Genomic DNA, 72,089 nt, shown 5'->3' on the forward strand with positions numbered 1-72,089 from the left:
TCAGTCTCATGACTTCCAGTAAATGTTGCATAACAGTTGCACAAACAACACCTTTATAGTAAATGGAATGTTTTCCAATAGACCAGCACACACACACACAAGTATTATTATTATGTCTAGATAAAATCACCACACCATCCGGAGATATGTGCCTAATATGCTTGCATTTCACCCAAATTTTATTGAAATATTTTTGTAACAGCGTTACCGCGGGCATCCGATTATTTCTGATCAGCCCCACAAGTCAATGTCAGAGCCTACCTAACAAGGACAGCCCAACGCAGCTCACTTGGCTATGATTCGTGACACATTCTAACATCTTATTAACATTAATGTTCCAACTCATCATCAACTCACCTGTTGTTACTGAGGTTAAGTAGTAGTCTACTGTCAAGTGTTTTTTAACAGATGACTTGAATTGTCCCGCTACTGCTGCTGCTGCACTAGGCTCACGATTTGATCACAACCGTGGGCTACACTTCCTGACTGGGCCAATGGTCGTAGATAGAGTGCAGTAATTGGTTCAGTCCCTGCTTTGCAAAGTGTTGGCAAAGTGCCGTCGAAAAGGGCTTTTTTTTTTTTTTTTACTTTTCACTGAACGGAGCTGGGGGGGCCAGCAGGGGGGCCAAGCTTTGACCAGTGGTGGCCGTGGCCCCCCCTGGCCACCACGTAGCTCCGCCCCTGACTATGCATCCTGATAAATGTCCCTTGGCCTTTGTAATTAAAATAGTCCCACATCATCACATACCCTAGAGATTGGCATGGTGTGTGTTTGGATGCTCAGTGAGCTCAATGCAAATAGGTATGGTAAAGGGTATGTGATGATGTGGGGCTATTTTTAGGATGAGGTTCCCTGGGATGACCCTGTCCACAGTGCAGTGCAGATTGACTTTCTTTCACCAATGTTGCACCATAAACGTTTCATTCATCTCAAGGCCATAATTATAATATGCTTTGAAGGTGAGTGAGTGTGTGAGTGAGTGACTGTGTGAGTGAGTGAATGAGTCAATTAGTGAGTGAGTGAGTAAGTAAATAAGTAGCAAGTAGTAATTTGTATAGCACATTACATTCCACAAACGTTTAATTCATCTCAAGGCCATAATTATAATATTTTGAAGGTTTTTTTGAGAAAGAAAGAAGAATGAGAACGAAAGAGAGAGAGGGGGGGTAGCGAGGGTGAGGAGGCACAGTAGAACGGCAGGGCGCCGCAAACCAAGTGACTTGTCACTTTAGACGGATGCATAGGCAGGGGCACAGTGACCCAAAGGCTCAAATGTCTGTGGTCAGTGGCACCTGCAGGTCCTGCATGCTGAGCGTCAGGTGTGTTTGAAACCGGTCATCAGTGAGTGAGTGAGTGAGTGAGTGGGTGAGTTAATGAGTGTGTGAGAGTGAATGAATGAGTGAGTGTGTGTGTGTGTGTGTGTGTGTGAGTAAATGAGTGAGTGAGTGAGTGAGTGGGTGAGTGAGTGTGTGAATGAGTGGGTGAGTGAGTATAAGTATATAAGAAGTAAGTAATTTTAATTTGTATAGCACATTACATTCCAAAGTGCTTCACAGTTAAAAAGATAGAGGTTAAAAGAAGATTCAAGCACCAACTACTTTACTTTACTTTACTTTATTTGGCAGACACATTTATCAGGCGACATACAAACAGGTTTTGACGTCAAGAAATGAAGATGGACATTAATGTCACCATAACACACGTCATAATCATCATTAACATTAATTTAGAAGAAGTAAAATAACCCATAAAAGACATATGATAATTTGCCAGAAACTTTGTAAGTACAGCAAGTACAGAAAAAAATCATAATCAGCCTTACAAATCATTAAGAAAAAAAAGTAAGAAAAGTAAGAAAAAGATAACCTATAAAAGACAAATATGAATTTGCCCAAAAATATGTGCAGGCAAGTACAGACTTATCAAAACATAAAAAAGCTAGGACAATTTTAACAGTGTCTTCAGATGTTTTTTTAAAGGAATCCAAACTAGTGGCCGAACGAATGACATTTGACATCTCTTTGCACCATTGAGGTAGTAAGAACGAGAACAGTCTGGATTGAGACCTGATAATGACATTCGCTCTGCACAAAAGTCGCTCATTGGAAGAACACAGTGATCTAGAGGGAGTATATATCTGGACTAACTCGCTGAGGTAAGTTGGCGCTGACCCAGTGACAACCATATAGGCCAAAGTCAGGGTTCTGAATTTAATTCTGGCCTCAATAGGGAGCCAGTGTAGTGATACTAGACACCTCCAGTGGTACAACTGACACATCCAGACTCAAACCAAAGCAAAAGAGACAGACATATAAACATACAGACAAAATACAAGTGGCTTCAAATCCATTAGTTCAAGACTGAAAGGACAGGTTTTTAGTAGAGATTTATAAACAATCACAGATGATTTGTTTAAGAGGGGTCTAAAGACATTCCTATTCAACATGTCCTTAGTTGTTTAAGCGCTTATGTGTTATGGTTTGTATAATATTGTTTTATTTTCATTAGGCTGTTAATTAATTTGACATCATTGTTTATTATTGACATTCTCCTTAATGTAGTCTTACCATGTCATTGTTTTATATTATTGATTGAATGGACATTATTGTTTTATTATTGCCTTTCCCCTCTTTTTTATTGCTTATTTTTATTAGGCTATTGATTGAATTGATATTGTTGTTTATTATTACTATTCTCCTTATTATATTTGACCAACATTCTAATCTGTTCCCTGTTCAATTTAAAATATTATGTTGTTTTGTATGTCGCTTTGGACAAAGGCGTCTGCCAAATCCATAACCACAACCATGATGCTGATTTGAGGTCCTGGGACAAAGGCGTTTGCCATAACCATCATTTGAATTGCCCCCAAAGAGGCAGAAATATCAGTTTTGGGGGGGTCAGATCATTTTTCTGATATTGTGAAATAATATCATTACATTACAGTTACAATACAAGTCAACTCCTATTTTCACTGTAGGAACATTTTAATGTAAAGCGATTTCAGACATCCCTATTGTGGACTAGCCTCGTGAGACCATCCTGATGTCGCGAGCTTCAGGGTTTCACTCGCAGATCAGTCTGGATACTTTCCGTTAAAGAAAATTTGGAGCAGTTCACCAAACGAACGTCCAATCAGCGTTGGCTTTGAGGCGGGTTGAGGTGTGACGCAACGAACAACATGACGGCATCCACAGAGAAGTTTTATTCAAATTAGAAAGTATAGACCTCTGAAGTTCGCCTACAAAAAAGATCCAAAACGGCCATCTTTGCCCATATAAGGAGATCCGGTTGTTAATTGAAGCTAACTACCTATGGCAAATTGCATTGCAAGTTAGCTCTGGGGTAGCAACAATCTAAGTGTGCCGCCTTCACTTACCGGAGATCACAGTATCTACTCGAAGGCAGAGGACAAAAGCGTGTTCAGGAAAACGTCTGCATTTCAGACTTTTTCATCCCTCACGAGACTTTAACAGGTGCGATTATTCAAAATCCCCATGTTATTTTCCCATAGGAAAAATCGCCAGATACCGGATGTCAAAGATGGCAGCTTTTTTGTAGGCGAACTTCAGAGGTCTATTCCTGGGTAAACTGTGAAGCTATGAGTCTCAGCCATGCAGCTGGGAGGAATGAACGACACAAACATCCTCCACGGCTGATTCCAGTTCATAATGGAGGAATATACTTTCTTCAGAAGTGTAGGGCCTACCGTGAAAACTTGATGGGAATTGTCGTTGATTAGGTTCATAAATGGTAAGTTAAAACATCTTAACGTTTGTCACGTTACCTAACTTAATTGTATGTTAAACGGCATTAGAAGAATACTTTGTTCATCTAATTCATACATGGGCAACATCCGGCCCGTTGGCTTTCCCTGACCAGCCCGCGTAAGGTCCGTGAAAGAGCAATAGTCAAGAGCCTAGCATAGAGATAATGCATGCAAATCAATATCGTTGTTTTTATTTTGAAAGCGACTGCTATTTGTACACCCATACATTTGTGCGTGGATGCATACGACGTAAACACCCTCACTGATGTGCTGGTGAATAGAATTAATGCTTCTGCGTCTACACGATGCAGTTGCCTTTACGTCGGCGTAAACCTTTCAAAGTTTTGTGTCTCTTATGTCTGCGTCGCTCACCACCGCAAAGGTTGTTAGAACGAACTCCTACTGCTGCTCGTTGGCGATACGAAGTGTTCATTTCAAAACGTTACTGGCAGATAGACAGTTTACAATCGGATAACCCAAAGCTTATGTTAGCGAACTAGTATGATGCTACTACCCACAGGTTGCTTGAAGCAGCCGGCTCAACACACAGAGCTTGTTGACCAATTACAGTTATGTGCATAAAGTTAAAGCAAAAACATAGCCTACATTTTAAAATTTGTTTTCTTTGTGCATGTTGATTAACTAATGACCGCCTACTATTGTCTGCTCCACATTTTCGTAGTCTAATTCTGCATAGAGTTAATTTAATGATGGTAATGATTTAATGATGAAATATTGCTGAGTGTTGATGAAATGGTGGCACAGGCCTATCGGTTGTACTGACTCCTTCACATTTTCATGACCTAGCCTAATTATATAGATATTGTAGTACTTTTTTATATCAGTCTTTGAAAACTGAAAAAAATGTCAATGTCAAAAAATCATTTTCGAGAATGAGGATTAAATACTGGACATAGACTAAATATTGCTGTTTTTCCTTTGTCTCCCTCACATTTTCATCTGTTCTTACGACTATAAACAAAACCATATGATTTACTTAATGTTATACAAGAACAGAATAGAATTGAACAGAATTGAGTTCAGACTTGAGTTCGGTATTTTGGGTCCGGCCCTCCTCAACAGTCCCAGTTTGTCATGTGGCCCCTTGGGGAAATTAGTTGCCCACCCCTGATCTAATTGGTTGATTTGGCCCGTCGATAACCAACAAAGGTGGTGATAGACAGATGGTTTATCCAATCAGCTAACCAGTATGTCCGCCCCTTCCCAAAAGTTCTTCAATGAAAAGTTCCCAGATGGATATGCGGAGCAAATCCATCTGGCGGAGTCAGGTTAATTGTGGACCACCGTGGTGCTAGAAGCAACGGACATAAAGAACGACTTCAACTCCTCAAGCAAGTGTCAACGTTGAATGACAAAACGCTAGGTAAATTCCTATAGGCAAAATTCGGTTTACTGCTGACGTGCATGGGTAAATGTAAGTTGCTAGCATACGTCTAGCTTGTTGAAAATGTGTTATTTTACAACCTTCATTTATTAACGTGTTTTGTTCTTTCATAGCTCATGTCACGACCTGTCCAAATCTAACATACTTATGTTAGATTTGGACAGGTCTAGAAATACAGTGCTAACGTAAATACAATGTCTGAAAGTAGTGTATCTGTTTGTGCATGTGTATATATATGACACATTTGTAGGATACTGTAGTGTTGATGATACCCAGCTTGTTCTGACATTAACAGGTTATCGTATTCTTGTAGGTTACCGCTCTGTAGGCTAGTTCTTCTGTGATAGTAGCCTATGGTTTTTCATAGTATGCTCCTTAATCACATTAAAGATTGCTCAGGTTTCACATATCTCCAAGTAATTGTGTTGATTTGACACTGAGTACCATAATGGAAAAATGATTTTTTTTTACAGTATATTGTATGAGAGGGTTGGGGTCTTACCTCTAGGTCTTATGAAATCTAAAAATAAACCAAATCAATATTTCATGAAATATGCAGCTTTTTGTGAAGGTATTACTTTTACTAATTAGAATGGTATTTCAGTGCACTTAACTTCGAACTTTTGGGAGTTGAACAAAACAGTTCTCTTTTGGATATATAATAACAATGAGATATTCTGTAGCCTACTGATTATCAGTTTGTCGCATGTTTAGACCTTGTATGTGTGTTGCACAACACATGTTGCGCTTGACGATCACGGTGGGGATTGATATGGTAGTGACAATTATGGTGGGGTAATTCGCATTGGGGCCCTGGTAATCAGTCCCACTTTTACCCCCAGTTCAACGCCCCTGTGTGTTCCTCTTTAGGTTTGATGTCAACAAATAATAATAGCTGATCTGCGGACTTGCATCTCTCAAGTTTGTGTCTGTAACCTGTTGGTTTTAAATGACAAATGAGTAACAGGCTATGCAACTGTTGGCAAACTTTTACATACAGTAGCCTCCTTCTAGCCATCAGTTAGCTCACGTCATGTTTGCTTGTCAACTGCTCACCAGAAATGAACATTCCATGACGCTCCTCTGCGATCCAAGACAGGTTCTCTTCCAGTTGTTTGGTCTTGGTTTTTCAATATTTATTTTAACTAATCAAATAGCAAACATCCTGACTTACATCCTCATATGCACATCTCATTTCCAAATAATAGCCTACATACATGAAACTAGTTGCTCTCCTTAAAGTGAAAGGCACCTAATTAGACTTGCACACCACTAATACAATGTAATCATGACATTAAAGGTAGGTGTTAAAAAAGTTGAAAAATATTTAAATGACAAAATATATTTTAGGCTACTTGTAATTATGAACTCCAGTGTATATATATATATATATATATATATATATATATATATATATATATATATATATATATATATAAACACACACACACACAGCACTGGAAAAAAATTAAGAGACCACTGCACATTTTTCTGATGTCATCCTACGGTTGCTGAGTGGCACTTACATTTATAATGAGTATACTATATAGTATATACTGTAAGATTGTAGTGTTACAAGGTAATAGAGGCAATCACAAAGAAAATAGGTAGGCATCCTGCATCACTCATTCTAAATACAAAACATTGGGCTTGGTAAGAAATTTGGCAATACTACTTTCACACAAGTGATGGCACCCTGCTTATGTCAGATTTGGACAGGTCTTGAAATACAGTGCTATATAATATGTCTGGAAGTAGTGCATCTGTGTTTGTGCATGTGTGTATATGTGACTCATTTGTAGGATACTGTAATGTTGATGATACCCAGCTTGTTCTTAACAGGTTATCGGATTCTTGTAGGTTACCACTGTAGTTCTTCTGTGTAGCCTATGGTTTTTCATAGTATGCTCCTTAATCACATTAAAGATGGCAGGTTTCACATATCTCCAAGTAATTGTGTTGGTTTGACACTGACTACCATAGACTATAATGGAAAATTGGTTTCTGTTTATACAGTATATGAGAGGGTTGGGTCTTACCTCCAGGTCTTATGAAATCTAAAAATAAACCAAATCAATATTTCATGAAATAGGCAATAGGCTTCTTGTAAATGTATTACTTTTACTAGTAATTAGAATGGTATTTCAGTGCACTTAACTTCTAACTTTTGGGAGTTGATCAAAACTCTCTTTTGGATATAATAACAATGAGATATTCTGTAGCCTACTGATTATCATTTTGTTGCATGTTTAGACCTTGTATGTGTGTTGCACAACACATGTTGCACTTGGCGATAATGGTGGGGTTTGATATGGTAGTGGACCATGATGGTCATAGAAGAAGTGAAGGAGCAGTACCCCCCAATTATGGTGGAGTAATTCGCACTCTGATAACCATAACCATGATGCTGATTTGAGGTCCTGGGACAAAGGGTCTGCCATAACCATGATGCTGATTTGAGGTCCTGGGGTAAGCTGTGCCAGAGGTGCGGTGCATGAATACTGAAAGCACGGTCACCTTTCTGTGTGCGGGAACTGCGGGAACAGGGTGTGTCCAGGCGTCAGTGTTGTAGTACTCAAGTCCAGGACTCGGACTCGAGTACTAGTCATTGGCTAAATTTAGAGATTCGTGACTTGACTTGGACTTGAGCACTGAATGACTCGAACTTGGACTCGGACATTCAGACCATTCAGACTTGGAAATTGAGACGAGGACTCAACTTTTTTTGTAATGTCATTAGGCTATAATATGTCATTAAAATATTATTTGGTATATGATTTTATTATCTAAATTATTCTCAGTATTAATATTAGTGCAATGGAGTGTTACTGCTTCATGTCATACAGCACACATCATGCCATGTTCCTACAATAACGGACGTTACTTTAACGGTGCCAAATGCCTGGAGACATGAATGCCCCGAAGGTTGTTTGTTTTGCATTTAATAGTGACTCGACTCGAACTTGACTCGGATGAGTAGTGGACTCGACTCGGATTTGACTTGGAATTGGACTTGACTCAGACTTGAACACTGGAGACTCGAACCTGGACTCTAACTAGAGGCATGGTGACTTGACTACAACACTGCCAGGCGTGCGTGGGATGCAGATCTTAGTGGTCGTAATCGTGTAAAAGTTAAGCATGGTTGTTACATTAACCTGGAGCCTTCCCATTCAATCTCAATATAACAGGAAGCCAGTGCAAGGCCGCCAGTCCTGGATTGATGTGTTCTTGTTTCCTTGTCCCGGTAAGCAGACTAGCGGCTGTGTTTTGTACCAACTGTATCTTGCAAGAGATGATTAATTAATTCCAGTATAAAGGGCATTGCAATAGTCCAGTCTGGAAGTAATAAAAGCATGTATGACCTTCTCAAGATCTACTGCAGTTAAACATTTTTTAAATGTAGCTATTGGTTTTAGCTGAAAGAAGCTGCCCTTGACAAAAGAATTGACTTGTTTGTCAAATTTTAATTCAGGATCAAAAAGTACTCCAAGATTTCTGACCTGTGGTTTTAGAGATAAGGTAAGGGGGCCCAGGAATCCCCTCAGGCCTTCAGTTTGCTTAGGAGGACCAAACAGAATAGCCTCAGTCTTACTGGCATTTAACTGCAGGAAACTGTGAGCCATCCAGGTATATATATATATATTCATTATTGAGCCTTTTAATAGAACACTGATTTAAAGATAAAGATAAAATATACTTTAAAGTATATTTCATCTTTATTTCCAAGGGACAAAGGTAGATATAATTGCAGATCTGCACAGCAATGAAAGGACATATTATGTTTGCAAATAATTTGACCAAGCAGAAGCATAGAAAAAAGAGGGCCCAAAGTGGGTGAGTGAATGAGTGAATGAGTGGGTGAGTGAGTGAGCAGGTAAGTGAGTGAGTGGGCCAAAGTGACAAGGTACCATCAGGACTCTAAGAGAAGACGTTGGACTGGGGAGTCCGGAGGGTTTGGCTCTTTACTGGGGGCAGACAAAGGAGAGAAGAATATCAATTTCGTTTTTAATGACCACAGGGGCAGGATGGATGTCCTCTGTGTTATAGTGGCATGCGGTCATCTGCCACACGTCCAGGATGTAAACTCCCACGTCGCGGAACGCCTCTCTCAGGATTCGGTCCAGCTGCATGGAAAACCAATCACTGCCATAGATATCCTGCCAAACACACACACACACACACACACACACATTTTAAGAAGAACATACAACTCTTGCAAACACAACACACACACAGGCCACCACACACACACTCGCACAGAGTAGCATACAGTGATAGAGGCTCTTCTAGAGATCCTACCTGTATGTGTGTGTGTGTGTGTGTGTGTACAGTATGTGTGTGAGTACTAATGGTAGCACGGGCCACGAAAATAATGTGAACCGTTCGGTTCACTTGTCTTGGTGCGGGGCATGTGTGCATCGTACGGTTTTAATAATCTGAACCGTTCAGATTGATGTCAAGTCAAACTATTTCAGTTTGTGCATGATTAAATGATATGACTATACTAATCCTGTAGCCTAAATGGTGGATAATTAAGCTATACATCATATGCTGAAGTATGTTATTTCTGAAGTATCAAAGATTAAAAGCAAAAATAACAAAAAGAGACCGTAGACTTGTGGACGGCCTGAAGTATTCACCTTGTAACCCGTGTTGGCTGTCTTGATGACGACCTTGGTCCCTGGTGCCCGTCTAAGCAGCGCCACGACCGCACGGCGAATCAGAAACACACGGTAGGTGAAGAAGGTGAGCGGGTAGTTGGTGAAGTGCGCCCACATGTTGAAGACAATGACCGTGTGCGGCCCACCGACCATGTCGTCGATCTCGTTACTCATGTAGTGAAGCGACGACATTGGGGTCTTGAAGCAGCGCAGGGGCAGTCCGTGGGAGCGGTAGTGCAGGTCGATGTTGTTCTGCACGTCCACAGCCATCAGTGGGCCCACTTGGAACACGGTGTGGAGGTTCATGCGCCTCAGAGCTGGGAGGGAAAAAACAGCCAAATCAAATTCATTTGTTGCATACAACTACTGTATATAAGTACATATAGGTAAATTACCCCTCTACATTTCAACTTTGCTTTCTTACCATGATAGTGTTTACAGGACAAGGTTGTCAGAAAAAATATTATTAGTTATTCCATCAACAAGAACAGAACTTGATAAAACAGCTTTCTCATCATATGAACCTAAAGTCTGGAATGAACTTCAAAACACCGTAAATCTCGAATCACTTCCACCTTTCAATTCTTTTAAAAATCTTTTAAAGTCAACTCTGACAGAACAGTGTAATTTTTTTTTTACAGTAACTAGGTGCCCATTATTGTTGTATGTCTGTATTAGCTTAAGTTAAGTGTAATGTCTTGTGTTGTAGTACGTATAGTACAGAGATTTGTGGTGTAGTATGTAACCTTTGTCCTGTCTTTTATGTATATATATATTGTTTTTTAACTTTTTGCTGCCAGTCTTGGCCAGAACTCCCTGGGAGAAGAGTAACTGTAACTCAATGGGACTTTGCCTGGTTAAATAAAGGTTAAATAAAAATACATTAAGAAACAATATGTAAGGAAATGCTTAGTCTTCTGGCATAAATAATCATTGAGCAGTGTGTATATTACAGTAAAGGAACACGCAGACTTTTTGGGAAATGACCTTCTTTGCTGTCTACCTCAGAGTTAGATAAGATAGGTAGATCGATAGATCGATTGATAGATCGATAGATAGATATACTGGACATTATTCCCCTGTGTTAAGATCCAAATAAAAGCATTAAAATGTGTGTGTCTCACTGGGGACAGTCTGGATGAGGAAGTCAAACCACTGCCTGCTAGTCGAGTCTCCCATAATGTAGATGTGTTTGTCCTTCAGACACTGGGCTGTGTCGTTCGCTGTGAAATGACGGGCACCACACACAAATGACGTCCAGACGTTGTTCAGGTAGAATCCTGCTGGTATCGGCGTGGGCAGTCCAGGTTTACATGGCTCTCTCACTCCTGAGGGTGAGACAGTATGACGAGGTCTAATGAGCGGGTTTATTTATTTTGCAAAAAGTTCTAAAATGATGCATCAGTCAATTTATTTTAGTCAAATCACCACATCATGCTGAGTAAAGTATTTCCTAGAGAGGTGTGAGTTTTCAGTGCATGTGTCAGTGCGTGTGTGTGTATTTCTGTGTCTGTCAGGGTGACACTGCAATCAGTTCCACAGACAGAATAAAAACGTACCAATAGTTGCATTCGAGGCGATGACTCTAATCAGGCGTGCGTCACCCTTCAGCCACCGGTTCACATGTTTACTGATGAAACACAAAGCACATAAAGGAGCGTCTGAGAAACACTCTTCCTGTAGCTGACGTCTCACAGCACCACGATCATACTGTACGCTTCAGGGAGCAGCACAACTGAGTATGCATACTTGCTACTCTACAGTAGTTTGAATGACAACACCTGTTGAATGAATAAAAATGAATCACCTGTCCAGGAGTACCTTCTCGAGGGCCGTCATGCGATTCCTGTAGCCCCCCATAGAGTGGTCCACCAGGGTGTCACAGGGCAGAGTGCGGGGTTTGCGGCACTGCCACGTCAGCCCTGTGCGGGCATCCTGGTACTCACAGCAGCAGTTCCTCTGGGTCGACAGCACCACCCCGTCCCATTTGATGTTGCACTCCACCCTCTCCTCCACTCGAGCACCCTGGGGGTTCTTGCCCACGAAATAGCCGTGGAAGTAGATGCGGTCAGAGTCCGTGTTCCGGTGCTGCTTGAGGACCAACACGGCCTCGCTGGAGTGAATCAGACGGACCGCCACCGACGCCTCCCCTGCCCAGGGCAGAGTGAACCGGGCCGAGTAGGTGCCATTCTGGTGGTCCAGTACTTCTCCAAACACACTGGCCTACCATCCATGGGGAAGAGGAAACATTCAGCTAACATTCACTAAACAGACTCTTTTTATCTAGACCACACATGGGCAACATACGGCCCGCGGGCCACATCCGGCCCGTGGGCTTTCCCTGACCGGCCCGCGTAAGGTCCGTGAAAAAACAGTAGTCAAGAGCCTATCATAGAGATAATGCACGCAAATCAATATCGTTGCTTTTATTTTGAAAGCGACGGCTATTTGTACGCCCATACATTTGTGCGTGGATGCATGCGACGTAAACACCCTCGCTGATGTGCTGGTGTTACATTAATACACAGGATTAGATGTTAAAATCCCTTGTGCCAAAATCCAAGGTAAAAACACATTCAGAAGCCCCTGCTCAAGTTTAAAAAAAAAAGCACACTACCCACAAATCCGCCAACAAATGGTCACAAGCACAATGCAAATGGCCTATCCAACAGCAGTAGCCTATATAGTATGCGGCATGTCATTGGGGTTATCAAGTGGGCACCCTCATTCACCGATGTTTCGTTAAGTTAGGCCCACGACACCTCATGAAGGCTTAACAGTGAAACCAGCGTCCTGGAGACACTCCCCTCCATGCTACCACCATATTACCACATTGCTTCCCACATTCTACATTCTGCTGCGCCTGGCCATCTAACCCCAGGCCTATGACCATTAATCTTCTCCCTCCTTGGCTGACTGGCCTCTCTCTCTGCCTCAGTGCTAGAACTTACCTCAACAACAGGGGTACTGATGTCCTGCGAACTGTGGGTTTCTTCCTGTCGCTGGACTTCAACCGACTGACTTGATGCACTTCTTAAGAAATAGCTATCAATGCGGGGACCCTGTGTTCCCTCTACCAAGCACTTCTTTTTCCCTTGATGAATTTTCAGGCCCTTTAGACTTGTAACCTTCTGCCAACCACACACACACATCTGCAGCTTTTTCTCAGTTTTCTCTGAACTAGTGGCTTCCACAAACATGTTTTCCTTACTCGTAATCAAATTCGTTCCAGGGTCAGTAACCATGTCTATCACAAGTGAGTCATCTTCCGCCCCTGCTCTCGCTGACTCTAGGGGTATTTTTTCATTATGTCGTACTGTAGCTTAGTAGGGTGCAGCCCATAGCTTAGTGAAGCCTGGGCTACTGCCACAATGAGCTGCTAACCCATTGTAGCCCCGGCGGGGTCTATTCCCTCCTGTCAGCCGTCTTTCCGTGCTGTCACAAGGTCTTTCCCTAGTTGCCAGCTGCCCTATTCACAGCAGTCACTAGCCTACGCTAGCTTCAGCATTACATTAATACACAGGATTAGATGTTAAAATCCCTTGTGCCAAAATCCAAGGTAAAAACACATTCAGAAGCCCCTGAATATAATTTATGCTTCTGCGTAACAGAACAGTTGCCTTTACGTCGGCGTAAACCTTTCAAAGTTTTGTGTCTCCTGTGTCTGCGTCGCTCACCACCACAACGGTTGTTAGAATGTCGAACTCCTACTGCTGCTCGTTGGCGATACGAAGTGTTCATTTCAAACGTTACTGACAGATAGACAGTTTACAATCGGATAACCCCGTCATGGTAACCAAAATATGTCCGAGTTTATTTGCAAAGCTTATGTTAGCGACTAGTATGATGCTATACCCACAGGTTGCTTGAAGCAGCCGGCTCAACACACAGGGCGAGTTGACCAATCACAGTTTTGTGTATAAAGTTAAAGCAAAAACATAGCCTACATTTTCAAAATAGTTTTCTTTGTGCATGTTGATTAACTAATGACAGCCTACTATTGTCTGCTCCACATTTTCATAGTCTAATTCTGCATAGAGTTAATTTAATGGTGGTAATGATTTAATGATGAAATATTGTTGATGAAATGGTGGCACAGGCCTATGGCCCTATGGCCTATGACTCCTTCACATTTTCATGGCCTAGCCTAATTATATAGATATTTTACTACTTTTTTATATCAGTCTTTGAAAACTGAAAAAAAAAACCATGTCAATGTCAAAAAATTATTTTCGAGAATGAGGATTAAATACTGGACATATATTATTTTTTTCCTTCGTCTCCCTTACATTTTCCATCTGTTCTTATGAGTAGCAATCAAAACCATATGATTTACTTAATTTTATACAAGAACAGAATAGAATTGAACAGAATTGAGTTCAGACTTGAGTTCGGTATTTTGGGTCCGGCCCTCCTCAACAGTCCCAGTTTGTCATGTGGCCCCTTGGGGAAATTAGTTGCCCACCCCTGATCTAGACTGACTAGAATTACAGTCCAGATAAATGTTGTATTCGGTAATAACAAAATATAAAATAACCTTTAGTTTGCCTGAATAAACCTTTGCTTGGAAGAAATCCCCTCCATAGTGTTTCGGTACACCGGCAAAGTTTTTGGCAACAATGGTGACATGGAGTTCATCTCCCACATGGTAAGTGTCCTTGAGGTCATTAATGACGAAGATGGAGTTGTCAGGGCTGGTGCTCATGTTCACCGTGGTGACCTGGTGGTCCGGTCCACCCCAGTGGAGCGCCCTCTGTATCCGGTCCCACTCCTCGGCACCCAGGACCGGGTCCTTCATGGCGGAGGCTGGAGACGCCTCTGGGTTTCTGGGAGTTTGAGTTTTGATAGCGACTCTGTCGGATCCATCTCTGGGCTGCTGCTGGAGAGGCTTGGGAAGAGGCTTGGCACCTTTCCCGTCATCGTACATGTACGACCACAGCACCTGAGCAATGAGAAATAAATAAACACACACACACACACACACACACACAAGAAAACCCTTAAACGTAGGCCTAGTCATCTCTCTCTGCTACCATCCCCGCTTCCCCTTTGTCCTGCCTCAGGCTCAGTCCCTACCTCAGTCATTGCAAGCGCCTCTTGATTGATTAATCACCACTATGTGGATACTGTTTTTAGAATTTATTTAGATTTATTTAGACTATAATTATAGTTAGTATAATTTGTATTTTAGTATATTTAGTATTCTCTTTATTTTCTACTGTCCTTATTGCTTAGTTGTGTTTTTATATTATATACTTTTAATTACTTTTTCTGCTGTTAGTGAATGTGTGTGTGTTGTCTATATGCTACTGAGAGCTTGAATTTCCCCTGGGGATCAAGTATCTACAGCACAGCACATTGTCTCATGAGGAAGCTTCTCCAACACACATATTGCACACTGCCCTCTCCCCACATACACAGCACACTATCCCATCTCCATTGTCATCCCCACACACATCCAACACACCAGGGGGTCAAGAGCGTGCAGATTAGCTTCGGCATGTTAGCATACGCCATTTTCAAATATGGCGCTGCATGGAGCATTTGGAACCAGCTCCATGCACGAAAATCCGTGTTGGGCACGAGCTTTCATGCGCGTACATGTTGGTGGGCGGGTACCTATCCGGCGGCTACAGCCAAACGTTATTCAGTGCGTATTTCTTGAGGATCCTATGAGAAGACGTGCATATTATGGTTGTTTATCCATCATATGACAAATAAACAAATAAACAAATAAAGAAAATTGTATTGATCTTGTTTCGTTGTTGTTTGTCCCGAACAAACATAGCCTAAACATGATTAAAGACAATAAATTGAACAACAGCGGCATAAAGACCTTGTCTCGTTACACCATGGGTCTCCAACACGTTGCTCTCAACCTATAGCCGCCCGAGCTTGCCAGAGGCTGAAGCACTAGGCTACTACATTTAAACACAATTATTGCCGCGAGGCATTCCAGCCTACGAATTTAATAAAAAGTAAACCATGCATAATTAAAAAAAAAACTCAGTCTAGGCTACTTCGCTATGCAATTAGGTTTCCATTAGAGCACAGCGCACGTTCAATGAATGAAGGAAAGGCCTTGTCTCGCAATAAACAGCTGGAAATTCCAACACTTTTTCAACTACACAAAACTTTACAGTGATCATCAAATACCCTCTAGATTTAAATGCACATCAGTCTCAACATTTAGCTATATAATAAAAGTCAAAAAGTAAATTAAATCCCATACCAAAACCGAAAATCGTCTGCGTTTGATAGCCTGGTATGCCGCTCCAAACAAAACGCATGTCTCACAATAACGTACAATGTAAGAAATAAAGGTCTGCCTCGAATAAGCCTACCTCAAATAAATACCTGTGCTTTGCAGCCTAAGTAAATAGCAGACCCTGGACATAATTTAGGATTTACGGAAAGTATGCAATCATACGATGTTGGACGCCTGGTGATGCTCTGGCCGTTTACTGTGCCTCTGACACCGCTGCCTCATTTGGATGGTAACTCCACAGGTGAGCGCGAAGATTGGATGTCGTGGATGCGTAAGTAAACTGTTTTTTTTGCTGAGTCCGCAGACAACATTCTCTTTAACCGTTACTTTACCATCTGCGGTGTACAACTCAAAGTAAAGACACCACATTTTAGATGAGTTGGGGACGTAATTGTCCGCTCAGGCTGACCGTTCTGTGCGTTATCTTCAATACTATCTTCAATATTATTTTCAAAACAGGGTGGCTATTGAGGGCTCTGGCTCCAGTCATTATTGTGGCTACTGGCTTTTATTGGCTTGATTTGGTCATGGGCCAACGCTAAAATACGTTTAGAGCACCCGCTGAGATGGCAAACAATAAAATAAAAAACAAACTAATCATAGACTGTAAAAATGCGCTACACTTGGCACTAAAAACCGAATAGTTTATTTATAGTTCGACTACGGATATTTCACGTCATGTTCGAATGCACATTTGCAGCAGGACAGCAGGCAGACCCACTGATCTATAATAGATCAGTGAGGCAGACCGCTCTTAGTTAGAGCCGCTGTGTTATCCACTCGGACTCCATGCGCGTTCCCGATCAACTTTTTCTTCTTCTTGTTATGAGGCAAGGACTTTATGTGCATTATCGCCACCCTCTTACTGGAGGACGACTCTCTTTTTACAGAATATCCAATAAAAATCGACGTTGGTCCATGCGTCATTTCCAGCTTTGTAACTTGGCGCATGGTCAGAGCCGACTGGCGCTGGATCCGAACCCCAGTGTTCAAGATGGCGTTGACTATGAATTGGCCGGATTTACTAGCCTAGCCTCCACCATTTATTTGTATGGAGGGCGGGACTTAGTCACTCTCTCCAGTTATATATAATACCTCCATGCAACACACACACCAAGACCCCTGGCAGTTGGGTTAGCCCCTTGAGCCGTGGATCTGCCCAAGGTTTCTTCCTTAGTAAGGGAGTTTTTCCTTGCCCCTGTTGCTCTTGGGTGCTCCTTGTTGGTGCCCACCCCCCAATCCCAATCCTCCCCCACCTTTCTTATGCAGCCCTTGCCACTTAATCTACTAAACCCCTCTTCTACTGCACTTTTCACCCCCTCCCCCCCATAAATGCACAAATATGCTGACACCAGACATAATTTCACTGCATTTCTTACATCCAGTAACTATATGCATGTCAGGGTTGTGCAAAATTCCAGAATTGAATTGAAAAAGGCTCTTAAATTCCAATTCAATTCTTGAATTTCACTTGCATTTCAATTGAGGTAGCAAACAGGAAGCAGAATTGCAAAATTTTGCACAACCCTGATGCATGTGACAATAAACTTCCTTGTATCCTTGTATCCTTGTATCTATCTATCTATCTATCTATATCTAGGAGGTCACCATCATTTGGACCGATGACAATCCTCAAACTTTTCACAATGACTATGACTATTTCCATGCATACCAGTTTTATTCCAGTTTTAATCGTTTTATTCTGACTGCGTATGAGTCATGTAAACACCTTATTCTAGCTGGCATAACCCAAATAAGGTCATTATTCTGAATACTAAAAACCGGAATAACACCCCAAGCATAAGCCTCTTTTAACCGGAATATGGTGTTATGGAAACAAATCGGAAAATGCCCATTTAAAAAAAATCAATTCCATCTGCGCATGTTTATCTAAAGAATTTTGATAGCTTGTTGTGAGGTCCTGACACTTGGCAAACATAGCGAAAAGTGTGGCGAAGAGTTTGCACTTCTAGAGTGAAGATGAGGTCAATTTGTGTAAAAAAAAAATGGAATTTTTAGGCAAGATCCTCCACTCGGTACAAACTTCAGTAACGTGCATTACAATGCATTTAACCCAATTAAATTGTGTTTTCTTTTGATACATATTCACAAACAACATTGTGAGAACAACAGAGGAGAAAAAACTGCACAAATAGTAGAACGATATCTCCTGTTACTGGTTGAAGATGACTGTGGCTGGCTGCAGCAGACTCGATGGACATAAGCCTACGTTCATTATTTTCAATTTGTCAGAGACAAGGATATTTTGTTGAAGACGACGCTGAAATATGAAGAACAGTTAAGTAGGCTACACTTTGTGTGTGAAACCGAAAGATCTCTACCTCGCGAAATAGCACAATTAATTTAATGAAACATCTAGAGCGGTGCCACGCTAATGTTTTTGATTCTTGATAAAGCATAAACTATGCTATTCTAGTGCATGTCAGCTTCGTGCTGTGAACTGCTGTGAATTAAAGAGAATAAAGGGATAGAAATGCAAAAAAGATGGGGACTCGGATTTAGGTCGCAAAAACATTGACTTCAGACTTGACTTGCGACTCCACTCAAAAGACTTCAGACTTGACTCGGACTCAAGCTTCAGGGCCGGATTAACCATTAGGGCAATTCAGCACTTGCCCAGGGGCACGGGACCAGCAGGGTTGGGTAGTAACTGATTACAAGTAATCTGGATTATGTAATCAGATTACAAAAAATAAGTAACTATAATCAGACCAGATTACATATAAAAAAATGTGTCATCAGATTATTGTTAGGCTACATTGTCGAAGATTACTTGATTACATTTTGTTTATGTGTTTCAGTACATACAGGGATGGGCATCAGGAAGTAGCCTATTTTAAAATAAAATACCAAATACCCTCTTTTTAGTTTATCATAATGAACTACAAAATACTGTATTTTTGTACAAAATATTCAAAATACTTTTTACAAGGGGGCATAGAATCACTTTGTAAATTAGCTTTTTGATCCCAAACATTTAGGCTATTAAAACTTGAATAAGGCTACATATGGAATATCACACACCAGAAATTCCAAAACGGTTCAATAGTTCTAAACAGGCAAATTTATGAGCAGGGGATGGATTACTAAACAGGCCTAACAGGTCCAGGGGCCCAAGTGTTCAGGGATCCCTGTCTGCGTGAAGTCACTATGTTCTCCTAACCTGACTCCGCCAGATGGATGCTTCGCATTTGCTCTGCATGTCCATCTGGGAACTTTCCGTTGGAGAAGTTTTGGGAAGGGGCGGAAATACTGGTTAGCTGACTGGATAAATCATCTGTCTATCACCACCTATGTTGGTTATCGAAGGGCCAAATCAACCAATTAGATGAACAAAGTGTTCTTCTACTGCCTTCGTTTAACATACAATTAAGTTAGGTACAGTAACGTAACTAACGTTAACATTTTTAACTTACCATCTGTATGTGACATGAACAATAATCAACGACAATTCCCACCAAGTTTTCAAGAAAGTAAGAAAAGGAAATAAGAAAGTAAGAAAGTATATTCCTCCATTATGAACTGGAATCAGGCGTGGAGGATGTCTGTGTCGTTCATTCCTCCCAGCTGCATGGCTGAGACTCATACTGTAGCTTTACAGCTTACCCAGGAATCTATCTATAAAGCAAGAAGCGTCTGTGTGTCTGTCTGTCTGTCTGTCTGTCTGTGGCACGCATATCTCGCTGACCGTTTGTCAGACTGATTTCAAACTTGGCAGGTGTCTTGCTATGGGCATGAGTGTGTCTGTCTGTCTGTCTGTGGCACGCATATCTCGCTGACCGTTTGTCAGACTGATTTCAAACTTGGCAGGTGTCTTGCTATGGGCATGAGTAAGTGCAGTGCCAAATTTGACGTTGTTTGAATAAGAAATGCAAAAGATGTCGTTAAATATATCGGTAAAAGAAGCACATTGGCTTTCGCCGCTAGCCACTCCCCCTCCCACACACCACTGTACTGTAAGCTACCAGTGAGGATAGAAGCAGGGCTTTGGCTAAGTTGGATCAGTGTAAGTTATACGGGTAAAAACTTAACATGTCTGACCTAAACAATAAAGTGAACTCCACGGATTTTGCAACACGCCAAGACACACAGGTATGCAGTGGCTCTTCATTCTTCAAAATGACGTAAAAAATGATGTGCAATAAACGGACACTTCGAATAGCCCAGGCTACTTTGGACTGTCTTTAAACTTTGAATAAGCAAACGACAGTTCCAACTGCAAGGTCCTAAATTCAAAAGAGCGATAATGGTCCCGAATTAAAGAACGTCTCAGAATGCCACACATGCAAAGCATAACCAGCGACAAGCAATGAGTGGCAGACAGAGTGTGATGCTATATGAATAGCCCAGGCTACTTTGGACTTTCTTTAGACTTTGAATAAGCAAACGACAGTTCCAACTGCAAGGTCCTAAATTGAAACGAGCGATGATGGTCCCGATTAAAGAACGTCTCAGAATGCCACACATGCAAAGCATAACCAGTGATAAGCAACGAGTGGCAGAAAGAGTGTGATGTCACTTATAGGCCACCAGAGACTGTTTTTGAGTCACACCGTTGCAAATTCCATATGATGCATCATTCCACAAAATGGTTTGTTTTCTCTATCATCAAGTTATTCAATAGGCTAAGCATATAGCCTTGACTCAAAGCAGCTGTTAGGATTATGAAATTTTGATTTGTAAAAAATGTCACATGTAGCCATGCTTAAATTCTGCTCACTTCACATTTATTATATTATCTGTAGGCCTATTCATTATTGAATGCTTACCTGGAATTATGTTTTCCCTATTCTATTTTCAAAGCAGGCCTACCTGCAGGCATGTAATTGGGCTACAGAAATAGCATGTTTGAACGGGCACTGCACTAGTACTTTCTAATTTGAATAAAACTTGCGCGATAGCTATGCTCATCTCATCTGTGGATGCCGTCATGTTGTTCATTGCGTCACACCTAAACCCCCTCAAAACCAACGCTGATTGGCCGTTCGTTTAGTGAACTGCTCCAAATTTTCTCTATTGGAAAAATGCCAGACTGATCTGCGAGTGGAAACCTGAAACTCGCGAGATCAGGATGGTCTCACGAGGCTAATGTTCTCCAGCCCTGATATCGGAATAGGGCCCCTCAGCCAAATAACATAGGTTATGTTATGTGATATGTCTTAATAGGGCCCCTCAATCATATAACATAGGTTATATTATTCACCCTGATATCTGAACGGGGCCCCTCAGTCAAATAACACAGGTTACGCTATGTGTGATAATCATGCTTTGTAATTGCCATCTTTTTTCACAGCAAGATGCCTTAAATGTGTTGATGGTTATATTTGTAAGTCTCAATCTGTCATTTATTTGCACAAAACTTGCCAGAAGTCCTAATTATGACCGCCGCTAGCAAAGCTAGCGAAGCGGTCATATAGTGATTGTCAAAGTTTTTTTTTCCCCGTCATCTACTTCCTGAAATTTTGGTCAACGATACCCGGGTGGGTATGTAGCCCCACTGCAATTTAAGGTATGTTGGTCTCAAGGGTCCACATCAACCTAGCCCATAATCACTCATTTGTGATTTGCACCCCCCCCCCCCCCCGGTAAAAAATGAAAATGCAATATCATTCTGCTTTAATCGTCCCTCTCTTCAGTTAAGATGTTCAGAACTGCACCAAATTTTATGTGTATGATTAACCTGACATTCTCTGGGGGTATGCCACGTTTCGTAGAATTTCATACATGGGGGGGGGGGGGGGTCTAAAAAAATGTTATGTGTACATTTAGTGACTGTACACTCATTGGCCTGTAGATGGTGGTGCACACACATACACACGCACACACACACAGGCACGCACATGCTATCGGTATCGGCAATTAGAACTGCCGATACATAATTACAAATTCAGTAGGATTAAAGGAAAACCAAATCATCATTTGGCTGCATTTCCAGTATTGGCGTTACGTAGTCGTTTGTCCACCAGATGGCGCATCGTTGCAGTGAGACATAATTTTGTTGGAAGTTAATCTAAAGTGGGTTGGAAAGACGCTTCTGGACAACACTGTAGTTTACCGCAGAGAACGTCTAATAAGGGTAGGATGATTTTCACATGAAATGTAATTCCCATTTCTTCTTGAAGCTGAAATAAATCTGAGAATGTTTATCGGACATGCTTGGTTTTAACTGCAAGTACAAGTTGTATACCTACGACCTAGGTAAAATAATGTTAGGCCTACTGTTAGCATTGGTTGAGTGATGGAGGCCAATTTGATTATTGACCAGTAGAAAACCATTAATGCGGTTACCAAGCAAATTGATATCAGCGCTGTAGTTGTATCTTTCGACTGTCATTTTCTTTTCTGACCATAATAGCCTACAGGAGCTAAGTGAGTTAGTCACAACGCGTTTGCTAACGTGATGGTTTTCTAATGGAAAATATAGGCCTAGCCTACCTGAAAGATAACCTGTCTAAACAGGCTGGGACATTTCTGCTTGCTAAATAGGTTTTTCTGCTGTTGATTCGCTCACAGTCCTTGGTGGCTCTGTCAGTGCTTTGTAAAATGTTGCATTAGCCTACAGTAAGACCACAAGTCTCAAAAGGCATTAGTCCATGAACCACAGGGGGTCAGGGTCGGACTGGGAACAAAATTCGGCCCTGGCAATTTTCTCCTGGACCGGACATTTAGATTTGGACCTATCACAATAACACGGGATCCGGGGGTGTCCGGGGGATTTTTCTTAAATTCTGGTTGCTAATCACACCATTTGAGAGGGACAGGATTCAGGGATAGGCTACTAAAGACAGGCTCATCTTCTCTCTGTCTCACGTCATGTTACCCCATGCATTAGCCTAAACCACATGTCACTGCTTGACTAAATGAAAAATATAGGCTACTGAACATGGACATCGTCATAGTTGACAGAAATTACGTTTTGTGCCAACATGTTGTAGAAACACAACCACAGCCTTTATTTGGTGAAAATCTTATTTACTTTGGTTATAGTCCGCGATTCACATTAACTGTAGGCTATCATCACAAGTGTATAGCCTACTAAACGTTTTTGCCCAAGTTTGTGTGCTGTCAGCACATTTTGCAAAATTAGGCTACCGGACCCCTTTGTTACTAACATACCAGTTCAGTGGCGGAACAAGTCAGAGTCGGGCGGGGGGCGGGGCACATGACCGGGCCCTTTATTAAACTCATAATTTTACAACATACACATGCCCGCAACAGCGGGTCTTACAAGCGTCAGCGCCACGGAGAGCAACTATGTAATTTTGAAGTCCATCGAACGTACATAAAGTGTAACCAAGAGAACAACAACAAAAACATTAGGCTACATGACCCCTAATAATAAAACAACAATAATACGCAGCACTATTTGAAGGGCATATACGACGAGCCTTGCGCTCCGCAAACTCGTCCACGATGCTCTATGTAGCCTATGTCCATTTTCTTTGCTCTCTCATTCTCTATGGACAACATGGCAAGTCCACTTAGTCTCTCCTGTCCCACTGTGCTCCTTAAGTGGTTTGATCTTTAACTTGGAGAATGATCGCTCAGGTTGCAACGGTGACGGGAAGAGACAAAAATAAAATTAGGACGGTGCAAATCTCACTGAATGCAGAAGTTACTGCTGCTGGGTTGTTGCATTGGCGGAGCGAGAGGGTGGCTTCGGGGGCTCAAGCCCCGAATCTCTTTTCAAAAGCCCCGAATCTTTTTTTGTATGTGTTTTCAATTTCCAATTTCTAAATTTCAATTTCAAATTTCTAATTTAGGCCTAACTTCCCCTCGGTTTCTCTATAAATGTTACAAAATGTAGCCTACTATTACTGAGCAAATATCCATTACTTTCCAAGCCCAATATTGACAGATAATCTGATTTCCCACACGATGAGTTTAGGCAATGCCAGAGCCGAGATGTAGCGGTTTACGTCATAAACCTGGCAGGAAAGTTCAGAGCGGCGCAGTCAGTTTAAACAGCAAGCCGGTAAGAAAAACTATTGTCAAGACATTTGGCAATTAGGCTACTATACCCCGGAATACAAAAATAAACTTCAGAAAGACAGAAAGTTTGTTGTACTGTATTCTGTATTCTGTAGTCTCAATGACCGAATCAGTAGATATACCTGTTGTCAGTTGAGTTCAATTCATTTATTGTAGGCTAGTAGCCTAGGCAAATATGAAACGGAGATGTAACGTGGCTACCGGCAGGATTTTGAACTTGCATGTTTCATGCATTTTAGGGCAAAAAATACCATGGGATTGATGTGTTCTCCATTTGAGGAACGTAATCAATTGCGGACGTGCACAGACAGCTCAGACACAGAGCGCATAGGCCTAGGTTAGGCTACTTTCACTTTCTAGAGCGCATTCATTAGGCTACGTAAAAGATGCTTCATACCAAAACAACAATCAAACATTATCAAATGTATCATGACGTGTTGTCACAAAGACTTACTCCAATTAGAAAATCGAAACCAAAATCATGTAAGTGTAAGTGTTCTCTCATTGACGCCTGTAGGAGACAATATCGTTTTCAAATTCAATATCAACTTTTGTAAATTTGCACGTCGTAAATTTCAATATGAGAGTTAAAATAAAGCCAGTCATACAGCAGAACATTTTATTCAATATTTTACACCTAAATCATCAAAGTAAATGTCAAAACTTTTCAGCAACCGTGAGTCATAACTCGTCCTGACTATATAAGCCTAATGTCCCACTCTATTGAAAATGATTGAAAAGAAACCGTTTGCATGATCTTAGCTCCTCCGGCCTTGGTGGGAGAGGCCCGTCCCACCTTACCCGGAGGTGGGGGAGGGGCGCCCTCGCATACGGCCCCTGCGGGTCCCGGGCCGGGGGCGTGCCGCACCCCCTCAAACTTCGCCCCTGTACCAGTTGATACTTTTTACCAGCATCGACTCGCCATTGATTGTGCATCTAATGTAACACTCGGTGGAGAGACTTCCACTTTCCAAGTTTCACTTTTTACTGTCGTTGTGAGCTAAAAGGCTAGGCCTACTATATGGGAAATACTTTGAAGTTTCTCTTGAGTAGGATCAGCTCCAAAAATGAATGGATTTTCTTTAACCTGTGCTACACTTTTCCACCAAGTTGTGCAAAAATTGTAGGCTACCCGTAGTTTTTTTATGTTGACAGAACCGCACTACAGTAGCACATGGTGCAGTAAATGGAAGCTCTTGGTAGCGCGTGCAACTAACGTCTATAAAAACAATACCCAGATAGCAAAGGGGCGTTGAATCCACGTTGAATCAACCTCCGCCGCTTCAAACAAACGTGGATTCAACGCCCCTTTGCTATCTGGGTATATTTATGGAATAAAACTAGACTTCTGGTTGCTGTTTACGGTTAAACTGTGATGATGTGAACACCAGCCAGCGGAGGGCACTTATACAGCCTAGGCTACAATGCACTCGTAGGCTATTTCCCCACAAACCTAGCGGCTGCTTGGACAAATCCACTTGAGGGGTGAGGCAGGGGGGCGCGATCGTAACACACACTGAACCTGTCATGAAGAGGCCAAAATGATTGACCTGTCACCCCCAAGCCAAATGGATGCAACTGCATTTATAGGCAAGGCCTATGCCTACATGACGGGCCGCAAATAGGCTAAATAACTTTAAAAAACAAACAAAACAAAAAAAATCCGCATTTGCCCGGTTGTACAGATTACCAGTCCGAGCCTGCAGGGGGTCGTCACTACCACTTGGGGGGGAAATTCTCACTATTTTTTTCTGAAAGCTACATATCTCTGGAGTATAAAATGGTATGATAGCAAGTTGGATCTTGTAGCTTTGTGGCTGTACAGGCCTTCAAAGTTGACCTCTGATTTGAAAAAAAAGGAAATTCCGCCTATTGGCTTTTTTTTGTTAAAACACTCATAAGAGCCCAGAAAATAATCCAAACCTAATTATTACTGATGCATATGTGGTGTTTGATGTTGGCATACATATTTTGACTCATTATGTGATTTTGCTCTTTATTTTGGTTGATAAAATTCAAGATTTATGTGCAAAAAAAGCTAATTTGAGTTTTCAGAGCAACATGTTACGGCAATAGGCCTACCTGAATGCAGACCTTATTGATCATTACTTTTCTACCTTCCTTAATTTCAATTGCGAGTTGAAATTAATGTTAAATGATGACATACATAGGTCTGCAGTACAAATGTTTTTTAAATTGTAGCTGAAATGAATACAAAGGATCTTTAATCTATTCATTGAATTCATCATCGTCAGAACAGGAGTACAGAGGATGCCATCTCTATGGCATATCACTCTGCCCTGTCCCACCTTGACAATAGCAACACCTACTGTATGTAAGAATGCTGTTCATTGACTTCAGCTCAGCGTTCAACATCATCATCCCCTCCAAACTGATCACCAAACTCAGTGAACTGGGCATCAATACCCCCCTCTGCAGTGTTGGGAGGGTTACTTTCAAAATGTATTCCGTTACAGAATACAGGGTACATGCCCAAAAATGTAATCTGTAACGTATTCCGTTACGTTACTCAATCTGAGTAACGTATTCTGAATACTTAGATTACTTCCGCATTGAATTGCATTTTATAAGTGTAGGAATGCGGCCATCAAATCCTGCTTAGGCCTACTACTAAACAGGCCTATTCTGGTGTGTTCTTCTGTTCCAAATGGCTGAAGTGTTAGGCCCACACAGGAGAATGTAAAGTCAACTAAGCTACCTGATACAACTTTAAAATAGCAAGGTGACCATTAAAACTACAGCAGGCGACTAGGCTAATTAAAATAAACAAATAAATAGGCTACTTTAAGGGCGTAGCCAAAAATTATCGATCTAATGTGTGTCTCAATTGTCCCCCGCTGACCACCTCACACATTTCTCTAGAACGACCTTACATGACACAATGCAATAAAATATGCCAGTTTTTAGGACACAGAATAATGTTTGTAATGATACCAGTTACGTTTAACAGTAACATAAGTGTAATGAACTATTCATTGTCGAAGGTGCATGGTGAAGTGAAATTCTTACTTTGGAAAAAAAACATTTGCCGATATCCTTGGATGGGAGATACTTGTGTCGTTCAAATTTTCCATGATCAAAACTAATACGCATGTGCATAGCAAAAATCACAACTTGGGCTTGCTGTGCAAGCAAGATATTTAAGGTGTCTCAATTGTACACATGTCTCAACTGTACTCAGTCAACCCTAATTAAGGTGTGCCTGTGAGATTTTTCGGTGGCATCAACCCAGTAGGCTACAAGTGAGGGGCGCATATGACAGGTGGAACGCAAATGACCTGTAAATGTAAACACTATGGGCTAGGCTACTGTATATCAGTGCTCTCAAAATGAACGTGATCGCGTAATGACAATCAAAAACCGCACGTTAAAATATGCTAGGCCTACTCGCAAGAATAATTCTTCAGAGGCTGCACCATATAATTCATTTTAAAACGTAAATGTAGATCTAGAAAAAATAATAATCTATAGGCTAAAGCTATTTTAAGTTAGAATAAAAAACTTAGAATGCAGTGCCTATTTTAGAGATTGGTTTTATTGTAGCCTAGGTCTAAATCAACACGTGAACTAGGCTTTGTGTAACCAATTGGCCGAAGTAGCCTGAGCTATTAATACTTGGGAAAATATCCTTTGAACAGACATCAGGAACCACGATCAGTGAGGAACAGGAGTTAGCTCCACTTACTTTACTCAATTTGCTGTGCAAACAGTAATTTCAGGGTCTCCGATGACGCTTCCATAATGCGCGCTGGCTGCGTTTTGAGGCTAGTGCAAGACGGCAGGGCTTGGATTTAAACATGTAAACAATTTCATCAAAGCTTTCAGGAGCTTCTGGGAAATGGAGTTGCCTTAATTTATTTAGAGAGTGAACAAACTTATGAAACAGATAAGTATCGTCATGTAATCCATTGATTTCAACAATGTAACTGTATTCTAAATACCAACTATTTAACTTGTAACTGTATCGGAATACAGTTACTCATAATTTGTATTCTGAATACGTAACGCCGGTACATGTATTACGTTACTCCCCAACACTGCCCCTCTGTAACTGGATTCTGGACTTCCTAACTGAGCCCTCTCCTCTACTCCCTCTTCACCTACGACTGCACACCTGTACATGGCTCTAACACCATTGTCAAGTTTGCAGATGACACTACGGTGATTGGGCTCATCAGCAACAATGATGAGACGGCCAACAGGGAAGAGGTCCAGCATCTAACATTGTGGTGCACTGATAACAACCTGGCTCTCAACACCAAGAAGACCAAAGAGCTCATTGTGGACTTCAGGAAGTCTAAAGCTAGCACGCACACACCCATTCTCATCAACAGGACTGAGGTGAAGCGTGTCACCAGCTTCAAGTTTCTGGGTGTCCACATCTCTGAGGACCTCTCTTGGACCCTCAACACCTCTACCCTGATCAAAAAGGCTCACCAGCGTCTCTTCTTTCTGAGGTCCATCTGTCTCCTCAGATCCTGGTGAACATCTACCTCTGCAACATCGAGAGCATCCTCACCAACTGTGTCAGTTTGGTATGGCAACTGCTCTGCCCACGACCAGAAAGCACTGCAGAGGGTGGTGAAAACTGGCCAACGCATCACCGGTTCCTCACTCCCCTCCATCGAGGCCATCTAGGGCAAGCGATGCTTGCGTAAGGCGCGCATCATCAAAGACTGTTGAGTTCTCACCCCAACCACAGACTGTTCACCCCACTCCCCTCCGGGGAAGGTCTCTCCGCATCCGAACCAGCAGGTTCAGAGGAAGCTTCTTTCCTGCGGCTGTCACCCTACTGAACTCTAGCTGTGCATCCCGGTGACATCCAACAAACTAAGCCCCCATCACCCCCTGCCCCGCCCCCGCCTGATGCCTCCTTGCCTGTGCCTGTTGAGGTGTCCACGACCATGGCAGCCTTGACAGGGACAACAAGGACGCGGACATCCCCTAGCCCCCCCCCCCCCCCCCCCCCAACAACTGCACTACCCTATCCCACCCATAGTTTCTATTTATTTACAAATGTACATACTGTAATTACACTTATACTGTACATAGCCATATTCTACTGCTTTTTATCCTGCACATTCACTTATTATTAATACTATTATAATGTTTCTGCACTACAATGGTACTGTTACCACACAGCACATAGTTGTACATACTGTACATATCTGTCTATATGGTTCATACTAAATATCTATATTTTTTCAGTTTTTCTGTAATATATTGTTAATACACTGCATACTGTATATCTATATTGTTCTTACTACTACTATACTGCCACTACATTGCACATACCGGTACATGTTGTTCATACATTGTTCATATTACATAGCCATATTTATTCTGCTCTTATAAGGTAACTTTTAATACACCGAATAGTACATTTACAAATAATAAATAGCATAGCAATGCAGACCTATGTAATCGTTTGTATTTCAAGTCTCTGCTGGGAGGTAGGAAGGTAGAAATACATTGATTAATGAGGTAATGGTCATTTCAATTTGTGCTGCAACACCTTGTGTCTCTGAAAATGTAGATTTGCTCATTATTACACATACATCTTGAATTTTATCAACCAAAATGAAAGGCAAAATCACATAATGATTCAAAATATGTATGCCAACATCAAACACCACATATGCATCAGTAATAATGAGGTTTGGATTATTTTCTGGGTTCTTATGAGTGGTTTAACAAAAAAAAGCCAATAGGCGGAATTTCCTTTTTTCAAATCAGAGGTCAACTTTGAAGGCCTGTACAGCCACAAAGATACAAGATCCAACTTGCTATCATACCATTTTATACTCCAGAGATCTGTAGCTTTCAGAAAAATATAGTGAGAATTTGCCCGCCCCCCCAAGTGGTAGTGACACGCCCCTTTTTGGGCCTGTGGCTCATGGACTACATCTGAGCTAACGTTCATTCCCAAACAATCCTCTATTTTCAAAGGTGTTTCAAGTAACATTAAGGAAGAGCATGGCTCAAAGTAAAGTAACTAGGGCTGAGACGACGTAATTGACTAGACTACATAAAATGCTTGTTCCACTGACTCCAAGACTGTGCAAAGGATATATATATATTAAAAAAGGGAGAAGAATAAAGAAAGAAAGTCCAAAGTGCAAAGTGTTTAGGCTATGCTGTGTAATCCTGTGAGATATGTGATACTCATCCATGCCACTAGGTGGAGTCATGTATTCGTTAATAAGGATATGCTACCTAGCCTAGAAGTAGAGTGATAAGGATATACTATGCAATGCTCATGTTGGCTGTAGGCTGTTAACACCAGTTTGAATAAAGTAGTTAAAGCAAGTAAGTCGTGTTATTCTACTACACAACATATTGGCGACGAGGATGATGACCTTGCACTTAAGACAGCCTGCGCCGTTTCTACAAAACGTTGGTGAACCGCCGATACCTTTCAAGGCATGGATTCGCAAGTTTGAAAACTTTCTTCTGGCTATGTCTGACGAGGACTTAGTCAGAAAGCGCATTGTTGATTCACTGTTTGGGCACGGAGGGCCAAAGAGTCTTTTACACACTTCCAGTTGCAAACGAGTCATACGAAGAGGCTTTGAAGGCTATCCAGGATTTTTTTTCACCAAAAGTGAACGTCGTGGCTGAACGTTACCGCTTCAGACAACGAGGTCAGCGCACAGGCGAAACTACAGACCCGTTTGTGGCTGCTTTGAGGGAGCTAGTTGCAACATGTCAGTTTGGAGCAATGGAAGAGGAAATGTTACGGGACCAGATTGTCGAAAAGACAAATTCAACGCGCATCAGGGATCGTTTGCTCCTAGAGGTACCATTGACTCTATCTAAAGCTTTAATAATAGCACGCCAGATTGAGACGGCTGTAACAGAGGCTAAAGCTATGTGCACAGAAAGAACCGATGGCGCGGTACATGCAGTTCAAGTCGAAGGCTCACAGCAGCATGGCAAGTTCAGGAGGGGGGAAAGTCAACCGCCTCCGTCTTCTCAAAAAGTACAAGGAGAAACATGCTACAGGTGTGGTTCTGCTCAACATACAGCTAATTTCCAGGGGTGTCCTGCTAAAGAAGCACTTTGCAATGCCTGCAAAAAGAAAGGACATTTTGCAAAAGTATGCAGGGGTAGCAAACAGGTTCAGGAGATCGCTGTGCCTGAGGTAACCATTTTGAATGTGAGTGTTGGAAATGCTTGCAATATCATGCATAGGTGCCAACTCTCACGCATTGGCCGTGAGACACACGCATTTGATTAGTTTCACACACTCACACGCCACACCCCCGATTTCTCACGCTCAACCCGGTCGGTCAGATGCATAGGTCAGATGCCTGAAAAATTAGTTTAGCCTTTCTATAGATCTACCTGTTGAGCCACGGTTATGCTTTCAGAGACGGTGAGAGGGTTCAAGAGCACCCCCTATCTGTGGAATTTTCTAAATTTTCTCTCATTTGCGATGCTACTTCAGAAGCCGTCCCAGGCGCATTCCCCCCGCATTTCCCCGGCTTCAGGTATGCTTTGAGTATTATTGAGTATTTTTCACGCTGAAGTGTCAACCTGGTAGATAAAATAACTGGCAGATGAGGTTCAACTAAACTAAACCTATACATATGCTGTCACACATCAGGTGAACGTGCGGAATCTAAGCTTTCCAATGATATTAGCGCCAAGTTGCTGTGATAAATGGTTCGCGAGAAAATTAACATTGAACCGACGTGCAATTTAGGCTAATCATATTTGCATTTTGCACACAGTGCACACCCATTACTCTCGGTTTAATATTTCACTAACCCTTCACACAACACGTGGCAAACCCAATATCACAATAAACAGCAAACCATACCGAATACGAGGATATAAAGCATGCCTCTGTGCAATAAGTGGTTTCTGAGTAATCCGGTTTTGAAATTGCAACACATTTCTACATAGCCTCATTGGGGCGAAATTATAATGTATTAATGTAAACTATTTGTCAGTAGGCCTACATACATTTTTGTAAATTGCTCAGCCATAGATTATCCCACTATCATGGTTCTTATATTGTCAGGTTCCAGCCAATCCCATTACAGATAAATGAATATATTTATATTGGCATGCTTCCTAGTGACATTAATGCAAAAATATGAAGAAAATCAAATAACGAGACACAAATATTGATATAAAGCCTGACATAAGCCATATGCAAACATTCACATCATGCAGATATGGGTACATCCTGAAAAAGGAATAGCATGTAGGCTATAGGCTATGGCCATTGCAATGACCAATATATTATCTTAAATAAACTAGCTGAATAACACAGGTGACCACTTCTGCATAATTTCATTAAGTGCTGAAATGTACACACATTTTTGAACATTTCTGAACTGTGAAATGTAGCATATGTTTTTGTGGTTGTGAACTTATTGCAATATCAACATAACTATTCCACCTGTGTGTGCATGGTTATAATTCTGAAGTGCAAAATAGCTTAGGCTACAGCACAAATATTTCCATAAAAATAAGCAAGTCTGAATTTATTTTAAAAGTGCACCTGATTAATGCATTTAAAAGTTAAAATATACAAACATTTCTTAAATTCTTACAAAACACCCACCCACTTTTTAAAATTGTTAGTTTGGACCCCCCCACACACACACACTTTTGCCGTGCGAAATACCAGTGCTGTTTTCAGCATCTGTTTAGTGCTTCATTGTCATTTTCATTGGATTCTCCCATTTGCGCGTAAATCGCTCATAAATTTTTTTTTTTTGTTACACGCATTCTCCCATTCCTCTTCTGTCACACACACAGTGACAAGCGCCAAATCTCCCGCAGTGTTGAAGAGATCAGTCATCCCCCTCACTTTTGATAAGGTAAAAAGCCTTATAGGTACGCCAAATAAATAATAACCTATACTGTAGGTCTACGCTAGGCTATGTAAAACTCCCCATTAACAGCATCACGTCACTAACCACAGCTAAGACTGCACAATCTCTATTCACTCTGTTGGATATCTGAAGCCAGTTTGTCTACTTAGATACTGTAAATCCTCAAATTATGGCCGGGGTCTTAAGACAAAGTACAGGCCTTTAGGGGCAGGATTGTATTCGAGACAGCCCTTTATTTCTTATGCAAGTTTTATTTTGAGACATGCGTTTCTTGGAGCGGCATACTGGTAGGCCTTCAAAAGCATGACATTTTCGGTTTAGTTTGATATTTAATTTACTTTTGGACTGTTTGATTATATTGTTAAATGTTGGGACTGATGGGCACTGAAATCTGGGGAGGTATTTGATGATCACTATTACGTTTCATGTAGTTGAAAGAGTGTCGGGATTTCAAACAAACCATTCGCTTTCATGCGTTCATTGAACGTCTGCGGTGCTGTAATGGAAACCTTATTGCGTAGCCAAGTAGAGTTATTTTTTAATTATGCATGATTTACTTTTTATTAATTTCGTAGGCTGGCTTTATTTTGTTATATAGAAGTATCTAAATAACCTGTTAAAATGTACCAGAATTTAGGAAATTGCATCTAGTCCAAAAAAATATTTTTTTTTGTCCCTGATATGTCCCACCCACTTTCACAATGCCTCCGACGCCCATGGTCCCAGTAGTAGGCTAGATCCCTTTGATACCAATGTTCATTTAACTCTGGGACCCTGGTCCCAGGGATGGATTACTGCACGGACCTTCTGGGCCCAGACCCAGGGGGCCAAGGTGTCAGGGGGCCCTGAAGCCCAAGCCTTTGCATGGAATCATTGCCTCAATATCAACACATCAGGATGTAGGCTATGAATCTGATTGAATTTAGTATTGGCCATCCCCAAAATGCTAGCCTGACGAGCCAGACCCACATTAAAATGTAGGGTCTGGGCACTCACCGTTCGCAGTGCTCAGTCCGAGTGGCCGGATAATCGGTTGTCTTTCAAATTCCCTCTGCACGCAATAGGACAGCACTGAGTCCCATGCGTTTTCCCACCAGCGGAGCTAGTTGGACAGTTCAAACTTGTCATCTGCCATCTCAAAACAAGCTTAACTCGTGTCACACTGTTGGCCAACAGCAATATCCATCTTCTTTGTTTTCAAGTAGCAGGGAATTCAAGCCAAACCGTTGCAACTCTGCCATCCATCATTATGTTATGCCCCCCTAACGACTCTATAGACGATTTGATTGGCCTGATAGAAGTTTAATTTTTCGAGCTCACAAGCCAACGGAGAGTTGCTAGACTAGCCCTGGAAGCAAATGTAATTTGCTGCCGCTAGGGTGTGTCTAGATTTCTAAGCTACCAAAATGCACCAGAATACAGGAAATCACATCAAACAAATGAAAAAAAACCCCCTTCCACATATGCGACAATTAGTGGGGAGCCCTTAATACATGTGGGCCAGAGGCCCGAAAGTTCATAATCCGTCCATGCCTGGTCCCTACACCTGAGAACCACTGATGTACGTTTTGTTTACTGTACGGTATAATGCTGAATGAGCCAAATCTCACTCCAAATCTCACTCCAAGGTTTTTTGAAAAGTTGGCAGCCCTGAAGACACTCTGGCACAATGTGACAATCAACCCCATCACGGGGTTGGTTGTCACAGGGTATGGGGTTGGTTGTCCCTATAGATTTTCAATGGGATTTCAGTGATAAAATGGGATCTTAAAAAATGATGTGTAACTTTTTAGTTTTTTAAGCTAGAAACTGCAAATAAGTTTTAATATGAATACCACCCCTATGATAGTTGTCATCAATGCCCCTTATGTTTAAACAATGGGATTAAAGGAGGTGATCAGTTACTTGAATTGTCTACTGTGTTGAGAAATAAACTGAAATCATTTTCAGTGCTAAAAACTCTTTATTATCATGTAAGTTGCCTAACAGCAAACAAACAGACCAACAGTCTTAAAAGGTTTACAATACAATATTCTTAACAATGTACTGAACTAAAGTAGGAAACCCTGCGCAGGACAGGCTGTGCTTCATTCAGAGTCACAAGAATCACAGTTGTGACAGATGTATGCCCCTGGATTGCCAGGGGTACAACCTTTGTGGGCCCACATTTGGCAGCGAACACATTTGAGCCATACTTCACATGTGACAATCAACCCCACGAGCTATGTGACAACCATCCCCAACTGACCTCTTGACAAAGATGTTAACCTAGCTGCCACATGGCTTTAACTTGATAGCTAAAATATGACTCAAAATAAAGCTACTACCTTTGGCTTTTTAATGAGTGTTTTGTTTTTGAATTACTAATATCCTACAAGCTCTCAATACAAAAACAACACCAACATGAAAATTTACTCTGACCCATGAAATTTAAAAATTGTCTCCTCACCTCAATGTTGTGTGTCTGCTTAGCAAAATTCCTAGTGCAAATGAGTAAGCTATCAAAGGGTAAAAGTTTGATATCAAAATTTACCACAGCGCCACCTAGTGTGCCTGGAATAAGCAATGTGACAACCAACCCGTGAGACAACCAGCCCCGGTCAACCTTGGAAATGCGCACACCTGCGAAATGAATAACGAAAAGGAAAATGCATGAATGTGTTGGTGATTTTGTTTTTGGTAAAACAAGGCCAAGGCAGTAGCCATAGAGTCAACAATGGGAGGGACCAAATGTTCCTGTATAAATTCATGAACGGAGGAAGTGATATGTGTGTTTTTTTTACAATAGTGTTTAATAGTAGGCTATTACATAGCCCTGTTCTTTCCCTTTTCGTATTCTAATGGGTTAGGGATGAATAATGTACAACTGTAAATACGTCCAGTTATTAGATTAAAGTTGAACAAGTTGTGCAACATTTACATGTTTGCTCTGCCTGCATGAAGTTCAGAAAGGGACAGCTACCAGTCAGTGTGCGAGTTATTATACCACGGTATCCGGGGGAGCCGGGGGGTGGGGCGGGTACGGGCAATTTTTTTGGAGGGCTGCAAAGTTTAAATGCTGATCCTGTCATTAATAGCAACAGTATAGACATATGCCTCCGATGCTCCAAACCTTGCTGCCAACCTATTGTCACTCATTTATATGGTTTTGGTTCAGTAGCCTATTCTGTTTTGTTCAAGCTTATAGAACAAACAGTAGTATTTTTGGATGAAGAAGAATGACGAATACCCTGAAAGGTGCAGGTGCACCATGTTTAAAGTGAAGCATGGCCATGGTCAGATTAGGCCTATTTTGCTTCCTCTGGCACTGATAATCCTCTGCATATAAAGGGGTAGGTACAGTCATTCAATTATTTGGAAATCCTTGGAGAACTACTTGCTTTAACTACTTTATTCAAACTGGTGTTAACAGCCTACAGCCAACATGAGCATCGCATAGTATATCCTTATCACTCTACTTCTAGGCTAGGTAGCATATTAACGAATACATGACTCCACCTAGTGGCATGGATGAGTATCACATATCTCACATATCCCCCTTAATAAGAAAACACATACCGGTAGTAGTACATCAATAGTAACAGTGTAGGCCTATTCACCTTGGAACCATACAGTATATCAACCCATTAAGTATATAACATTTGCCAACACTTGTATTTAAAGATATGAGGAGCAATAAACTCGTTTCAATTTCCAGCTCCGGAGATTCTTATCTACAGTATATATATATATTTTGTATTAAATGTGAACTGATCATGTAAAACCCTTACAGTCAAAATGAAGAATGACTTGAACCTTTGTATGATGTATCTCTTACTCTACTAGTAATTCATTTTTATGGACTCAGCACAAAATCCTTAGTCCACTCTGGAGCTCTTCTGCACCTGACCGGTCTGGCAGGCGGTGTAGCTACATCAGGTTGTGGTGTAGCTGGAGTGTGTTCAAAGTTCAGAGGTAACAGCCCGCCCTCACATTCTTCCATTTGAAGAGAAACCGGTGCAAGGTACGAAGCATTCCAACAGCGTCCATCAGAGAGTAGGTAAGTGTACTGTCCCCTCTTTTCCACCACTCTCACCCGGACATATGACCCACACTGGAAGGACACGCCTTTGGCCCCTCGTTTGTGATCAGTGTAAGCTTTGCTTTTCCTCTGGTTTTCTCCCACCTTGGATGCAACTTGCTGTAGAGATGGTGAATGGTTTTGTGGAAGTGGACAACCCGCCACATGAAGTCTGGTGCGCATGGGTCGACCATGCAACAGTTCCGAAGGTGAGCACTGGGTGGTGGAGTGCGGTGTAGCTCTATAAACATGGAGGAACTCACGTGTGAACTCTTTGGTTGTCCTTCGAGCAGCGCAGTCTGCAGGGTGTCTTTCAGGCTTCGATTGAAGCGTTCAATCTCGCCGTTTGCTCTAGGATAGTAGACCGATGATTTCCTGTGTACAATCCCCCTGTCCTGGAGGAACGTCTCGAACGTGACACAAATTGAGATCTATTATCCGAAATCAGCTCTTTGGGGTCGCCTTCCCTGCTGAAAACAGATGACAAGAACTGGATGACAGTCTGAGAGGTGGCATGGGAAAGAAAAGCCACTTCAGGCCACTTGCTGTGGTAATCGATCAGTGTAACTGCAAAGCGACAATCTATGGGTGCTCTTTCAAAAGGCCCCACTATGTCTATTGCCACCTTCTCCCAGGCACCATCAGGATATGGCACAGGCTGTAGTGGAGGAGTGTGAGTGACCGCTGACTTGTCATGGGACTGACACGTGATGCATGATTTGATAGCAGTCTCTACCTGAGCATCCATGCCAGGCCACCAGTATGCTTCTCTGAGTCTTTGCTTTGTCCTCACTATGCCTTGGTGTGTGTCGTGGGCCAGGGAGATGAATTTCGACTGAAGACTGTCTGGCACCACGAGTCTGTGTGGGCCACGTACCACACAATCACCCTGTAGGGAGAGTTCATATCGAAGTTTGAAGAATGGCTGCAGGGCTGGAGTGAGGTGTTTTGCTGAAGCAGGCCATGTTAAGGGTAAGAAGTCCACGCAACTCTGTTTGAACAGGACATGAGGTGCATGCAGCCTTAAACTCAGCATCGGTAACAGCTGTCAGTGTAGAGGTAAGTTGCGCTACCTGCTCATTTTTCCCATGTTACTCACAGCTCATTATTTGTCTTTGGTACCATGATATGAATGACTAAACTTACAGTATTTTCTTTTAATGCGCGTGGCCTGAATTTGCCCTTTAAACGCATACGTTTTCTGGAGGTACTTAGAAGGAAGGGAGTGGACATAGCCATGGTCAGCGAATCCCACCTGCTTCAGAAGGATGTCCATAAACTGCAGAATAAACATTACTGTGTAAAGGCAAACTCTTCAGCCCTTAATAAAACTAAAGGAGTATTAATTGTTGTCCGCAGCAACTTTCAGTTCACCAACTTAGGTGTGGGTAGTGACTTAGATGGTAGAATCACTTTTATAAAAACCATTATAGAAAATAAGAAAATTGCCTTCTTGTCTGTTTACGCCCCTAACAGTTTGGATTCTGAGTTCTATGCGCGATTGTCTAACACCATGCATGATCTGGCAGATTACCGGTTAATTATTGGAGCAGACTTTAACGCAGTCTGGGACCACTCCATAGATAGGACGGCTGTAGTTGAGGGCAGTGATTAGAGATCAGCGTCTGGTGCATTAAGAAAATGAGCTCAGGATTTTTCGGTAATTGATATATGGCGTGCTACCAATCATAATCGACAAGACTTCTCGTTCTTTTCGGCAAGACATCAATCATTTTCTAGAATAGACTTCATTTTTACATCCAAGGATCTCTTTGAAAAGGTAAGTACGGACATGCTCTCCCTGGCCTTTTCAGACCATAAGGCTGTCATTTGTAACGCTAACCTTTCTGTAGGCTATCGCATGACCGCGCTCCACGCTGGCGTCTTAACACCTCTTTATTGCGCGATGAGAGCTTTGTGAATCAACTTGAATCTGGCCTAACAGAATTCATATCATTTAACGAGCATTCAGTCGAGGACACTCGCATTCTATGGGTTTCCGTGAAAGGTTATATTAGAAGTAATTGTGTATCGTTTGCGTCCAACTTAAACAAGACTCGTCAACGCAGGATTCTTGAATTAGAACGCGAGCTTGGGTAATTGGAATGTGCCATGCACAACAACGTTTCCCCAGATTCAATCACCCAACGGAAAAAAAAAAAAGACGAGTTGAATTCATTATTCCGACAGCGTGCTGAATTTCTTATCCACCGCACACGTCAAAACCATTACTTTGAGGGAGCCCGCCCCAGCCGCTCACTTGCCATAAGCCTGCATGCCAGTGAAAACTTCGCGCATATACCTGCCATTAAAACATCAGAAGGAGTTCTGGTTACGGACCCCAAATTGATTAACTTCACCTTCCGTTCTTTTTATTCCAACTTGTACAGTTCTGAGGTTCCATATCACTCCTCTAAACTTGACACATTTTTTAAGGATTTAAAGCTTACAAAATTATTGCCCCATGAGGCAGCATCCCTAGATAAACCTTTTACAATAACCGAATTGGAGATGGCTTTACGTAGCCTTAACAAAGGGAAATCGCCTGGGTTTGACGGAATTCCTCCTGAACTGTATTTGTATTTGTATTTTGGTCGCAGCTTGGCCCTCTGTTGCTGAACAAGTTCAACCATGCCATTTCAATTGGCTCTTTTTCGAGAGATGTTAACACCGCTACGATTACTTTACTTCATAAAAAAGGAAAAAACCCAAATGAATGTGCAAATTATCGTCCTTTATCTCTTTTGAATGCGGAATGCGGAATGCTCGCATTAAGGCTTGAGCCCCTTATGAATAAGCTCATCCACCCTGACCAAACTGGTTTCGTAAAATCTCGCCTATCTTCAGACAATGTTCGCAGACTACTGCATATAGTAAAAGCTTCTGCTGAGGTTCAAACTCCTTGTGCTGTGTTATCTCTGGATGCGGAGAAAGCTTTTGATCGCCTTGAATGGCATTACTTATGGGCTGTTCTTCACCATAAGGGGTTTGTACGAATTTCATCAACATGATAAAAAAACTTTATGCTTCTCCTTCTGCCATGGTAATGACGGGCAATATTTGTTCGTCGTTATTTCCTGTGGGCCGCAGCTCCAGACAAGGCATGCGTTCTTTCTCCATTTTTGTTCATTCTATCTCTGGAACCCTTGGCCCAGACGGTGCGTCAGTCAACCCACACTCCTATTACGGTTCATGGAACGGATCATTTCATCTCTCTTTATTGTGATGACATTTTACTATATTTCGGGGATGCAATTAATTCCACTCCACATATTTTGTCCATATTTAATATATTCGGGAGTATATCGGGGTACAAAATAAATTGGTCCAAGTCGGCTCTCCTTCCTCTCAACGATACTATGAGGCAAGCTTCTTTACCAAGCGATATTCCAGTGGTTGATCATTTTAAATACCTAGGCTTATCAATTTTTCCCTCGATTAAATCAACCGTCTCTTTTAATTTCAACTGGACTCTCAGGCAGGTGGAATCTGATTTGGAGCACTGGTCATCCATTCCCAATTCATTTCGAGCAAGAGCTGCCATCATCAAGATGAACATCTTACCACGGGTCAATTTCTGTAGTTAAATGTTGCCCTTAGCACCCCCTGCTGGACATTGGGAGAAACTTCATAAATTAGTGTCTAGGTATGTCTGGAAAGGGAAACGCCCACGGATCAAAATGTCCATTTTGCAGAGGCAAAAACTATCGGGAGGTCTTGGGTTCCCAAACTTCCAGTTTTATTTCTGGTCCTTAACACTTCGTCCTCTTCATACCTGGTTAAAACCGGATGCACAAGTAGCTTGGCGTTCTTTAGAAGAAAACCTAGTAAGACCACATAGGCTTCAGGATTTAATCTACTCTAACATTCCTCTTAAAACCTGTAAATCCAAATTTGGTTCATTAATCTCACATCTTCTTTCCACATGGAGAAACATGGAACCACAATCTGAAAATCTTTCAAAATTCCATCCTCACCTTCCTTTATTTAATAATTATGCCCTTCGCTTGGGTGGTCATCCGATTTCCTTCAGTGGAGCGATAAAGGGATCAATACCCTTTCCGACATTACATCAGGTAATGTACTCAGATCTTTTCGGTACTTTGTTTTTAAAATGTTTTACATTAAAATGGTCTAAAGCATGAATTGCTTTTTTTATGATAAGACAAATTTGAACATGAAAGTGAACTGTTATATTCAATTTACTATCAATATCTCATTGCTCCTACGAATAATACATTTAAATGTTAAAACAGCTTGCCATGCATGCACACACAATGGTGAGCTCTGCTTTCAAGTTTACCCAGTGTAGGCGGTTTGCCATAATGTATGTTAAAACCGCTTGCCATAAAACTGCCAGGTCATGGACAACGGCATTTGCAAGCAAGCTAATCTAACAGGGACTCTATTTTCCAGTTAATTCAGTGTGTTCCCAAATGCTTCAAGAAATGTCTTGTCTTGACCCATAACACGCAGTAGTTTTAAACATGTTAGGCTACATGTCGGTGTTGAAGTGTTTAGATTCCCAGCGCTAGCCTAGTATTTTAACAGCAACTGCTATTCGCTAACACCAGTCAGCGGAGTTTAATTAGCGATAACGTACGCTACGGAGATGGTTTCGTAGCCTCTTTGACAGCTCAGTGACATCAGGTATGTAACCTATGTTTTTGCCAGCTAACTTTTAACATGATCTTCATATTAATTGTGATGCTATATGGGCCTCATGCACATGAAAGATTAATATCATGCCATTATGTTTAACACACCGTGAAATAAAGTTTTCACCTTACAACTTTGCTGATAACATTTCAAATAAATGTCAGTTAGCGCATTAGCAAGGATATTGTGTAATGTATAGTGCTAGGCTAGCCTACTGTTGATGTTGTTTCATAGCCTTTTGCTTGTGTGTAGTTAGGCCCACTGCTAGATTTTGACAGGAGCTCGCATGTCGCTTTAAAGTAAGCTACTTGGGCTCACGCAAGCTGTCAAACACTGTCCACTCCCTATGTGGTGCACCCCTCTGGTTTATACATCCAGTGTTTATCATATGTTAGCTAACTGTATCTGGATGTGTTGCTATCAGAGCAAGACGTTAGAGATGGCGCATGACATGCAGTGATGCCTCGTATAAAAATAAAAAAAAACAACAACGCTATTTAAGCATCGAAATGAGGCACCGAAATCCACGTTGCTATTCGATGCAGTTACTACCGTTTGTGTCGGCACCAGTGCCATATTAGAACCGTGTTTCGGTGCCCAACCCTAATGGTCTCCAATAAGATGTCCATAGTACTTGAGCGGTACATCCCTTGTTCCCCAACTATCTTATTGCTCAGTGATTTTACTGGTCTAGACCTGTCTTTGATGCACCAACGCTGGTTCCTGGTAGGCCTAACTGCTGCCAAGAAGCTTATAGCTCAGAGATGGAAAGCACCTCATGATCTGTCTTATCAACACTGAGTAAATACAGTTATAGATCTGGCTAGGCTGGAGAAATCAGTGGCCATTATGCATGGTGCTCAGGTTAAAAACATTCATTTATGGTCATCCTTTATCGACATTATGTTGGGATAGTAGTCATGGTCTTATGTCCCCTTTCTGCTTACTCTTCCTTTTTCATCTTTTATCTTAATTTGGCATACTAATTTTGTCAACTTTGTTGAGCTGTATCAGATAACCGAATCTCTTTATTTTTGGGCGGGGGCGGGAGGAGCAAGACCTGGGGATGGGGGGAGTGAATGTGGTTGAATGCTGTATGTTGTTTTATTTGATGTGTGTTGTCTTATTTGTTGTCTTAGATGTATTTCAGTTTGTTTATGTGTTTGTTGTATGAAGCAAAATACAATAAAAAATTGATCACAAAAAAAAGGAATGTGGTCGGTACGTAATGTGAAATGTCTCCCCCATAAGTACGTTCTCCACTTTTCAGTTGCCCACACACACCCCAAAGCTTCTTTTTCTACAGTGGAGTATTTCCTTTCTGCCTGGGTGAGTGTGCGTGATGCAAAGGCCACAGTTTTCTCTGATCCATCTGGGTGCATCTGGGTAAGTACCGCGCCCAGGCCATAATCAGAAGCGTCTGTAGTGACAACTGTAGGTATTTTTCTGGGTTAAACAGTGAAAGTGCAGGGCTATTCACTATGAGTTCTTTCACAGTGTCAAAACTCTTCTGAGCCTCAGGTGTCCATGTGAATGACTCAGAGCCACGGAGAAGTGCTCGGAGAGGCTCAACAACAGCAGCGTAGCCTAGTATGAACTTTGAGTACCAGGATGTGAGTCCCAGGAATGAGCGCAGTTTTGGAAGGTCTGTAGGTGGTGGTGCTTGCCTGTCACATGTGTGGCTTCTGGCTGAAGGCCTTTTTCTGACACTGTATGGCCCAGGAAAGAGTTAATTTTTGTCTTATATTGCATTTTGACAGATTCAGCATTAGTCCAGCCTCCTTGATGCGCTGGAGCACCACAGTCAACTTTTTGTCATGTACCTCAGCTGTTGGTCCTGCTATTATGATGTCATCTAAGTAGCACTGGACCCCTTGTATGTCTTTCAGGATCGATGACATCATCCGCTGGAAGCAGCTGGGCCCGGATGCCAGTCCGTATGGCACCCGCTTAAATCGAAACAGGCCATCATGGGTGATGAATGTTGTCAAACTGCGGCTGTCTTTGTGAAGAGGCACCTGGTGATAAGCACTCTGAAGATCTAATGTAGAAAACAGTGTTGATCCTCTCAGCTCTGTAAACATTTCTTCCATGTGTGGCAGTAGAAAGCCATCCACCACTATAGCCTTGTTACAGGGCTGCCAAATTTAGAAAATTCCACAGATAGGGGGTGCTCTTGAACCCTCTCACCGTCTCTGAAAGCATAACCGTGGCTCAACAGGTAGATCTATAGATAGGCTAAACTAATTTTTCAGGCATCTGACCTATGCATCTGACCGACCGGGTTGAGCGTGAGAAATCGGGGGTGTGGCGTGTGAGTGTGTGAAACTAATCAAATGCGTGTGTCTCACGGCCAATGCGTGAGAGTTGGCACCTATGTTGTTAGGCTCTCGCAAATCAACACAGAGCCTCAGTCCTCTACCCCCTTTCTTTGTGGTGACAACTATGGGTGAGACAAAGAGTATAGAAGTAACAAGAGGCGAAACTCTGTTGCAGTTTTGACAACAATCGCTAGTTGGCGCTGCTGTCGCGCTTTCGCCATTTTGGACTGATCATGCCACTATGGCCGTTGACTTCAATCAGAACATGCCAACGTAAACCAGCAAGATTGGTCACTATATTGTGCTCAATTTCGAACCACTAGTTCACACTACAGGTCATATGTATAAGAAAAAAATATTTGAATATCACACCACTCAAATTAAACGGCAATAATATTATGTAGGGCTACATACAATAGATGGGCTACAGATCATGTACATTCACTGGGCAGAGCTACAAGTTTGACAGAAAGACTTTACAATGGATTTTTAATCTACAACATAACAGAAAGTTTACTTTCCATCACTGTTCCCTCCGGACTGTAAGTCTACTTGAAAATACAGTAGGCCTATGGTTAAACTGGAAACAAAATAGACGGCCATCACTTAGCTCAAACTACGTTAGCCAGCCTGTCAACTGGAATGACTAGAGAAGCTAACTAACTAGCATACATGGCTATCAGCAAGCGGCAAAACGATAATTCAATCATTTCACGACGAGGGACATACGTTGGATGAAAAGGTAAATAGGCTAATCTTACATAGCCTACCAACTTCATTTCTCTTAGAAATTGATCCATTTTCTTAACAGTAGGCTACTTTACAATCAGTGCCGCTGATCAGCTTCGTAAATCAAAAGCACCAATTACCACCCCTTTCGTTCGAAAATTCTAAAACAACGATGTTTTTTAATACCTCAAAATAACATTTGATAAATGAACCTTACATTTTTCAGTAGCCATAGGTGTGTAGATTTGAACCAAATCTGGTTTGGTTCTTACCGGGGCTTTTACTGCCTGAAATATCCGATTTTGTTAACCACGCTCGGAGTTTAGTGCTGGGCTGGTGGGTGCCTATTTCCATCTGTCAAATCAGTTGGAAGCTAAATTATTATGAATAAATGTATAGCCTTACTCAGAGGCGATTCTAGGGTCTGTGGGGGCCCCAAGCAAAAATTCCAAGGGGGCCCTACCGACAAGTATTATCACCATTATGTTATATCACCATTAGGTTATTATGTTAAATGATAAAAATACAAAAAGCGTATTATAAAAATTCTTATATTTTGACATGTATCTCACAAAATATAATTTTGAGTGCATGGTGTAGGCTATGTATGAACATGCTTTGCCATAGAGAAACACACGATAGCGTTGGATTATAAACATGCTTTGCCACAAAAACAGACAAAAATTCGTAAACGTGGGGTAAGTCCAGCTATATGAAGTTATTATTTTGCTGTCACTTCTTCTGTTTTATAACCCAGAAGTATGTACTTGATATCAAATGATAGCTCTGTGTCTCCTCTTTCATCTGACGTGCATGGTATCCGATCACGGGTCCGCGAGTAATTCAAACAAGAGTAATGGGTGTGCAGCGTTGGTTTGTGTACATGACGTTATTATTTTGCAGTTACTTCGTCTGTTTTTATAAGTCAAAAGGATCGATATTCATGGTACCAATGGATAGCCCTGTGTCTCCTCTTTCATCTGATATGCTTGCCATATATATGCGATCACGGGTTTGCGAGTAATTCAAACGATAGTAATGGGTGAGCAGGTGAAGCAGAGAAGTATAGACTGTAAATATGATGCAAATTGATTTAATTTCATGATTTTCTTTTATTTTCATACTTAATCGTACAGACACGTGTGTAGTCTCGTTGGAAAGCCCCACTTCTGCTCTGTCACGCAATATAAGTTTTCTCGCTGTAATGAACAGTTCCGGAGCAATGTAACAAAGAAGAAAGCGTGTGTTTTTTGACGCACTTTGCGTCAATCGGGCAATCTGACAAATTAACGTATGAAAGTATGCAGAGGCGCACCTTGTCAACAGGCAAGGCAAGCAACTGCTTGGAGCCCCGAGCTGCTGGGGGGCCCCGAGACCTGGTCTCAGCGCGTTTTCCGGTGCGACAAGCGAGAACAGTACATCATATGCTATGGCATATAAACAGCCTAGCTATAGGCTACTTGAGCTAGCTAGCGATAGTTACAACTAGTTAAGCAAGGAGATGGTTAACATTATGTTTGCATTTGTATTAATCCCAATGCGATAAGGACCAAGCATGCATTCATTTTTAAAATCGCATTAACGTGTGCAGATTTTTAATTTTACATCGTCACTTGTTCTGTTATCAACGATTCTCTTTGGCTGCTAATATTTGACCCTTTGATGCACCGTTTCTTGTCCTTAAACTGACACAGACACTTGCTAGAAGATAATAAACATTAACGCATGAACTCCCTCCCTCGGCCAGCGCTTCAATGTTGCGCTTTTGTGCCTCTGCTTGGAACATGATAGACCACCTTGAAGGTGCCGCTGCGTTTCGTAGTGCGGTATGATAGGCTATTCTTTTCAAACAGCGACAGCGTTGTTGCCTATCAGATACACAGGCTTTGCATGTGTGAATCCAGGTAGGGTGAACGCAACATTTTCTTTCCATTCCTCTTTATAGGCCCAGCTATTTTTCTCCCAGCTCCAACTCCTAGTTCGCTTTTCACTCTGCATGCTAATATTTCTTGTAGGCAAACAATAAACATAACATTGTCAAGGGGATGGGTCAACCAAGTAGCCTATTTAAGAATAAAAGTAATATAGACTTTATCCAAAGAAATAATTAGAATAAGTCAGGCTCCGTGCTAAACTGTAAATCAATGCCAAACTTATAGTAGCCTAGTGCCCACATTTACTATTCACAATATTGAAAGGGGAGATAAAATAGAGTTCATTAAGAGAAATGAATTACTAATTTTGGGTATAGGACCCCAATAAAACTATTTCATTTCTATACTTTATATTTTGTACAAAGTTTATATTGGAGTTTTAAAGTATTTTTTAGTTATTTATTAACTTTTTTATTCTTTACATTTATATTGTCAAAAAAACAAGGTTTTTCATGTTTGGAACATTTTAATTAAAAAAAAAGGATTTATTTCATGAATTTTCGTTGGTGTCAGATTATTTATAGCCTAACATAATGATGATGAACACTGGTTGGTAGGGCCCCCTAGGAATTTTTGCTTAGGGCCCCCACAGACCCTAGAATCGCCTCTGAAAGTATGCTTGGTCCGGACCTTACTGCATCGCGATTAACATGTTATGGCTGACAGCCCTAATACAAACATAACGTTAACCATCTCTTTGCTTAACTAGTTGTAACTGCCGCTAGCTAGCTGAAGTTTACTGTCGTATAGATGTAGCAAACCATGTTCAATCTTTCTGCCAATTAACATTAGCCTACTATAGCTTCATTAGGCTAAATGCCAAAATCCGATGTTGATCCGTCATCACTGCACCCTCGATTGACGTTTACCACAGTAGCCTAAATATGTGCGGATTGAACTTTTTTGAACACAGATCCGCTGTTCATAAGGCCATAGCATAGGGCCTACATGTGCACGTACTGTTTGTACAACAGGGCAGGAGCACGCAGAATACATCATTCAATTCTCTAACGACGAAATTCTCGCTTGACCCACCTGCAAACGCGCTGAGACCAGGTCGGGGGCCCCCTAGCGGCTCGGGGCTCCAAGCAGTTGCTTGGTTTGCCTGTTGACAAGGTGCGGCTCTGGCCTTACTCATCATATTTTGCATTTCTCAACACGATTTATGACAGTTGGGGAATTCAGGGTATGAGAAAAGGTTAGATATATTTTTTTTATATAGTGTAAGAAACTTTTTAATCTGGACCGATATCATTAAGTTCTATGACAGTTGTGTTGCGTTCAGTCCAAGATGGCGGAGCTGCAGCTCGGTTATGGGTGCGTTTGTTGCAATGGGACGTTCTATTGAGTTTCGCCTCTTGTTACTTCTATACTCTTTGGGTGAGATCCACTCTGAAGAATCTACAGGCTCTATGACATCCTGCTCCACCAGTTTTTCAACTCCTCAGACACTGCTTCTCTAACAGCAAAAGGCAACCTACGCAGTTTCTGTTGAACTGGTCTGATCCCTGGCCGTACTTTAACCAGGTGTGTAAAGCCCTTAGCACATCCCAGTGTGTTCCGTTTAACGTTCTGGACAGTGGCTGTAGACAGCTTCGTTGTAACTTGGCCATTTATCACTTGCATTTGTAATGCAGAAAACAAATCCCTGCCTAGCACTGCAGACCCGCGTTTTGCAATGTAGAGGTCTGAGACAGTATTACTGCCACCAAAAGTCACAGTCGCTTTCAGGCAACCCAGCACAGAGATATCATTACCCCCATAGTCTTTAAGTCTGTAGGCAGGCTTTTCAAGTACAGCTGTAGTGAAGAGCTTTGTGTACACAGTCTCTGGTAAGATGGACACTGCTGAGCCTGTATCTACTATTAAATCAATGTCCTGGCTCTCCATCTTTTGTGCACTCACTTTAACGGTGTACATGGTTAATTGCTCCCTGTTATAAAAAGGAAAAAACGCACGCACATCCCGATCTAATCCTGGGTGCTGGACAAAACACTTACGATGAGAGAGGGGAAAAAAGTCCGCAACACCAGTATATGCTCCCAAGTTAAAGTTTATTTACCGTGACGTTTCGGGCCAACTCAAGCCCTTCATCAGACGTGAGTCAACAATCCAAAGACACCCATATATGTACAATTAAGTGATCACATGATCACACAGTGGTGTTACACAGGCAAGTAATTATCCAATCACAGCAATAGCCAATACATGTTCAGTAATGCAGTGCATACATACATCCATACACATATCTACATTTTCCAGAAACACCTACATACACTATATACAAAAAAAAATTGTACAAAAAATTACAGGAATCCAACAACTACAAAAAACATGACCTCATTATCTGTCCCCCGGATACACAACGGTCAGATGTCAAAGCAGACTGTGCAAATAGTGCAAAATGTGCAAATTGGCATCCATTGTCAAAATGTGCAAATTAGCATGTCGGCATTAAACTCATGTTCACTTATAGTAGCTGTCCATAGAATAAGCAAGTATACACAAACCACATATCACAAATCACCAGCTAGATGTCATACAGACAGTCTGTGCAAAATTGTGCAAATTGGCGTCTATCACCACATTGTGCAAATTCGCATTTCTCATCAGGACTCATCTCATGTTCACTTACAGTACATATCCATAAAAATGTGCAAAATGGCGACTCTTTATCACATTGTGCAAGTTAACGTCTGTATCAGAACTCATGTCATGTTCACTGATAGTACATATCCATAGAGCAAGCATGTCTCCACATCTCATATGTCAAAAAAACAGTCAGCGGTAAGTATACATACGCTAGATATCAAAACAGTCTGTGCAAAATTGTGCCGCATGGCATATATTATCACATTGTGCAAATTTGCGTCTCTTGTCAGGACTGTGCAACATGGGACCCATGCTACAGGAAAGGCCTAAGATCGAAGTCCTCATTGAGGCCGCGTGGTGACAGTGTGTCTAATGTATATATCCAATATGCCTCCCTCTTAAGAAGTAATGCATTCACATCCCCTCCCCGACTAGGTGGTTTGATCAGTTCAATTCCTGTATATCTTAAGGACGAGACATTGTGCGAGGCCTGTGTGAAATGAAGTGCTACTGGACTTCTAATGTCATGGAGACGGATATTGGATCTATGTTCAGAGATCCTCGTTTTCAGAGGTCTAGTGGTTTTTCCTATATAAGTCAATCCGCATGGGCATCGTAGCATATAGACAACATTGATGGATGTACACGTTATAGTGCCTTTTATGTGGTAGATCTTTCCAGTGTGAGGATGGTTGAAGGTTTTTGTCTTGTGAGTGAAATTACATTGACTGCAGTTGCCACACCTGTAGTTACCAGTGGGTATTTTGCGTAATTGCTCCCTGTTACAATACATTCTAAAAGTAAAAATTATACACATTTAAAGCCAAGACCCCAAGCTTTCATTTCAGGTAGGAATTACTGCTGAAAGAGTTTTTAAAGATGAGCAATTCCTGCATGTGTAAAAATTGTGACAACCAACCCCGGTCTCCCCCTAACCCAAATCATGTGTCCCGGCAGAGATCAGTGTCAAGCTCTGTGCTCCAACGCTATTAAAATAAGAATTTTAAGGGGAATCATTTGATTATTAATTATATCAACCTACCAAGAGAAACTGCAGCCCGACTGTCAAAATCACACAACTCTTGATCTGAGTATACGTCATCGCTAAAACAATAAAGGCAAGTCAGTCAAAAATGCAGTTCGTCTCTCACGTTTAAAAGTAACTATATACAGGTATAATTGAGCAAAACATACTTTATGATCTGAATAAGATTATTGTGTTTCACACATGATAAAGGATTTAGTCTAATGCTAAATGAATAACCTTAAAAAGAACTAGGCTACTCACGCCTTGAAAGTTTTGAGATGCGCTGGCCGAAAAAGTCAGTCCACCACCGAGAGTAAAATTAAATGTCGCGTTCAACGTGCATCCTTTAACATAACTGAACAACAACAGTCACTGAGGTGAAAACAGGGTGCAACTCGTAGCCTTCACAGTGAGCAATTGACACACACCTCCCTCCTAAGCATAGCCTACTGGCCCTAGGGCTGCAGCATAGTCAGGGTCACCTTACTAGTTTGTCTGGTGCCTGCCTAACCTTATTTGCGTTTTCTGCCTCCATTTTTGTATTTTCTATCCTCCGTTCATGTTCTTGTCTGTTCTTGCTACCAGATTTGTTGACAGACTTCCCCCCCACTAGTTTAGCCTAACAAGAACAGAATCTCTTGATCTCACGTGTTGACTCTTGCCGATGAGCCAACGTTGCCTTCTCCCCACGGGAGAGGGGGACTTTTGATAAAATAAATAAATAAATAAAAACTCCTTATCAGCTAATAGGGAAATTACCAGAAGCAACATGCAGGGTATCTTTACTATGCTAAGACACAATTAGCAATTAATGCAGAATCAGTACAGACAACATTTATTTTCTGGGCCCCCTCCGGACCGACCGTCCCGGTGCGGTTGCGCACGTTGCTACCCCTCCAGAACTGGCCCTGCAGACACCTGCATTAAAACATTTAACTAACAATAGACATGGCCATAGATTACGCATAAAACATTTCACTATGTTTTTATAAATATAAATTACATTTTGTAAACCTATCCGATCAGATTTCCAGCTTAGTGCATTAGCCGACAGTGCGTGGAGGCAGTGGTTCTCAAACTGCCATGGTCACTGGGTGTGCTTGAGTGTGTAATAGTCAGGTGTGTTTGGTGTTGGTAAGCACTAAGCCCCGAGAGGCTACACCGATTTCAGAACAGCTGAGGGGCGTTGCACGACGCATGTAACCTATGGCATCTCGGGGCTTGCTTAAATGTACACAGCGGTCAGATTTTGTAAAAGTCTGCTAGGGAAATTCTTGCTTTCGGTGTTCTTTCTCACAAAAGCATAAAATGACTGTGATCAACTAGCTGACTACGATTGAGCACTCTCCTTCACCAACCTGTGGCACGCTATACGGGCGTCCTCATCGGCTCATACAGCAACATTGTGACAACCAACCCCGGTCTCCCCCTAACCCAAATCATGTGTCCCGGCAGAGATCAGTGTCAAGCTCTGTGCTCCAACGCTATTAAAATAAGAATTTTAAGGGGAATCATTTGATTATTAATTATATCAACCTACCAAGAGAAACTGCAGCCCGACTGTCAAAATCACACAACTCTTGATCTGAGTATACGTCATCGCTAAAACAATAAAGGCAAGTCAGTCAAAAATGCAGTTCGTCTCTCACGTTTAAAAGTAACTATATACAGGTATAATTGAGCAAAACATACTTTATGATCTGAATAAGATTATTGTGTTTCACACATGATAAAGGATTTAGTCTAATGCTAAATGAATAACCTTAAAAAGAACTAGGCTACTCACGCCTTGAAAGTTTTGAGATGCGCTGGCCGAAAAAGTCAGTCCACCACCGAGAGTAAAATTAAATGTCGCGTTCAACGTGCATCCTTTAACATAACTGAACAACAACAGTCACTGAGGTGAAAACAGGGTGCAACTCGTAGCCTTCACAGTGAGCAATTGACACACACCTCCCCAGGGGCGATTCTAGACCTAGAGCTTTGCTGGGGCACAGGCCCCCAACTCCCAATACATTAAAAAAAAAATAATAATAACTGTGCGCGCAATATGAATAAATGGCTAGCCTGATTTGGACCATCACATATCTCCCCTAGGTCACAGACATCCTCCTCCATACTCTGAATAGTTTTACGCCTAGCCCCCATCATGTCCTCATCCGTTTCTTGCCTGTCTCTCCTCCTCCTCCTGCCTGGTATTGGACTGCCCAGCCTGTGCTCTTTCTCCCCTCTCTTCGACCTTCTCCTCCTCCTCCTCCTCCAGCACTCTCTCCCTCAATTGTTGTAGCAGCCACTATCCAGCAACATCCAAACACATAGGCATAAGTAGGCCTATACTCACATGCATTAATTTGTGACAACCAGTGTACAAAACCCAGCCCTGGCCAGATGGAGATACTAGCCCGAATAGGCAGACATGCTGTCTCCCTCGGCCCATGTTATCACTGATGTTCCTCGGATGTTCCTAAACATCAGGCTGTATGACCTTCCTGCTGGTACACAGGCCTAAGGCACAGTTATGTACAATAATATGAACCTCTCCCTGTTGTATACTACACACAGAAGTAACATATGAACACATCAGAATACAGTAAGAATACCCCAGAATTCTACAATAGGCTTTCCTACTAACACAAGGGAAGCTTATTTTTAGTCAAAAGTGAGATATACTTCCCTCCCAGGCAAGGGTCCTATATACATCCTGGCAATACTGCAGTTCTTTGTAGCTTAAATAGCCTACTAAAGCCTTCATACTGACTTTTGGTGATAATTTGCAAATGTAACCTATAATAATCTACACAGATGGCTATTCTGATTCTGTGTATTATTATAGGCTACATTTGCAAATGCAACAAACTTATTTAAGTTTGCCATTAAACCATTAAATCACAGCACTGGCTATTACCAGCATAAATGTTAATGTTACCGTTAATGTGGGCAAAATTATCATACCTCCCTCATCCTCCTCACTGTTCCTCTCCCTCTGTTCAGGAAGAATTTTCTGATGTCCATCTCTGAATAGTCAGAAGGCTGTGTTTAGTTTTACAGTAGGACAGCTTCACAAACAGTATAGGCTACTTTTACAGGAGTCTCTAGTCTACAGAGACTATACAGAGACGTATAAATCCTTATTAATTGTCCGCATGTGTGCATGCAGCCTACGCATGGTGTGAGTGTGTGTGTGAGGGAGAGAGCACAAGCTGGTAAACTGTTGCTAAATTTAGGCTACAATGACGCTAAGCATTGAAAAACAGATGCTAGTTATGTTATGTTACCCTAACACTCTCTAACAGCGATCAACTTGTAATTTTTTCTGTCAAACAAGTTGTGAATTTGTTGTAACATTAAACAGGGGACGACTTACTCTATGCTCAAAGTGATTCCACAATCCACAGTGTATGTGTGTGCAGTACAACGAAACACTCGGAAGAATCATGTGAACGATTTTCATTGGTTGTTGCGTTCAATCTTATAGCTACAGAGGTGCTATTTCCTGATTGGCTATTATGGCCCCTTTCTTTATTCCTTGGTTTTTTTTTTATTATTGGCTGGTAAGTGACAGACTCGAGCCATGATTAAAGCAGGCACGGAGATGCGCTCATGAATGCCGTTTCCAGCTAGAGCCGCGCTAGAATTTTACTGGGGCACTGGAGACTTTTACTAAGGCACGTGCCCCAGTGATTAAGGTCTAGTGACGCCCCTGCACCTCCCTCCTAAGCATAGCCTACTGGCCCTAGGGCTGCAGCATAGTCAGGGTCACCTTACTAGTTTGTCTGGTGCCTGCCTAACCTTATTTGCGTTTTCTGCCTCCATTTTTGTATTTTCTATCCTCCGTTCATGTTCTTGTCTGTTCTTGCTACCAGATTTGTTGACAGACTTCCCCCCCACTAGTTTAGCCTAACAAGAACAGAATCTCTTGATCTCACGTGTTGACTCTTGCCGATGAGCCAACGTTGCCTTCTCCCCACGGGAGAGGGGGACTTTTGATAAAATAAATAAATAAATAAAAACTCCTTATCAGCTAATAGGGAAATTACCAGAAGCAACATGCAGGGTATCTTTACTATGCTAAGTAAGACACAATTAGCAATTAATGCAGAATCAGTACAGACAACATTTATTTTCTGGGCCCCCTCCGGACCGACCGTCCCGGTGCGGTTGCGCACGTTGCTACCCCTCCAGAACTGGCCCTGCAGACACCTGCATTAAAACATTTAACTAACAATAGACATGGCCATAGATTACGCATAAAACATTTCACTATGTTTTTATAAATATAAATTACATTTTGTAAACCTATCCGATCAGATTTCCAGCTTAGTGCATTAGCCGACAGTGCGTGGAGGCAGTGGTTCTCAAACTGCCATGGTCACTGGGTGTGCTTGAGTGTGTAATAGTCAGGTGTGTTTGGTGTTGGTAAGCACTAAGCCCCGAGAGGCTACACCGATTTCAGAACAGCTGAGGGGCGTTGCACGACGCATGTAACCTATGGCATCTCGGGGCTTGCTTAAATGTACACAGCGGTCAGATTTTGTAAAAGTCTGCTAGGGAAATTCTTGCTTTCGGTGTTCTTTCTCACAAAAGCATAAAATGACTGTGATCAACTAGCTGACTACGATTGAGCACTCTCCTTCACCAACCTGTGGCACGCTATACGGGCGTCCTCATCGGCTCATACAGCAACATTGTGACAACCAACCCCGGTCTCCCCCTAACCCAAATCATGTGTCCCGGCAGAGATCAGTGTCAAGCTCTGTGCTCCAACGCTATTAAAATAAGAATTTTAAGGGGAATCATTTGATTATTAATTATATCAACCTACCAAGAGAAACTGCAGCCCGACTGTCAAAATCACACAACTCTTGATCTGAGTATACGTCATCGCTAAAACAATAAAGGCAAGTCAGTCAAAAATGCAGTTCGTCTCTCACGTTTAAAAGTAACTATATACAGGTATAATTGAGCAAAACATACTTTATGATCTGAATAAGATTATTGTGTTTCACACATGATAAAGGATTTAGTCTAATGCTAAATGAATAACCTTAAAAAGAACTAGGCTACTCACGCCTTGAAAGTTTTGAGATGCGCTGGCCGAAAAAGTCAGTCCACCACCGAGAGTAAAATTAAATGTCGCGTTCAACGTGCATCCTTTAACATAACTGAACAACAACAGTCACTGAGGTGAAAACAGGGTGCAACTCGTAGCCTTCACAGTGAGCAATTGACACACACCTCCCCAGGGGCGATTCTAGACCTAGAGCTTTGCTGGGGCACAGGCCCCCAACTCCCAATACATAAAAAAAAAAATAATAATAACTGTGCGCGCAATATGAATAAATGGCTAGCCTGATTTGGACCATCACATATCTCCCCTAGGTCACAGACATCCTCCTCCATACTCTGAATAGTTTTACGCCTAGCCCCCATCATGTCCTCATCCGTTTCTTGCCTGTCTCTCCTCCTCCTCCTGCCTGGTATTGGACTGCCCAGCCTGTGCTCTTTCTCCCCTCTCTTCGACCTTCTCCTCCTCCTCCTCCTCCAGCACTCTCTCCCTCAATTGTTGTAGCAGCCACTATCCAGCAACATCCAAACACATAGGCATAAGTAGGCCTATACTCACATGCATTAATTTGTGACAACCAGTGTACAAAACCCAGCCCTGGCCAGATGGAGATACTAGCCCGAATAGGCAGACATGCTGTCTCCCTCGGCCCATGTTATCACTGATGTTCCTCGGATGTTCCTAAACATCAGGCTGTATGACCTTCCTGCTGGTACACAGGCCTAAGGCACAGTTATGTACAATAATATGAACCTCTCCCTGTTGTATACTACACACAGAAGTAACATATGAACACATCAGAATACAGTAAGAATACCCCAGAATTCTACAATAGGCTTTCCTACTAACACAAGGGAAGCTTATTTTTAGTCAAAAGTGAGATATACTTCCCTCCCAGGCAAGGGTCCTATATACATCCTGGCAATACTGCAGTTCTTTGTAGCTTAAATAGCCTACTAAAGCCTTCATACTGACTTTTGGTGATAATTTGCAAATGTAACCTATAATAATCTACACAGATGGCTATTCTGATTCTGTGTATTATTATAGGCTACATTTGCAAATGCAACAAACTTATTTAAGTTTGCCATTAAACCATTAAATCACAGCACTGGCTATTACCAGCATAAATGTTAATGTTACCGTTAATGTGGGCAAAATTATCATACCTCCCTCATCCTCCTCACTGTTCCTCTCCCTCTGTTCAGGAAGAATTTTCTGATGTCCATCTCTGAATAGTCAGAAGGCTGTGTTTAGTTTTACAGTAGGACAGCTTCACAAACAGTATAGGCTACTTTTACAGGAGTCTCTAGTCTACAGAGACTATACAGAGACGTATAAATCCTTATTAATTGTCCGCATGTGTGCATGCAGCCTACGCATGGTGTGAGTGTGTGTGTGAGGGAGAGAGCACAAGCTGGTAAACTGTTGCTAAATTTAGGCTACAATGACGCTAAGCATTGAAAAACAGATGCTAGTTATGTTATGTTACCCTAACACTCTCTAACAGCGATCAACTTGTAATTTTTTCTGTCAAACAAGTTGTGAATTTGTTGTAACATTAAACAGGGGACGACTTACTCTATGCTCAAAGTGATTCCACAATCCACAGTGTATGTGTGTGCAGTACAACGAAACACTCGGAAGAATCATGTGAACGATTTTCATTGGTTGTTGCGTTCAATCTTATAGCTACAGAGGTGCTATTTCCTGATTGGCTATTATGGCCCCTTTCTTTATTCCTTGGTTTTTTTTTTATTATTGGCTGGTAAGTGACAGACTCGAGCCATGATTAAAGCAGGCACGGAGATGCGCTCATGAATGCCGTTTCCAGCTAGAGCCGCGCTAGAATTTTACTGGGGCACTGGAGACTTTTACTAAGGCACGTGCCCCAGTGATTAAGGTCTAGTGACGCCCCTGCACCTCCCTCCTAAGCATAGCCTACTGGCCCTAGGGCTGCAGCATAGTCAGGGTCACCTTACTAGTTTGTCTGGTGCCTGCCTAACCTTATTTGCGTTTTCTGCCTCCATTTTTGTATTTTCTATCCTCCGTTCATGTTCTTGTCTGTTCTTGCTACCAGATTTGTTGACAGACTTCCCCCCCACTAGTTTAGCCTAACAAGAACAGAATCTCTTGATCTCACGTGTTGACTCTTGCCGATGAGCCAACGTTGCCTTCTCCCCACGGGAGAGGGGGACTTTTGATAAAATAAATAAATAAATAAAAACTCCTTATCAGCTAATAGGGAAATTACCAGAAGCAACATGCAGGGTATCTTTACTATGCTAAGTAAGACACAATTAGCAATTAATGCAGAATCAGTACAGACAACATTTATTTTCTGGGCCCCCTCCGGACCGACCGTCCCGGTGCGGTTGCGCACGTTGCTACCCCTCCAGAACTGGCCCTGCAGACACCTGCATTAAAACATTTAACTAACAATAGACATGGCCATAGATTACGCATAAAACATTTCACTATGTTTTTATAAATATAAATTACATTTTGTAAACCTATCCGATCAGATTTCCAGCTTAGTGCATTAGCCGACAGTGCGTGGAGGCAGTGGTTCTCAAACTGCCATGGTCACTGGGTGTGCTTGAGTGTGTAATAGTCAGGTGTGTTTGGTGTTGGTAAGCACTAAGCCCCGAGAGGCTACACCGATTTCAGAACAGCTGAGGGGCGTTGCACGACGCATGTAACCTATGGCATCTCGGGGCTTGCTTAAATGTACACAGCGGTCAGATTTTGTAAAAGTCTGCTAGGGAAATTCTTGCTTTCGGTGTTCTTTCTCACAAAAGCATAAAATGACTGTGATCAACTAGCTGACTACGATTGAGCACTCTCCTTCACCAACCTGTGGCACGCTATACGGGCGTCCTCATCGGCTCATACAGCAACAGTCCTCCACTGCTGTCTTCCTCCTCATAGCCTTGAGCTGAACTAAAAAGCGCATGATATTGCTGTTTGAATACATTCCCTGTACTGCGACTGCAGTTCCTTTCATTTGAAAAATGTTCATTATATCCATAACAACAAGTCTTTCTTCAGTAATTTTAAGCTACCACCAGAGCGCATGAAAATTGCGCGCATCTGATTTGTTTCAGCACAATCTGCTTTCATTTTGCGATCTCGTTGTTGTTTAGGCTCTTATACGCGCGTAGCCCGTCGCTTATCAGTAGTTAGTTACTGATTTGTGTGTGTGTGTGTGGGGGGGGGGGGGGGGGGGGGGGGGATCTAGAGCGAGCAATCAAGAGCGCGCATGCGAGACCGAGACTTCAAATCGCTTGTGTGCATCTGAGTGTAGCGCGCACAGGACAGAGAGAGAGTGGTGCGTGTGTGGCTGAGCACATCCAAGACAAAGAGCATCCTGATTGGCCTGTTCCGCTATGCTATATCAACCAATCCGTTTTCAGTGTAGGCAGGCTTCATCTCTTTTCTCCGAAACTTCAGTATCCGTTTTCAGTGTAGGCAGGCTTTCGTCTCTTTTCTCCTAAACTTCAGTTCAGTAGCCTATATCAAGGAATAGGAGCGCCATGGCAGAGTCAGTGCCCCCCAAAAAGGAAAATGTAACACCCATTTCAAAGTGTAGGCTACCCTTGTCTCATAAGAGTGAAAAATAATGATAGGCCTAGGCCATGCACGCTGCACTGTTTGTAACAGTGACTTTAGCATTGCCTATGGTGGGTTAAATGATTGGAAAAGACATTTTGAGGTGAGTTTAACAAGTGTCAATACTATTAAGGCCTATACTAGATGGCTATTTGCCAATGCTACATGAAAAGACCAAAATCTACATATTTTATTTTCGCAATTTCTATCTATAGAATTCCTTATTTGGTGTACTGACGAGGCATCATTGAACAAACATATTAGTCTGTATTTCAGTAGGCCTATCTAAAGTAGGCTAAAGTTGTTTTTTTTTTTTTTTTTTGGGGGGGGGGGTCCTTTCAATGGAGACATAAGCTGATACACTGACAGTTCAAACCAGAAATCTTTAGGAATTATGTTTACAGTGTTTCGCTAACAACACAACATGTCAAAAGGGTTAAAAACTCGATTTTTGCCGGAGAGGGTAATCGTTTAATCGTTTCCGTATGCTTCACCGGGATGTATGCTGTCAATCATCAGGTTCGTCTAACTTTTCGCCCTCTGTGCGAGTCCTTCCTGATTGTTGCGAAATCATCAGGGTCTCCCTCCTGTTTTGCCTGTTTGTTTGTCTTTATTGATTTATGCGTCATTGTCAGTGTCCTTGCTGTCATTTCGTTGTGTATTTTAGCTTATTATTTAGAAATATCGGTGTGACTCCTTTCTTATTGTGTACCCTTCCTTAGTCTCTATGGCTTATCTGTTTGTGACTTGTTTCGCAACTTACTTTGTGTGTGCTTCCAGTAAACAGTTTATATCTGAGTGGGTATTGTGTGTGTGCTTCCACTAAAGAGTTAACCTGTGTGGGTTGTGGTGGTTGCTGTGTCCTATGTGGTCCTGACCCCCCTCTCCTCTGGAAGTCCTCCCCCCCTCCTGTCCTATTATTTACACTGTAAAATGTCATTTGTTGACTTTACTTTAAAAAAGTTAGGGAACTGATTGCCTTTCCAAGTAAAGTAGATCATTAATTTTAAGTTGTTAAAGCCAAAAATAACTGTTTAGACAACTCATGTCATTGCAGTAAACTTAAGTATAGAAAATGATGGTGGGTTTGCTGGGTTACAATTGATTCCACTGTTGCGAAGCCTGCTGTGGGCCTCCTCGACAATTACTCCGAGTAGCTTAGTTATCGCAAATAATGACGCAAAGTTTCATGCCAACTCTCACGCATTGGCCGTGAGACACACGCATTTGATTAGTTTCACACACTCACACGCCACACCCCCGATTTCTCACGCTCAACCCGGTCGGTCAGATGCATAGGTCAGATGCCTGAAAAATTAGTTTAGCCTATCTATAGATCTACCTGTTGAGCCACGGTTATGCTTTCAGAGACGGTGAGAGGGTTCAAGAGCACCCCCTATCTGTGGAATTTTCTAAATTTTCTCTCATTTGCGATGCTACTTCAGAAGCCGTCCCAGGCGCATAGACCTCTCCAGAATATATCCCGCCTCCTAGCTTCCGTATCCATCCAACTTCCGGTCGTGGATTGTCTATGGGAAATAACATGGCGTTTTGAAAGATCGTACCTGTCAAACTCTGTAGGTGACAAAGTAGAAAAAGCTGCTGGGCAGATTGGCCTACACACTTCTGCCATCTAGTTTCCACTGGATTTTTTGATTTTCGGTGCCGTTTAAGAAATATAGTCTATAGTATATTACTTAAACGGCACCAACAATCAAAAAATCCAGTGGAAACTATATGGCAGAAGTGTGTAGGCCAATCTGCCCACCAGCTTTTTCAACTTCGCTACCTACAGATGTTTTACCGGTATGATATTTCGAAACGCCATGTTATTTCTCATAGACAATCCACGCCCGGAAGTTGGATGGATACGGAAGTTACGGAGGCGGGACTTATTCTGGAGAGGTCAATTCCCCCCGCATTTCCCCGGCTTCAGGTACAGTGTAAAAAATGAATCCTGGTGCCACGGAAATTACACAAAAAAAATCATGTATGACTTAATTTCTTGAAGCAGTGGCCTTAAAAAAATAATTATTATGTTTTTCCCCAAATAAATCAACTACATTTGCGAGAAAAAAATTCAGAGAAAATGTTCCCTAAAAGAATTATGGGAAGTTGCGCAATTTCTCTCTGATAAATGTGCAGCATTTTCCTCAAATATTTTGAACATCTGAAAAACGTCCTTCAGTTGAGATTTTGAAAAGAAGACGGACGCCATTGAAGTTCAGCATGGATTAGTAAAAGGTAAAGTAATTTGTTCCTGCTACTTGTGAAAGCTAGAATGAAAACTACCACAAATATACAATTAAGTAATGCCACATCACAGGTATATATTTTCATACCAACGTGTTTCTGCTACTAGGTCCTAGGAAATATTGTTGAAGTTAGCTTAACAGTTGCATGGTGGCTAGCTGTACTCAGATGGCTGGTAAACTAACCAGCAAGCTAACCTTCACTTCGGTAGGTTATATTATAACCGTATCAATTTGAAATGGCCAAGTTTATAATCATTTGTAATACTTGGGACACTGTTAACTGACATTAATATAATATTGGAGTCAACGACGTCTTAATCTTTCTGTAACAAATTCGAAAAGACGGTTGGAATTTTAATAGCCACTGAGGGAATAGCTAACATGCTAACGTAGCTGGTTAACATTAGTTAGCCAGGACTCCACTGTTCTAAGCGATCTAGTGTGGTGCCAAATGCTTGTCTGGCACTAAGGGATCTGTTGACTGACTAATTAAAGCAGTCTGTCAACTAATTGACGTTTGATTGAACTGAATTCTATTTACTTTTAATTCGGGTTATACATATTTTGCTCGTAGCTAACGTTAGCTGAGACCACCAGGGCATTCTTTTTCGGCATTTGTAGCATAGGCTACATGTGGTGTAAGGTAACTGTTGGTTAACGGTGCATTGTCCATTCTCAGTAATGATATGGCACTGATATTAGTTAAGTGTCTGTTGGTTTTATTTGGGTTATTTAGCGATTATGTTAACCTATTTGAACACATAAACATTTCTGTTTGTTTCATTTGGTAGCCTACATGGTAAATGATGTCAGAATGAATGTTGGAAGTCCTTTGCCAGTTAGTTGATATACTGCTGAGAGTCAATTGTGGTTCTTGTGTTTATATAATTATGGACTTTGTTTGTTTTAACAGGGTTGGCAAAATGCTCATCAAGGTCCAGTACCGTGGACTAAAAAAGTACCTCACACTGCAGCCTGGTTTTTCTTATGGAAGTTTCATTGAGATTCATCAGATCAGAGTTTCATCAGATCACTTGGCCAGTGGGTAAGGTAAAAAACGATTTTGTTACCCTTTAGTTGAATTAAATTAACCAAAATTGGAAACTGAATTTCTTAAATTTTTAAAGCAACCCTTTAAGATTCCAATTTTGTGTTTTTTGCCGAATTTGTGCCAGCAGGTTCTTCTATTCTAAATTCTTCACTTTTCTGAAGTGATATGGAGAGGTCCTCTTCAAACAAGGCACATCAATGTCCTGGTGCAGAAGGAGAGAACACCTCTGCCATAGGGGATGCTGCAGAAAAGGCCAAATGGGTGAGCATTTAAAATTAAAATCTCACTAGGAGAAATCCTTGTCTGTCTGTTCTCCAAATGCGGAAGCCTGGCTTCGTGTTCCGGTAGTGTCAAATCAACGGGCACGTTCAATCTTGCAGCACTTCACAGATCTGGCTGAACGTAAGGCATGTTTTTTAGATTCAGCCAGATCTGCTTGCAGATCCAGTGCTGCAAGATCTAAAGTGTCCCGCTCATTTGACGTTAACGGAACACGAATCTAGGCAATTTGCTTCCTTCAGATACAGGTCTTGATATAACCTCCCTATACACTTTCAAAAGTTAATAATACTTTAGTTCGTCTGTAAAGACTCTCACCACACTACCAAGTGTAATTATATTTTGAGCACTGCCAGTGGTTTAAAATAGCGTTTGTTATTTCGACGTGCTTGCTGCCCCCTTAGCTTTCACTGTAAGCCCATTCAGTGTTAACGCAAAAAACGGTCTTGCTCAAAACTCCACCAATTAACGCAATTTTGCTACCATACTACCATAAATAGACCCTAGGTTGTTTGTACTCTTGAGTTACACTTTATCACCGTTATTGTTTCTCTTTTACCAATAGATCAGGGGGAGAGGACACAATGGAGGACTATAGTAGATCGAGCACCTTGACACACTGCACAAGACGGCATCATATCCTGGTCAGCCACATTGTTGAAATGCATGGGTATGTTTTGTTTTGTAATGTGAAAAAACAAAGTATAAACATTATTGTGCACATATAGCCTCTCACAACTTGCCTGCAGCGTGACAAGAAAAACCTAAATTTGGTAGTAGAATTGTTGTGTAAAAACAATTTTGAACTGATGTTTGTCCTTTACACTTCTCTTATCTTCTCAAAGGAACTCTCGATCTCATTCATAGTCACCATTGTGTCCTTGGTTACCTGTCTGACCAAGGCCCCTTTGTCCCGGATTACTCAGTTTGGCTGAGCGGCCAGACCCCATACTGCTTTTTTTGCAGAGAGTTGGAGTATTTTGTGTAGATGTTGATGAAAATTATATGTTTGTGTTAAATCTCTGTCAGTCATCTGAATATTTTTAAATGTTTTTTTTAATGCCCAAGCTATTGTTTTTTTCCCCCTCAACGTCAGGTTTAATTTACACTGAATAAATGCTGTTAAATGAAATACTGATTCTCTAATTGTGTATATACACCACATCCTTTAAAATGTATGGTAATAGATTATTTAAAACATGCATAACTGCTCAAAATAAGTGAGGCAACTATATTACACGTGATTTTATCATGCAAAATTAACCAGAAAAAATCAGGGAAATTTCCTTGATTTTTATTTTGAATATGCTTAATTGCATTGAGATATTTTCCACATTTTTTTTGTATACATGAATAATTTAAGTAAATTTCCATGATTTGTTAAAGTCTATATTCTTAAAAATAATAGGGTTATATTTTCCCCTAATATTTTCACGTGTAATAAGTTGCCTCCTATTTTTCATGCATTTCTACTGTGTCATTTTTTACAGTGTATGCTTTGAGTATTATTGAGTATTTTTCACGCTGAAGTGTCAACCTGGTAGATAAAATACCTGGCAGATGAGGTTCAACTAAACTAAACCTATACATATGATGTCACACATCAGGTGAACGTGCGGAATCTAAGCTTTCCAATGATATTAGCGCCAAGTTGCTGTGATAAATGGTTCGCGAGAAAATTAACATTGAATCGACGTGCAATTTAGGCTAATCATATTTGCATTTTGCACACAGTGCACACCCATTACTCTCGGTTTAATATTTCACTAACCCTTCACAAAACACGTGGCAAACCCAATATCACAATAAACAGCAAACCGTACCGAATACGAGGATATAAAGCATGCCTCTGTGCAATAAGTGGTTTCTGAGTAATCCGGTTTTGAAATTGCAACACATTTCTACATAGCCTCATTGGGGCGAAATTATAATGTATTAATGTAAACTATTTGTCAGTAGGCCTACATACATTTTTGTAAATTGCTCAGCCATAGATTATCCCACTATCATGGTTCTTATATTGTCAGGTTCCAGCCAATCCCATTACAGATAAATGAATATATTTATATTGGCATGCTTCCTAGTGACATTAATGCAAAAATATGAAGAAAATCAAATAACAAGACACAAATATTGATATAAAGCCTGACATAAGCCATATGCAAACATTCACATCATGCAGATATGGGTACATCCTGAAAAAGGAATAGCATGTAGGCTATAGGCTATGGCCATTGCAATGACCAATATATTATCTTAAATAAACTAGCTGAATAACACAGGTGACCACTTCTGCATAATTTCATTAAGTGCTGAAATGTACACACATTTTTGAACATTTCTGAGCTGTGAAATGTAGCATATGTTTTTGTGGTTGTGAACTTATTGCAATATCAACATAACTATTCCACCTGTGTGTGCATGGTTATAATTCTGAAGTGCAAAATAGCTTAGGCTACAGCACAAATATTTCCATAAAAATAAGCAAGTCTGAATTTATTTTAAAAGTGCACCTGATTGATGCATTTAAAAGTTAAAATATACAAACATTTCTTAAATTCTTACAAAACACCCACCCACTTTTTAAAATTGTTAGTTTGGACCCCCCCACACACACACACTTTTGCCGTGCGAAATACCAGTGCTGTTTTCAGCATCTGTTTAGTGCTTCATTGTCATTTTCATTGGATTCTCCCATTTGCGCGTAAATCGCTCATAAACTTTTTTTTTTTTGTTACACGCATTCTCCCATTCCTCTTCTGTCACACACACAGTGACAAGCGCCAAATCTCCCGCAGTGTTGAAGAGATCAGTCATCCCCCTCACTTTTGATAAGGTAAAAAGCCTTATAGGTACGCCAAATAAATAATAACCTATACTGTAGGTTTACGCTAGGCTATGTAAAACTCCCCATTAACAGCATCACGTCACTAACCACAGCTAAGACTGCACAATCTCTATTCACTCTGTTGGATATCTGAAGCCAGTTTGTCTACTTAGATACTGTAAATCCTCAAATTATGGCCGGGGTCTTAAGACAAAGTACAGGCCTTTAGGGGCAGGATTGTATTCGAGACAGCCCTTTATTTCTTATGCAAGTTTTATTTTGAGACATGCGTTTCTTGGAGCGGCATACTGGTAGGCCTTCAAAAGCATGACATTTTTGGTTTAGTTTGATATTTAATTTACTTTTGGACTGTTTGATTATATTGTTAAATGTTGGGACTGATGGGCACTGAAATCTGGGGAGGTATTTGATGATCACTATTACGTTTCATGTAGTTGAAAGAGTGTCGGGATTTCAAACAAACCATTCACTTTCATGCGTTCATTGAACGTCTGCGGTGCTGTAATGGAAACCTTATTGCGTAGCCAAGTAGAGTTATTTTTAAATTATGCATGATTTACTTTTTATTAATTTCGTAGGCTGGCTTTATTTTGTTATATAGAAGTATCTAAATAACCTGTTAAAATGTACCAGAATTTAGGAAATTGCATCTAGTCCAAAAAAATATTTTTTTTTGTCCCTGATATGTCCCACCCACTTTCACAATGCCTCCGACGCCCATGGTCCCAGTAGTAGGCTAGATCCCTTTGATACCAATGTTCATTTAACTCTGGGACCCTGGTCCCAGGGATGGATTACTGCACGGGCCTTCTGGGCCCAGACCCAGGGGCCCAAGGTGTCAGGGGGCCCTGAAGCCCAAGCCTTTGCATGGAATCATTGCCTCAATATCAACACATCAGGATGTAGGCTATGAATCTGATTGAATTTAGTATTGGCCATCCCCAAAATGCTAGCCTGACGAGCCAGACCCACATTAAAATGTAGGGTCTGGGCACTCACCGTTCGCAGTGCTCAGTCCGAGTGGCCGGATAATCGGTTGTCTTTCAAATTCCCTCTGCACGCAATAGGACAGCACTGAGTCCCATGCGTTTTCCCACCAGCGGAGCTAGTTGGACAGTTCAAACTTGTCATCTACCATCTCAAAACAAGCTTAACTCGTGTCACACTGTTGGCCAACAGCAATATCCATCTTCTTTGTTTTCAAGTAGCAGGGAATTCAAGCCAAACCGTTGCAACTCTGCCATCCATCATTATGTTATGCCCCCCTAACGACTCTATAGACGATTTGATTGGCCTGATAGAAGTTTAATTTTTCGAGCTCACAAGCCAACGGAGAGTTGCTAGACTAGCCCTGGAAGCAAATGTAATTTGCTGCCGCTAGGGTGTGTCTAGATTTCTAAGCTACCAAAATGCACCAGAATACAGGAAATCACATCAAACAAATGAAAAAAATTCTGGGGGAGGACCCCCAAACCCCCCTTCCACATATGCGACAATTAGTGGGGAGCCCTTAATACATGTGGGCCAGAGGCCTGAAAGTTCATAATCCGTCCATGCCTGGTCCCTACACCTGAGAACCACTGATGTATGTTTTGTTTACTGTACGGTATAATGCTGAATGAGCCAAACAAAAATTTCCTCAGCAAAATTTTGGTTGGCCCCACCAAATCTCACTCCAAGGTTTTTTTGAAAAGTAGGCAGCCCTGAAGTTTGGTCGTTTGAACTACTGCCCCTAGGCAGTCACACTTGTGTCGTTCCTTGGTAGTTCCTGTTGGTGTCCGGAGCGCCTAACCAAAAATCACAACCGCCTAACCAAAATTTGCGAAGTGGATGTTTATCTTGTGAGTCAATGATTGATCTATCCTGTAGCTTAATTTTGATTAAGACACTGACTCCCCTACTTGGCTCATTTCTTGCTATTTATGTTAATTCAAGTATTGCCTTGCTTTTAGTATTATAATCTTTACAGTCCCTTACATCAGCAGTGATAAATAGTGTAGTGGCTAAAGCAGATGACTTATTATCCCAACGTTGTAGGTTCGATTTTCTTATGATGTGAGATTGTCCTCTTGCTTCTCGCTACCTGCAGGTGAACTAGTGTGACATTCAATTGTTTTTGACTGATGTATTGTAAAATACATCCAAAACCATAGTAGCAACTAACGTTCGCAACCACTATCGTAAAGTTGTGTAGTTACAGCTACACCTCTCGACCTGGGGGTCGTTTCTAGAAAAGTTAGCAACGACGTTGCTCAACCACCATGGTACGACGCAACTTGCGACCAAACAACGACACTGTTACACCTGTTTCCAGAAAGCATCGTACCTGTGTCGCAATTCACTACCTCCGACGTTCGAACACCGTAGTTCCAACAACGTTGTTGATGATGCAGCGATACATATCATTGGTGGAAACAGTGGCAACGTAAAATACCCCACCCCCTAGAAATGTTCTGTCACGGCCTATGTCGACACTTTTCTAATCTGTAAAAAATAACATTACATCTTACTGCAGTAACACAAGTATACTTTACTTACTAAAGGCTGACCTAGTGTTCTTACTAGAGTAACATTAGTAATGTGCCGAACTTGCATCAATGGGGTCTAAAACTTGAGATACACGAGTAAGCTTCACAACTCAGACCTGAGTAAACTGGACTCACACAGTGCTCACGCGCACAGTCGGCAGAGGGAGCATTCTGGATTCCAAAGCCAACGGTCGGCAGTGTTACGGTGTGGCTGACTTTTGGGATGGGAGTGTAACGCAGCTTCACCAGTGACTTGCTCTGTCCGTTAAGTTTACAGTATGTATTAATGTGTCAAATGTTTACAGTATAGGTTGAACTAACAGCATTTGTGCAAAACTGTACATTCGGTTTCATTAACAGCTGGGGTAATGTTAAGTTTAACTTGCGAAGTGGCCGATATATGCGCTAGCTGCTAAAAGTTTGCAGCTAACTGATAGCAGCTATGCGAGTTAACATTGCCTCAGACCATGCAGAGCAGAAAACAAATATTCTAGGTATTCAAGCCCTTTGATATTTTTTGTTATCGAAGTTATGAGGAAGTGGTGGCGCCTAGGGTCTAGAACTAGGCTGTATAAATTTGCCAATAGCAGTTGTCTTCATGAGCTCTTAATGAAGTTTAGTTGTAACGTTTCTCATGAGAAACGCTTGCTAGCATGCTAAGTTGATTCAAAACGTGTAAAGATTAAACTGTGTATGGTTTACGTCGATATTCCTACTGTATTGATAAAACAATTAGGATAATTGGACTCATAACCTTACTGACTGAGAAAGCCATGGTCTTTTATCTAAAATCTTTCGTTGTGATTTAGCAAGAGGACTTAGGTTGCAGTGTGTGGAATTTAAACGAATGTGCCATTATTGAGGTGCAAAATGGCGTCATAATTCCAACGTATGATTGACATTTTAAATTCTATTGTGATAAATGTACTAAGCCTGAAGCAATAGAGAAAATTCAGTTGCCAAGTCATAATATTTTTAGCTTAACAGTATTAATTAGGTCTCTGGAGAAATAATTTAAATGAACATTTAATGTGATAAACTTAATCAGCTGTTTTAGTTAAACATGGCCAATAGATGCATATTGATAATAATTTTGCCCTCTTTTTCTTTTTGCAGTTGGAAAATTGAAAATGCAGAGCAATGAACTGGACATGTAAGTTGTGCTTGTTTGGATGTGAAGTCAGAGGTCAGTTGCTCAAACACTACAGATTGAAACATGAAGGTTACACCAGAATACAACCGAAAAAAACTGCAGAGGGTGGTGAAAACTGGCCAACGCATCACCGGTTCCTCACTCCCCTCCATCAAGGCCATCCAGGGCAAGTGATGCTTGCGTAAGGCGCGCAGCATCATCAAAGACTGTTCTCACCTCAACCACAGACTGTTCACCCCACTCCCCTCTGGGAGGCGTTACAGGTCTCTCTGCACCCGAACCAGCAGGTTCAGAGGAAGCTTCTTCCCTGCGGCTGTCACCCTACTGAACTCTAGCTCTGCATCCCGGTGACAACCAACCAACTAAGCCCCCGCCCGATGCCTCCTTGCCTGTGCCTGTTGAGGTGTCCACCATGACCATGGAAACCTTGACGGGGGACACCCACCCCCGCGGACAATTGCACTACTCTATCCCACCCATAGTGTTCTATTTATTTACAAATGTACATACTGTAATTACACTTATACATGGCATTTTCTACTGCTCTTCATACTATTCATCCTGCACATACACATATTTTTACTACTGTTATAATGTTACTGTTTCTGCACTACAGTACTGTTACCACACTGCACATAGCTGTATACTGTACATATATGTCTATATGGTTCATACCGAATATCCATATTTATTCTGCTAATACACTGCACATATTTATACCTAATTTATATTACTCTAAACCACCTTCTGTAAACCAACTGTATACTACTGTTTACACCGCATATTTCTTATCCTGTCTATGCACAGGATTGTATATCACATTGCATTTTTCAGCTTTTTCTGCACTTCTAGTTAGACGCAAACTGCATTTTGTTGTCTTTGTACTTGTACTCTGCAAAATGACAATAAAGTTATCTAATCTAATAGTGCCAACTATTTGTGTACATTCTGCAAGTAAACTTTACTATCCAACATAAAGTACCCTTTACAACTCAAAGTAAGGGTAACTCATTTAACAGTAGTAAATACAACTTTGTTTTCAAGTAAGCTTTACTCGAGGGCATGAAGTAAACTTTACTAGTTGGAAGTAAGTAACCAGAACTTTAAAGTCTTAAGTAAGGATAACTTCTTCTAAGTAAGCATTACTTGTAGACATCAAGTAAACATAACTTGGAAGAGAAAAGTTTTGTTTACTTAACTTATTTAAGGCAACGAGTTTCCACCCTTTTTTCAAGTAACCATTACTTATTATTTTTTACAGTGTGAGTGATTAATGCTGGCATTGTCATTGCCATCAGCCAAAACCTAAACCTATTGCAAGCATATAAAACAGTTAATTTAAGCAGACCAATATGAGTCATTATTTGTGTTAAATATCTATGTTAGAAAAAATATATAGCCTGGAAAAATGTCTGGGTATCCCATAGCATATCAACTGTCTCGTAGCTTAACGGCAGCGCGTCAGTGCACTGAGCGCTCGGCCGGAGTTCGCGTCCTATGTCTTCTTTTCATCTCTGACTAAGAGTAGGCCTACGAGACACAACAATAGGTTTTGACCATACATATTTATGTATATCAGTGGTCCTGTGGTGATTTCATCTAGACATAATAATAATACTTGTGTGTGTGTGTGTGCTGGTTTATTGGAAACATTCCATTTACTATAAAGGTGTTGTTTGTGCAACTGTTATGCAACATTTACTGGAAGTCATGAGACTGAACTGTCAAAGGCTAAGAGTGAAAGTAAACAAGACAGGGCCTGGGAGAGAAAGGTACTTGCCAGAAGGGCATAAATAGAAGGGGCTAGCAGAAGAGGAGATGCAGGGACCTTCCAGAGAGGGGAAGTGAAACCAAAGTTGGGATGACACATAGAACCAAATCAAAACATACCCTGCCTGGCAACAGATTACACATAGAACTTGATCACATGTATTCTGCCTAGCAACACACATTTTTTAATGTTTGTATGAGAAGGAGTTTCCACCAATATCTCAAGTCCCAAAACGTTCTGATTGGCTAGAAGGGGCCTGGTGACGTTCCTGATGATAGGAACGCCTCTCAGGCCCCTGAGAGCATAATAGAGAGAGCTCAGGCACATTCAGATCAGATCTCATCGGGGTAGCAGCTGCAACTCATCACTCTATTGCCTGACGGTTCAGTCCTGACGCTGTTTGGATTGTATTCTCACTGCAATACGGTGAATAAAGGATCAACAGTCTTCAGCATTTCTCGTCTTGGTGTTCTCCTTCGGGTCTTTGACATCAGAGTGCTAGTTGGATTGGAGGTTTCGGGAAGTGGATAATTTCCACGACAGATCTGGAGGTTCTACCGAGATTTGAAAGGATTCAACAAGGAAAGCAGTTCCGTCCCGGGTGAAGCAGGCTTCAACAGTACAGCGTTCCGGGCCCAAAGGTAAGCGTTCTGCTTATTATTAGGGAAGGCTGTACTGTGGGAGTCGGTGGGTAGGCCGGGAAGGGGTGTTTACCTGAATCCTCAAAAGAATAGTGGAGACACAAGACAGAGATTGGGTTGTACTGTTGATCTTAAAAGCGTTTTGTAATTGTGAAAACCGGTTAAAAGTAGTTTTCAAGGAGAAAACTGAGTTAAATGGCCATGTAATGATTTCCAAGGAGGAAATCTAGTTTTCAAGGAGAAAACTGAAATAGTGTTTTAATTTCCAAGGAGGAAATCTAGTTTTCAAGGAGAAAACTAAAATAGTATTTTGTGTAAAGGGAGCACGGGCTGCCCTAAAATATATGTGTGTTTCAGAGAAAAGAACGGGTTAATAGGTAAACTGCAATATTAACTGTGAGTTAAAATGTGTAAAAAACTGTCCTGAACAAAAGGGTGATGAACAAAATATATTTTATCATAATTTGTTGTTGTTTCTGTAAAAGCTGAGTGTGCGCCGTTGTGTTTTGTTTTGTTGCCTGGGCGTGGGCCCACAATAGATGCGAGACAAGTACACATACACATTTGAGGT

The 72,089-nt window shown here is 41.5% G+C and overlaps 1 protein-coding gene across 7 annotated transcripts; it reads right to left on the minus strand.

The window, feature by feature from the left end:
- Positions 1 to 7,300: 7,300 nt before the first annotated feature.
- Positions 7,301 to 58,421, minus strand: LOC143136425 (NXPE family member 3-like). Of its 7 annotated transcripts, none has more exons than XM_076297131.1 (8): positions 52,102 to 52,267; positions 51,674 to 51,917; positions 14,377 to 14,781; positions 11,647 to 12,062; positions 11,399 to 11,469; positions 10,964 to 11,167; positions 9,819 to 10,156; positions 7,301 to 9,335 (listed from the first exon to the last, which is right to left on the minus strand). In XM_076297131.1, the coding sequence occupies exons 3-8, from the start codon at positions 14,764 to 14,766 to the stop codon at positions 9,141 to 9,143; spliced, it is 1,614 nt and encodes a 537-aa protein (XP_076153246.1). In that variant the 5' UTR covers positions 14,767 to 14,781; positions 51,674 to 51,917; positions 52,102 to 52,267; the 3' UTR covers positions 7,301 to 9,140. The 7 variants fall into 7 exon arrangements, with proteins under 7 accessions (XP_076153246.1, XP_076153243.1, XP_076153248.1 ...); XM_076297128.1 differs by lacking the exons at positions 51,674 to 51,917; positions 52,102 to 52,267 and adding exons at positions 50,331 to 50,392; positions 50,577 to 51,667; XM_076297133.1 differs by lacking the exons at positions 51,674 to 51,917; positions 52,102 to 52,267 and adding an exon at positions 58,238 to 58,421.
- Between the last annotated feature and the right edge of the window lie 13,668 nt (positions 58,422 to 72,089).

The sequence above is a fragment of the Alosa pseudoharengus genome, unplaced genomic scaffold (assembly GCF_046254945.1).
Source record: "Alosa pseudoharengus isolate Yale_2024_CS ecotype anadromous, Long Island Sound unplaced genomic scaffold, YU_APseudo_1.1 YU_APseudo_1.1_scf_20, whole genome shotgun sequence".
Lineage (NCBI taxonomy): Eukaryota > Metazoa > Chordata > Actinopteri > Clupeiformes > Clupeidae > Alosa > Alosa pseudoharengus.

Coding starts and splice junctions, on each gene's coding strand:
- LOC143136425 (XM_076297128.1), bottom strand. CDS start 50,390: ATGACGTATACTCAGATCAAGAGTTGTGTGATTTTGACAGTCGGGCTG. Junction 10,157..10,963: donor CCTCATCCAGACTGTCCCCA/GTGAGACACACA, acceptor TTTCCCTCCCAG/CTCTGAGGCGCATGAACCTC. Junction 9,336..9,818: donor CAGCCAACACGGGTTACAAG/GTGAATACTTCA, acceptor TGTGTTTGGCAG/GATATCTATGGCAGTGATTG.